This window comes from Podarcis melisellensis (assembly GCF_964234715.1).
Source record: "Podarcis melisellensis genome assembly, chromosome: 1".
In the NCBI taxonomy this organism is placed as follows: Eukaryota; Metazoa; Chordata; class Lepidosauria; order Squamata; family Lacertidae; genus Podarcis; species Podarcis melisellensis.
Window position 1 is genome coordinate 68,958,885 of NC_138528.1, and position 72,089 is coordinate 69,030,973.

Below are 72,089 nucleotides of genomic sequence, written 5' to 3' on the forward strand. Positions count from 1 at the left end.
TTAGGAACCATGTTGGTCTTTTATAATTGCCATGTTGTTGTTTTATCCTACTAGATTTTTTCCCTAATGCACTGCATAATAATGCTGGAATTATGGGATGGAAGGCAAAAAGGAGATGGAGAACTGAACATTATATGAAGCCAAATATATACAAGTTTGTGGTTGTTCTTTAAAAAATCAACAACATTTAAGATACTTATTAGACACTATTAGCCAAAGATGTCAGAACAACCATAAAAAATAAGAAAACCTGCCACACCAATGCAAATTAAATACCAGCACAACTCAGATTTTAGCCCAAAGTTATGCCAGTCTATCTCATTCTTGCTTTTCTTAAAACACTTCCACAGAAGGAAGTCATCAAAACATTCTTTATCCTGATAAAAGCAACACCTTCAAACTATTGACCTAGACAAATGAAACTTTTTTCATCTGGCATCAAGAATAGGTAAAGGTAAAGGTACCCCTGCCCGTTCAGGCCAGTCTTGCCAGACTCTAGGGTTGTGCGCTCATCTCACTCTATAGGCCGGGAGCCAGCGCTGTCCGCAGACACTTCCGGGTCACGTGGGCAGCGTGACAAGCTGCATCTGGTGAGCCAGCGCAGCACACGGAACGCTGTTTACCTTCCCGCTATAAAGCGGTACCTATTTATCTACTTGCACCTGGGGGTGCTTTTGAACTGCTAGGTTGGCAGGCGCTGGGACCGAACGACGGGAGCACACCCCGCTGCAGGGATTCGAACCGCTGACCATATGATCGGCACGTCCTAGGCGCTGAGGCTTTTACCCACAGCGCCACCCGTGTCCGGCATCAAGAATAGTAGCAAGCAAAACACCATTGGGAGGCCACTCTAGAGATAAGGGAATTCCACAAATGTTAAGATCCTGTTCTGTAGAAAACAGTATTGGTGGGGAAGGCAGCAGGCTAGACATCGGGGGGGGGGGGAGATCAACACAATACTTCTCTTATAATTTTGTATGACCAAGGCTCCTCCTCCTATAAATAGGAATAGCGGGAACTGCCTTGTAGTACTAGCTTCAGCACTGTCTAGGCTAGGGGTGAGGAACCTCCAACGCATGGACCAAACATGGTCTCCCAGGCCTCCACAGTTCACCCATGAGGCCCTTTGAGGGAAGCCATACCCACCTGTCCTAAACTTGATGCCATACATGACATAAGGAACAATTCCAAACTTGATGCCATACATGTCCAAAGAAAAAATTGAAAACTTAAAGTAAGTTCCCACTTGCTCCTTGACTGGAACAAAACATGCTCCCAACCCCAAATCAACTGATGGGTGATACGGGCATGGCTTGCTCAACAAGGGGGGAGAAGTTTCTCCTCACAGAATCTGCTTCTCCCTCCCAGCACTGCTGTTTGAAGCCTTCCACCTGGTTCATTTCCTCCTCTGGCACTGGAGGTGGAAAAGAGCAGTGTAGGGGTGGGTGGCAAAATATTGTGCTTGCAACACACATGTCAATCATGGAATGTCATAATAACACCACATGGCAGACAGGTGGCTTACCCCACCCACCTGCCAAAGTTGGCCTGTGGAGTGGGGTCAAATAAACATTGGGTGCATGGAGCCAAAAAGCTTCCCCACCCCTGATTTATGCTGATTAGAAGTGGTGCCCCAGAGTTTCAGCTAGGGGTCTCTCCCACGCCTTCCACTAAGCCCAGGCCCTTCCCCATATTGAGGAAACATTCAACCATGTGACTCCTCACCTGCAATCCAAAGTAGTATAACCCAAGAATCGTTTACTACACCTCTTCTGCTATTTGTGCATTCTGACTTTATTGCAATATGGTGTCAGCTTGTGCTGTTTTAGCTCCTGGAGGAGGAAATGTACAATGGAGTAAAATATGTCCTGCTTCAGGTGGAGTTCGTAGGCAGAGTCAGGTGTTCAGGCAGCACCAGACATTCATGCAAAGCAACAGGACCTTGGACAGCATCCTGCTTCAGAGCAGAGCAGAGATTCAGGCATGTAGCTGGACCTCGGAGAGCTCCAAGTAGAACCAAAGTCTAGGCCTGGAGAGGAGCGTAAAAGCACTAACCATTGGTTGCTAGAGATGTCTTGTAAAGACAGGTCTTTGGCCCAGACTTTCCCTGACTGGACCCTGCTTTATGTGTTTGAATCCCCTGAATTCCTGTTTTATTTGGTTTTATATACTTTTATATGTTTTTATGCTATCATTTCATTGGCTTTATGTCGCAATATTGTTTTAATGACATTGTTTGTTTTGTATTGTATTAGAGATTTTTTTAAAATTCCTCCTCCAAAAACTAGGTGCGTCGAAAAATATGATATTAAGCAGCTTCTAAATGCTTTGAAATAAATTAAACTGGCTACAGCATATCTTCTTCTTTTTTCATTTTCGCTGAAAAGGGTTGAAAAGGCCACAAGCCTGTGATCCCAGCAGAGGACTCAAGAGTGTTTTCAGATCTTTTCCTTTGTGAACTACACATGCAGAATGGCCCCTACTTTGATAGGTAAGAATCATGCACTCTGAAAAAACTAAAATTCTGCAAACTCCCTTTGAGCTGTAGCGGCTGTTGTCCAACTTTGCTTTCGTTTTCCACAGCCATTTGCACTGTAATGAAATACAGCAGGATATAAACTACGGGAAAGCAGACCATATTACCTGCTGTCAATACATTGTGAGCAGGTGGGATTAAACTGTCACGCGAGAAATTGAGGTGGCAGGACAAAATAAACCTGCATCTAGGAAATATGGCTAATCCAGTAACTAGTGTGCAAAGCAGCACTTACTCAAGGAACTTCCTGATTGTCCTTTGTATCACCCCGCTGTAAGAGTGCCCACTGCAGGTAGGAATGTAAAAACAAAAAACAAAAAACGGTTTCCGTTTTCAGATGCTTGTCGCCTTCTGAAAGATTCTTCCCTATTCTGATAAGAACCTCTCTCCTTCCCCCTTGCTGAGCATTGGAGTCTTGTCCAATGCTCTTTGATTTCAAACTATCAGCTAACACTATGGGTTGCAAGTTTTGATGTTAAGTATGAGAGAGCTAGAAAGAAATCGCCCCTTCCACCAACACTGGAATCTGATAGGACTGGGAAGTAAAATGATACTTCTCTTGCCTACCCAACTGGTTGGCCACTGTGTAGTACAGGATGCTAAACTACATAAGTCCTTGGCCTGTTCCAGCAAGGCTTTTCATATGGCTTCACAAGACTATATAGACAAATTGTCACTATATACAATAGGTAGAGCATCTATGCTTGCCTATTATCTTTCCCCAGTAAATCACTCTCCCTGTTTTCTCTTTTGACAATGGCCTGTTACACCTATAAATAAATAAATAAATAAATAAAGGAGGAATATCGGTTCTCGCAGAATATTTTAGCAGTGTGTATACTTCTTTATTCAGAAATATTATAATAATAACATTTTCTTTCCATATGAGGCTTAACCTATGATTCTTCCAGTGCAGACAGGGAAACAAGATTACAAAACCTAATAACTGCTCCCCTTAAATCTTATATTGCATTGTGCTTTTAGTGATGAAGCTTCTTCAAGAGCAGCACATGTGTCAGCCCAGGAGAGGGAGAATGAGGAGGAGGAGAAAGAAAGAAAGAAAAAACCCATTGGTTTCTGCCTGAGCCTCAGAAGTAAGTTCCACTTAGTTCAGTGAGGCTTCTTCCAGGCTTATAGCAAAGGGGTTTGACCTTCTCTGAGAGGGAAAATGGGGAGAAGCTTTGGTTTGGTCATCAAGCCATCTAGCCCCTAGCAGTTGCAGCCATCTCTGCAAGAATGCCAATTGCCATTTCTTTGGGCATCAGTTTCTATTCAAGGTAGCTCCTGACAGAGTGGGTGACAACTTAGGCCCCAATCTTATCACAGCTGAATAGGAAGAAGCCCCACTGAACTCAGAATTGTTTTTCCATCTACAGTGGTACCTTGGGTTACAGACGCTTCAGGTTACAGACTCCGCTAACCCAGAAATAGTACCTCGGGTTAAGAACTTTGCTTCAGGGTGAGAACAGAAATCACACAGCGGTGGGAAGTCCCATTGGCTAAAGTGGTACCTCAGGTTAAGAACAGTTTCAGGTTAAGAATGGACCTCCAGAACGAATTAAGTTCTTAACCCAGGGTGCAACTGTACATATTTTAATCACAGTTACCTGTGTGGAGGAAGGAATTCAGCAGGCAAAAGATTAACTGCAAACCTCTAGTATTTTAAACCACATTAGAAAAACTCCATCTAATTTTTGAAAGACACAAGAACACAGACTTTGGTCAAAGACTTCTCATGTACAACCAGGGGTGCTAACTTGAATAAAATATTGGGGGGGGGAGGTAAGGGCAGCCCCACATAATCAATCACATCACATGGTGCATGCACACCATTTAAATAGCAATGCCAATTAACTTTGGGGGCCCTTACCCCCCTCATATATTTTAGGGGGGGCAAAGATCCCTCAGGCCCTAAGAGTTGACTCCTATGCATGCAACCCTTGAAAAATGGAACATCTGCATATAGCCAGGTTAGTGACTGGAACCTTTGCCTATCAATTCTCCAGAAAACCAGAAATGTCCCTGATTCACCTCCTATTCAGCTCTGTGGCATAATGAAAAAGGGCAGAATGGAGTCAGAAAGTAACGTCGAGGCCCCTGCCCATTTAGTTCAGTGCAAAACTACTCATGGATGATAGTTAATGCACTTGTCAAGTATTATAGAAAAGGTGGTGTGTGTGGACATACTATGGCTGTGGAAAAGCAGTTTGGTATTTTGCTTGTGCCACCAAACTTTTCAAACTTAATGTTCTCAAATGTTTAGACAAAACACATATTGAAATCAAAAACACTTTATAAAAGAGTAGAAGCAGGGAAAGAGGAAAGTGAGGGAATTAGCAACAAAGGATCACTTGAAAGGTTCATTTCTTCTCTTTTTGGCTGATGTGGAATTACTAAGAACAGCTAAAAAAAACCTTACAAATCCTGTGCTCAAAGGATCACAAAGAAGACAATATACACCTGGTTACCAATGTCTTGGGCTATACAGGAACTGAGTAAAATCAGCAAAAGAACAAGATATCCTGACCTTTGATTCTGCCTCTTTTTAGACTGAAACATCCTGCCCAGATAATCAGGCATGGCTTCCGTGCCCCGTTCCCCAGTCCTGGCCATCAGAGCTGTGCAAGTCATAAACAGCATCAAACACTGGAGCACCACCAAATAAGAAAGACCACTGTCATTTTAATTGAGAAAGCAGCAAGAGAGGCAGGTTAGATCACCCAAAGCTCACCATTCTGATCAGTGAAAAAGCACGAGAAGCCACTTGCTACCTGTGAAAGACAGGATGAAACAAATGAAAACTATCATATACACATGGACCAAAAGGAGTTTGGTGTTCTGTTTTGTTAAAAAAAATGGCAGCAAGTCATATCTATCAGGCCAGATATTCATAAGGCCATCATATTCTCAGGCTTGCTAAAGCTTCACTCTGGATTTAGAGACATTACATGAGTTAGATCTTCCACAACCAGCAGCAACATCAATGCATATATGCTTATTTCTAAAACATCAAATGTGAGCAGGCTATGCTGTATTTTATGACCATAAGTCATTCTGTTCAATGACAATCAGTCACCCTGATTTCATTTTCAGTTTATGAATAGCTGGATTCAGCGGTGCCATTCCTGTTCATTTTACGAGGGTCTCCATTGGCTGAGAAAGAGGCTGTAGGTATTAATACGTCCAATTCACTGCTCAGTGCTGCTTAATTTGTGTAGCTCTTCTGAAGAACAATGACCCCTAGAGAAACCAGAAATATCTGGGACACCAAAGGAAGTCTGGATTTAACTCCAAAACTCACCACCTGTGTATAAATCACTGTAACTGCTGAGTTCTTCAATGTGTGGTTTCCATGTGGCTAACTTCAGACTCAAAGAAACAGGCAGCTCTTCTTGTTGACATCAAGTCTTGAAAAGTAAAAGTAAACTAAAATAAAAGCATTATTATTATCCATTCAAAAGAATACTCTCTGAAATAAGTTCTGTGAAATGATACGGTAAATTGCTGGCTACTGGATTACATGGTCACAAACTTAATATAATAAACGCTTTGCCATATTTTGCTTTGTGCTTTGTACTGAGAATGTAACTGTAGAAATTGCCCCCCTGTCATGGTTAAAAATGTAGACAGTAATCTTCCCCCACTTCTGTTAGACAACACCTCAGTGTAGTCAAAATTTGAACAGCAGGTCCATTCAGGTGAGCAGAAAGTGAAGACAAGGCAGGCCTCCTGGCGGAAAGAGAAATACAAACTGCTTCTGACTTTATTGCACACATGCAATTGCTTTCTTTCAATCAACACACACATGACCCTGCTTCCTTCCGTCAGGATGATGGACTGTTGACTAAAGATGTAATTCTATCCCGGATGTACTCTGGCTGAATCTATAGGATTCACTGGGGGAATGCAGATAAACTCCCTCCATGAAAAATACACTGGTGGAAGGCGCCAGACACAACAGTGAAACTCTCCAATGGTGGTGGAACAGCCTAAACCAGGCAGAGTTGTGGATGTGATGGGGGAGAAGTACACTTATGCCACACCCTCAGGAGTGTTCCACCATTGTGTCTGGAAGATGTAAAGGTAAAGCGACCCCTGACCATTAGGTTCAGTCATGGCTGACTCTGGGGTTGCGGCACTCATCTTGCTTTACTGGCCGAGGGAGCTGGCGTACAGGTCATGTGGCCAGCATGACTAAGCCGCTTCTGGCGAACCAGAGCAGCGCACGGAAACACCATTTACCTTCCCACCAGAGTGGTGCCTATTTATCTACTTGCACTTTGACGTGCTTTCGAACTGCTAGGTTGGCAGGAGCTGGGACCAAGCAACGGGAGCTCACCTCATCGTGGGGATTCAAACCGCCAACCTTCTGATCGGCAAGTCCTAGTCTCGTAGCCTGGCACAAATAATTTCCCTCAGGAAATTGAAAAGCTGCCCTCATTTTTATGACTGCCCTGCCCAAGTCAGAGTGTAGGCTAAGGTGTGATTCAGCACCCAATCACAGCACTCCTCTCTTAGTATGTAAACCCCACATAGTAAATGATAGGTTGCACAGCACAGGGCTTTATCTCTCTGGTCCCATGTCATACACATCCTTCTGTCTCCCTGAGCCTTTCATTAGAGAGTATCCTAGCTTTAACAAAGGTTTCATCAGCACCACAAGTTATTTAGCACATTGCAGTGTAGGTAGACCTTTGGTTGTATCTCTTTGATTCAATTCTATTACACTGGTTCTGTGATCTGCACTGGGTGCCAATTAGTTTCTAGGTTCAATACAAGGTGCTGGTGTTAATTTTTAAAGCTTTTAAAGGACTTCAAGGCCCTCATCATCTGAGGCCCAGATTCCCAAGCCTTGGAGAGCAAGTCTGATGTCAACCAGGGGTAAGGCCTTTTCCATTATAGCACCTAACCTACGGAATACCTTGCTGAATGATACCCATCATGACATTGTTTCAGGCAGTTGGTGAAGATGATGCTCTTCAAAAGGCTTTCAGTTAATTTAGTAATATTTTGCTGCCTGATGGAATTCTTAAATCTTTTGGATATTGTTAAGTTGGTTTTGGCGGTGAGTGGGATCGTGACTGGTTTTATTCTGCCTTGAGATTCATTGGGGAATAAGGCAGCATAGAGAATGTTAAAACAAATAGTCATTTTAAAAATAAGTTGCTGTGATTCTTTTACTGTTTTCCACTAGGAAGCTTGTTCCAGTGATCAGAACCAGCAGCAATAGATGTCCTGTCTGCACGTTTTAGTTTTTCTTATTGTGCCAATTTATAATCTGTTCATTTCTCCCTTCCCTTTACAGAAAACACCCATCCTTTTACATGAGGAAAACCTTCTGGAACAACTCTTTGTTTTTATGGCTTTTTCCAATGGCAAAGAGTCTTCCATATTCAGTGCGGATGTGTGTGTGGTCTGAGTTGGATTCCTCTCCTCTTGGCATGGATGGGCCAGAGTGTTCCTTTGCACATCCCATCTCCCAGGAGCGTGCATTGGCAACTGCAGCCTGCTAATGTGGACACGGCTGTGCCAGCTTTTCAGAAGATCAGAAGAGGCAGCCTCAAAAGCACCAGCATGATTGGAGTGGGTTATGTTTGCTCTCAATCTCTTTTTGCCATCAATGCAAACAATGCCTGTGTGCTACCTTTTTGGGTAGCTGGGATCTGGGGGACAGATTGTTAAATGCAGTGTGAAGCTACGCCAGAGGCAAGCATGGAACTGCATATTCCTTGCTCTTTTTAAGATATAATATAGAAGAACATTTGATTCTCTCCTGCCACACTGAGGGATCAGTTAAATTAATACTATTAGATGCTCAAGATCAGGGACCAGCAAACTTTTCCAGCAAACTTTTCTTGGGGGGCAGACTATATTTTTTTGGGGGGGGTGAATGAATTCCTATGCCCCACAAATAATCCAGAGATCCATTTTAAATAAAAAGGACACATTCTACTCATGTAAAAACATGCTGATTCCCGGACCGTCCGCGGGCCGGATTTAGAAGGCGATTGGGCTGGATCCGGCCCTCAGGCCTTAGTTTGCCTACCCATGCTCAAGATGAATGATGAAGACAAAATCATGAGGGAAGTTTCAAATAATTTATCTGTCAAAATATCCACTAGTTTGAAAGACCTACATTGGCTCCTGATATGTTTCCAAGCACAATTCAAAGTGTTGGGTGTTGGTGCTGACCTTTAAAGCCCTAAACGGCCTCGGTCCAGTATACCTGAAGGAGCGTCTCCACCCCCACCGTTCTGCCCGGACACTGAGGTCCACCTCTGAGGGCTTTCTGGTGGTTCCCTCACTGCAAGAAGCCAAGTTACAGGGAACCAGACAGAGGGCCTTCTCAGTAGTAGCACCCACCCTGTGCAATGCCCTCCCACCAGTTGTCAAAGAGAACATCAACTACCAGACTTTTAGAAGACATCTGAAGGCAGCCCTGTTTAGGGAAGCTTTTAATGTTTGATGGACTACTGTATTTTAATATTTTGTTAGAAGCCGTCCAGAGTGGCTGGGGAAACTTAGCCAGATATAAATAATATATCGGGGTATTAATAATAATAATAATAATAATAATAATAATAATAATAATAGTTGAGGAGCTACCCTTCAGCTGTTGCAAAATGCTGTGGCTAGGCTGTTAACAGACTATTTCCAGCACATAACTCTGTTGTTTAAAAGCTTGCACTGGCTGCTCATATGTTACAAGGTCAGGCTCAAGGTTCTTATATTAAGTTGCAAGGTTCTTAAGAACTTAGGTCCAGGAGACCTTAAGGAGTGCCTGGCTGTTATATTCCTACTCTGTCATCGAGGTATTTGTGGGAGCAACTGTTAGTCATCCCCCATGGCTTAGATGTTTGTCTCATATCCACCAGGAGGTGTGTGTTCAGTATTTGGGCCCAATTTTCCCTTCCAGTTAAGGTCAGATAGTTCCCCATTCCTGTTGAATGTCTGATGCCTACTGGACCTTTTTAAAATAAATAAATAAATTGGCAGGCACTTCTAGCCAGGCAAAAACAATCAAGGTGCAAAGCAAGGCCAGAGGGGGCCAGTGAGGACTTGGGAACAGGTAGGACCTAGAGGGCAGCAATCAGACCCCAGGCCTGATGTTTCCCATCTCATAATAATCTAATAAAACATGCATGGTATTGTCAGTACCCCTACCACCTCCATACTCACACCGGTGCCCTCTGTCCTCTTCTCACTACTATCCCTTGTCCCCCAGGAGGCAGTGATGGCCACCAACTTGGATGGCTTTAAAAGAGGATTCCTAGAGAATAAGGCCACCAGTGACTACTAGCCATGATGGCTATGCTCTGCCTCTATGGTCAGTAATGTTTCTGAATACAAGTCGTTGGAAGCCATGGAAGGAGAGGGTGTCCTCATGCTTAGGTCCAGCTTGAGGGTTTCTTGGGCATCTGGTTGGCATCTGGGAGAACAGGATGCTGGACTAGATAGGCCATTGGCTTGATCTAGCAGGCTCATCTTCCTTATATGAATCGGGTGCGTGTGTTCTATATTCAAAAAACATACTGTATTAATCATGCCATTTAATTAGCAAATTTTAATGTTTTGTTTCTTTGCTATAAAGATCTCACTAATAATGTGAGTTGGACATTCATTACTGCAGTCTTTGTTTTTAGTTTTTTAAAGGTACTGAACAACCAAGAGATCGCATCTGTGTCCATTTTAAGTACCCGACTCAAAACACCCCAATGAGTTTTCAGGCTAATATAAAATAATTTGTGTTCCCATCCTTAATTGGTGAATTTAATCACTGTTCATATTTTTTATCACTCTTTTCTTTTGGTACGGATAACTGCTTTCTGTGCAGTTAAGCCACCTCTCCATTCCACGGCAAAACTTGCTTGAGTCAGGTTTTTGCTTGTCTGTGTACAGCAGAGCTCCATACTAAATTATCTTAGCAAGCTTTACAGTAACCAAGAGGATAATTGTGAAAGCAAAGCTTGTTGTAAAACACAGAATTAAGAGTCGGAAACATAGCCCATCAACTTTGACTACAATTCAGCTCACTGCAGCTTCAAAGAACCGCAGGGCAGGTTTGCAAGCCTTTGCATCTGAATCAATGTTGATTCTTCTGCCAAAGTATAAGTGAACGGAAGATTCCAAGTTTTGACTAGTTATATTAGATCTGTATTTTATCTGCAGCCTCTTTCATCCTAGCCCAGGTCCGCACAGCAGGAAATTATAGCTTAGGGGGAGCCAACATGGGGTGTCCTCTAGATTCCCATCAGCCCCACCTGGCATGGCCAGTAGTCAGATATGATGGAAGTTGCAGTCCAAGGATGGTGGGAATTTTAGCCCATCAACATTAGCTATCTTCTGTCTTTAATGAAGGCTTAGCTTCAGTCTTCCTGGATCGGTGTGATGGCCTGGGAATCCGATTCAGAGGCTGAACCGGAGGAATCCCAGCCTGCACAGGAGTCCCCGCCTCCAGGGCCGGCTGAGCTGGGGCAGGGCCTTGCATCTGAAGTGCCTGCACCTGTGCCGGATCCTCAGGAGCAGGCACCAGGTGATTCCACTCTGGCTCCGGAGGTGATTGAGGACACAGTGCCTACAGGTGCGCCTCTCCCAGCCCTGTCAGGGGAAGGTGAGTCGCCCCCTGGGTCCAGTAACTCCCCAGCCTCTCCTGAACTGCAGAGGCTTAGGGCAGAGAGGCGAAGGGAACTGGTTTCTCCCAGGAGGAGTGCTCGCCTTAAGGCCAGGAGAGGCGGGTCTCCTGGGGGCCGGAACCGCCCCTGGCCTCAGAGAAGATAAAGGCCAGTCAGCCCGGTCCCAGGTTGTGGGAGCAACGTCGTTGAGTACCTGCTCCTGCCCGGACCCAGACCTGTCCTTCCAGAGTTCCCATCCCCACACGGCTTCCTGCTTCGGACCCTGCCTCGCTCTTTGTGAACTGTTTCCAGACTCGTGACCCAGGACCAGACTTTGACCACGCCAACGGAACCTTCCCCCCGGGACCAGCACAATCACAGTGATAGAGTGAAAATATATGTTTTATGATACTTTCTATACTTGTTGGCTAGTTTCTTAGCAGTAGAGTCTGGTCCATTGAAGTAAACCTCTGTCTGCCCCCAGATAGCCCCTTCTTACTTACAACCAATCCAGGGAGTAGTATTGACTGTCAGCTTCCTCCTCCTCCTCTATCTCAGTGTTGCCCTTATAGAACTCAGCAGGTAGGGGGTTGCTTTGCCTCCCGCTGGCTGTAGCGCCACCTACTGTTAGCCTCCACCCTACCACTCCCAATGGGCACCAGTCACTACTGTTACTTAGTCTTAGCTCGGAATAGTACATCTTTTCTTCTTGGCAATTCACAGAGAACTGAGGGCTACTAGGCAGAAGTTAATGTGGCTCAAAGTATGGGCTTGTTTAGAAAAGAGGAAAACCATTCCTCAAAATAAAGGTTAAGTGCAGTGAATGCACACATGTCTCCTAGAGGGCTGGCATGCCCAACCAGGCCAGTATTTGCAAGTCTTCGTTCTCCTGGCTGGTCTTCCATCCTGCCATATTTAGTTTTGTCAGAATAAATATATTGAACTCCTCTATCTTTGGCACCCATATTCCTTTCATGTCTCTGGTTTAGTTTGCAGCTGAAGATGCATCACTCTCAGTGCAATCCTATGCTTATTTGCTTGCTCCCAGTTAAGTGTGTGTAGCATTGCAGCATTCATTTCCCATCACTTAATTATTCAACAATTGATGAATTACTGGTGTTAAATGACATTTCAACACTAGAGCTGTTATTAAATGCATATTAAACAGGAGCTGGGATCAACTGAGAATGGATGGCCACTTAGGTTATCGTCATCTATGGCAAATAGCTAACAAGTTTTGTCCTGCCTAACAGCTGTGACGTGGTGGGGCATTGAAACATGCCTTCTAAGGGAGTACAGTCCCAGGAAGTTTGTCCATGTAGCTAGGCCATAAAGAGTACGCCAATAATAAGCAGAGCGTGCTGCCTAATTATTTGTATGAAACAGCACAACCCATGTTGCATTTCAGCTGTGGCTTAGCTTTCAGTTGCACACAATTAGAATACACGTCAACGTTCCATTTTTCATCGCTGACAAAAAACACACATCCTAATTTAGAACCATCTGGTCTCTAGACAACAACAGCCCATATGATCAGAAGGCAGCTTCCATAGATCACTGTGCACCCATCCCCATATAGGGAGCCGGGGGGATAGGGGTGGGCTGGGGAGAATGACACTCCAGAATTCAACCCAAACTCATATGCCTCCAGAAGATGGTTGCAGAAATATTTATGTGCTCATTGAAGCTTAAGTGTAGCACAGCAGCATGTATCACATTGGGCAGGTCTATGTATAGATTTGTCTTTTGGTGCTGTTAATGGTATCTTTCATTTCATTTGGGCTTGATATGTTTACAAACTAATAAATATGATTTATAAAGAGTGCCTGTGGTTCACTAATTACTGCACATATGGTGCTATCGTTTTGTAAAACTGGCATTTGCATTCTATTATGATTATGTCTCTGTTCACCAGCGCTAATTAGTCTGATTAGGCAGATAACTTTAACCATTATTAGAACTTGAATACTGAGAACTTTGAATGCAGAAAAACAAAGTTCATCCTCAGATAAAAGGAGGTCAGCAATAAAATTTTCTGTAGCATGACAGATGATAGATAGATAGAGAAATGATAGATAGATAGATGATAGATATTTAGATAGATACATTTTCACATATAGAGTTGTGCTGGAAGCATTCACGTTTAGCATCTTTGAGAAATCCAATTAAACACAGTTCCTTAGCATGAATTCATTAATCAAAGTTAATCTTTCCAATGAATACATAATTTGGAATCTGTGTCTAAAATGTTCATTAAAGGATAAACATGCCAAACACACAAAAAAAGCTTTTCCTATTTGGAAGTTAGTATACAAAATGCAAAAATTAAGCTCTGGTGACATTTGATCCTGTTTTTGGTGGAAGGGATGGAATATATTAGTCTAAAACGCAAAATGTTCTTTTATTAAATAGCTGGGCTTATTTGCTATCTATCACAATAGCATGAACCTAAGGGCTGATTTGCACATTAAAAGTGGCACTGAGGAAACATGACTCACATATCTGCAATAATAAGGACAGCTCCCAACATTGGCCATTCTGGCAGGGCCTGGTGGAAGTTGGAGTCCTCTGAATGGCACCACACTGGCTATCCCAACAGGTCATGAGGCATCTATTGAGCAGGAAGATCCAGATTTCACCTTCTGTGAATGAATGACAACTGCAGAAAGCTTTTTACATCCAACAGAGAGGAATTCTACTGGTAGAATTGGGAGGAGACAACTTCAGACTCTGCCTGCTCCTGTAACCTATGCCTCCCCCGTCTGCTCCAGAGGGTTGGAATATCCTCCAGAACAGTGGCACCGGAGGCTACTGGAGGAACAGCAAAAACCTCCATCTTTTCACTGGTGAGTGTGTCCTGAGTGGAACGCTTCTTAGGGGATGCTACTACAAATCTGGATCTAAACTCATATTCCTTAGAAGTGTGGATAGTTCACACATTTTCCTCTGGGGAGATCCACAACTTTCTCTTTCTTTTTCTGTTGTTACAGGACATTATTCACTTTGGTTTCCTGTTTTGTTATTCTTGAAATGTCCTAAGTCTCTACACTTCTGCAGTGCAGTGCAGACGGCCACAATGGTTGCTACACAGACCTATGTTACACCACATCCCATTAACCAAGCTTTGGAGTTGGAGCAAGATTTACCTTTTATCTGTACCTGTACATTCCAATCTGTTTCTGGGTTTTTCTGTGCTCTCTTAACATCAGCCTGTGCTCCGGATTTTGAGCTGCTCTGTATAAAATGAAGCTTGGTGTTTCCCAACCGTTGGAGGACCTCTTCAGGAGAAGAAAAGGCTAAGCAGCAAACCCTACACAAATCCGGAGTGAAGTCCCTTAGACAGTTGGATGTACGCCTCCTTCCGGCAATCCCTGCAGCCCAGCTGGTGCCAAATGTATTGCTCTCCTTTCCTTTGGACCACATCAGTGAGGCCAAGAGGAGGGTGTGTCGTCTGGGCAGCCCAGGACCTCCATACACACTGCCAAGGTATGCACCCTGAAGAAGTCACTTTGGTACTGCTAACACAGCAAAAAAAATACAGCTAAAGTAGTACCTCAGGTTAAAACAGTTTCAGGTTAAGAACGGACCTCCAGAACAAATTAAGTTCTTAACCCGAGGTACCACTGTATTTTTGTGGCTATAATAGATCTCTCTCCATTGACCTGCATAGGAGAAGGCATAGAGCCACATGAAAAACCAGCATAGGTTTAATCTCTCCCCCAAATTAATTGTGATTAAAAACTAGACCTGTCCATTCCTGCTCCTCTTGAACTCCAGCTGTTTCTGAAGTCAGCTTGGTTTCTTTTCTCAGGTGAAAACAATTCTGCCTTTTTTGGCCAGTCAGGACCAAAGAGCCTCTAGGAACCTTAGGGAGTCTCTGATCTGCCTCTAGGTGCCTTGTTAATGGTGCAATTCATCATTTATCAGTACTTTCCTCAAATCACCTCAAATTTGCCTAGTAATTCAGGGTGTGCACAGAGCTGGTGTGCTACCCCACCAACTATATCCCACAAGGCAACTGCTCTTCCGTATTATCTTGGAACGCGTTTGTAGAAAACATTTGTGGGTACCATCTTGAGAGCAATCATTATGCAGAGAGGTCCTTCAAAAGATCTGTTGCTGTCTAGATGGCAGAACATTAGCCAGGAGACCAGTTCCTTATGGGCATCAATCAGAGGAACAGCAGGATTGTCCACAGCAGAATAACTTGACTTAAAGCAGCTGAAGATCCAATCCTCTCGAAGGCTGCCGCCAGAGACTCTCGAGTTCCCTTTCCCCCCTTAAAGTGCAGTTGAATAAAGAAGGGGTTGTGATCTGCTTTGCTCTGGTGAACCCAAAGCCAACGGTGACCTCCGCTTGACCTACTATGCATTTTACTCACAAAAAAGGCCATTCAGATACATTCCACTGGAGCTTAAAATGCCTATATTTCAATTCCAAAGGTCAACCCTGAAGCTCTCTGTTCACTCTACTGTATGACCTAGTCTTTGTCTGTTGCCCATTGATGTTGGCTGACTCTGCTTCTCACACCATGTCGACTGTTTACTATTTTTCTAGCTAATGTAAAGGAAAGAGATAATTGAAATGATTTTGAGCTATGTGTCAGTTCTGATGCTGATTATACCTCCAGTGCTCAGTGCAGCTTTAGTGGCTCAAAACTCATTAAGTTTCTAGGAAATTTTAGATTGCTGTGTTAACTATATCTTAATTAGTGTATTTATCTTACATTCCACACAAGCCCTTTTTTGGAAGCCTTTTTTTAATCTATTTGTCTATCTCTAATATCATTAAATTAAATCACATTTCCCTCAACTCTTGCATTTAAGGAATGCCCCTCCCCCTTTTTATTGAAAGCCTAATTTTAACCCTTTGGAAAGGATGGGTAAGTAAACAGGAGATGTTTTCAGGAACATTTCAGCCATGAAGACAAACAAGTGTTTATTAGATCCGCTCCAATGGCACTAGGAAGAAAGGCCTCCCTTTTTAGGCATATCCAACAACTGATGAATATTACTGGGTCTTCTTGTGACTTATGGGACTAGTGAGCAGGAAGATGTTCACACCAGCTTTCCTAATATAGTAGCATCCTGAACTCCATCCTTATCCCTGTTTGTCTCTTTGCTCCATAGATCTTGCTTGTCAGGAATATGCCGCTCTCTTTTTTCCCATCCTGCTCAATTATTGCCAATACTCCCATCAAAGCATCCGTCCTGCGCTCCCATTTCCCCTGCCCAACACATCAATTGCTATGTAGCCAGCTACTTCATGCACAGGAAATTGAGCGGGTCAATGCTGGCATATCTATGCTAATTCAGCTTTTGTCAACCTGGGGCCCTCCAGATGCTTTGGACTCCAACTCTCAACTCATCCACTACAGCTCCCACCAGTCCCTAGCTATGCTGGCTGGGGCTGACAGGACTTGCAACCCAAAACATCTGGAGGGTACCCATTTGCCAAGGGCTTTATCAATTGATTTCGTTGCATGCATATCTTCAAATTATATGTTAGCAAGAAATGGTGGTTGTATTAATAGGAATAGTAGATATAGCTGTAGGCAGCATTTCTAGCAACAAAATAAGCAGTACTGGAAATTGCACCTTAGGCCACACCCACCACTCTGATCCCTACCACACCATACAGTGGCATTGCAGCGAACACCTTCCACACCACCGAACTTATAGTGGATTCATACTTGATCTTTATTCAAATACCATATATTTTGAAGTAGGGGGAGGAAATCAGCCTGGTACCTACGTTACTCTGGAATACCAGAGGAACAACATCATCATATGGAACCATACAAAGAAATCTGGGCAGGTGGAGGGGGAACCAGGCATGATAGTGTTGGAAGGACCATAGGTCTGCCATTTTTGCCTGACTGTAGCAACATTCCATGTGGTTGGTGCATTCAGTATAAGCAAAGCTTGTGCAGCATATTTTAAGTAAATGGAATTATTTATATCTTTGTTATTAATTTATTATCATGCTGACAAATTGTTAATAAAATGTTGGCTAATGCTCTGATTATTTTGCCCCAAATTTGACTTCTTATTATACCTCTGTGCACATCATTTCTTCCAACAACAAAATGCCTGTGATTGTTCTCTTGATAAACTAATAATCTCCAGTTAGCTGAGATGCATGAAAAATCTTAAAATAAGCTATTGCTAAGTACAGCACAGCATGCCTGAGCAATCCTAAAATAACAAAGCTCTGAGTGCAGCCCAGCGTGCCCAAGCAACCCAGCAATAATAAACCACTGTGTGCAGCTCACCATGCAGAAGAAATCCTAGAATTAAACTGTTAAATTAAAACCTGGGATTCACAATATGATGGAAGCAAGAAATAGGAAGACATTTATTTGTTTGGAGAGTTTGCATTGTTTTTGTACTGGATTTTCATTTCTCACAAATGGTGAAAGAAAGAGATCAGGACACTAGTGTGATGTAGTGGTGGCAAAACCCAGAGTTAAATCCCATTCAGCCATGAATCTCAAAGGGTGACCCTGGGCTAGTTGCTATTGCACAGCCTGCCCTAGCTCACAGGGTTGTGAGGATAAAATGTGTGTGTGCGGAAGAACCATGTATGCAATCTTTATTTTGTTAGGATTGAAGACAGGATAGAAATGTTGCCAATAAAGAATATTAGCTTGGTTGGCATCCACCTGTCTCAGAAGACAATGGACAAGGGTGCCTTGAGGGGTGAAGTCAACTGTTGACAAGGCCAAACTTCCTGCAGTCTTGGACAAAACGGTTGATGAGTCTGTAGAGCTGTCAATGCTGGGTCATCAGCAAACAACATCTCTCAGTTAAGGACCCACCACACCTGAAAACTTTATTATGTCCAGTATTGGGGACTGTATGCTGAGTATCGTAAGTGGAAGAGGGAGCTTTGTGCTCTGGTCCTGTTCAAGGTTTCCCATTGGCATCTGACTGGCCACTTTGAGAACAAAATGCTGGACTAGATAGTCCCTTGACCTCATCAACCAGAGCTCTTCTCATGTTGTTATATTGCTATGCTTAATTTACATAGGGACATCCATTTGTCTGTTACTATCCAGAGATCACAACACTTATGTGGAAACACCTTTTTGCACAGAAGAGCCATACTGTGCACTACAGGTTGGAGTGAGAGAAAAGTAAACTTCCAGAATTTGGCAGGTCAGTCCCAACCCCTTATGAAGTTACTTGTCCTATCCTTGGTGTTGTTTGTCACCCAAGGATGTAGAGTGCCCTGAACATGGCCATCTTAGCATTGCTAACTACTGTACCATTGTGCATTTTATATAAAGAGTCATATTCATTCTCACAAGACACTGATCTTCACATTTTGCAGATAAGGAAATGACTTGCCCCAGGTCTCTTAGTAAATACTAATGGATTTGCATGTGGATCTCTCAATAGTGCAACCCTAAGTACTCAGAATTGAGTTCCACTGTATTCAGTGGGACTTACTTCCAGGTAAGTGTGGTTAACATCACTGCCCAGTTTCTCTAGCCATTCAGCTACACTGCCTCTTGCTTTATTTTTCTCCCAAGAACAATCATGATATATTACAACATTGATTCTTGCCTAGGAAGTAAAGGGAAGCTAAAAGCTTGGCAAGACACTAAAAATGATGAAAATGTGATTGTTAATTCAAAATCTTTATTTCCATATGTTCAAGGAATGGCAAATTTATCTGATAGCATAATCAACTTAGCAAAAACACCTGCTCTAGGAGGTAAAATAACTGGAAGAAGGAGGGAGAAAAGTCTTAGCTTTAGAAGATAATGAGATATTAATTTGATGGAAAGTCTGATAAAAAATAAGCTGATAAAGGAAAGGTATGATGATGTTCACAGTAAGGCAGTATATTAAGATTACTGATAGCAGACACCTAGTGGTATTCTGGTGTAACTATCAGTAACTGTGTGCTTTTCTCCAAACAACAACAAAATTGGGTTGATAGCAGCTTCTAACCTTTTGAAATTTAAGGTGCACTAGCATTTTAAAATACCTGTTGTGGTCAATCATGCACACTGTGTGTTTGAGGCATGCAGGAAATCTTGAAAATGCAATATTCACAGAACTTTGATCAGAAATGGCAAAAGTCAACAGGTATTAACCCCCACCCCATGGAGTTGCATCCATTGACTTGATTTCTGGCTGCAGTGCTTGCTACTATTAAAGCTACGAAACATCTATTCATAAGATAGGCGGCAGTCCAATGAATTAATGCATTTGTACCGTTTTCAAAACTGAGTTGAATACTGTGTTTTAGTCACATACAAATGGCATGTGAACATTCTGGCAATCTTTAGCCCCCTTTTTGCTGCAAAGTATCTGTGTTGTCAACCTTCCATTCTCAGGAATGAAACGCACGGGTCTGCTTTTGCCGGCATAATACTGCAAAGCCCTAGATGCAGAACTGAAAGCAGAATTCCACCCTGAGGTTTGCGCATCAAAGTTTTCGGTTTACCAAAAATTAAAGCAGATTGAAACCAATATTTGAAAGAGATGGGAGACTATTCGGTGATTATATTCATGCACACACAAACTTTATTACGTACTCACTTATTGCCTTTCCCAGATCATTTTTCTCGATCATTGTGCCCTGCAGTTCTTGTGTTCCTTAATCAACCTGACACAGAGATATAACTCTGTGACAGTTCACATATTCATTTTGTAACCCGCAAAATGAACATTTGGCTTCAGGGCACCAGTGACAGGGGTTGCATTTTCATTGCTGTCAATGTTCTTGGCCGCATTTCCTGATGGACTTCCTCGTGCCTCTTCAATGACCCCACAGTCTCTGGAGATCACTTCCAGAATGACTTTGCGTAGAATGAATAGCAAATGCTTTTATCTTCTGGAAGGGGCTTGTCTGAATGAGCAGACCCGTGTGCAGATCATAAAGGCATTGCAATATAATTGCACGCGAGGCAGCAATTGTGTTTTGGGCTCTCTTCTGCTTTGAGTCCACCCCACCCCTTCAGAAATGCAGGGGGAAATCACATTATCTATTTGATTTCTTCTGCTTCCATCCCTCGACAAATCTATCTTTTAAAAAGGAGAGAAATGCATACTGGTTGAGTGTGTGTGTGTGTGTGTGTGTGTGTGTGTACACACACAGAGAGAGAAGCAGGACAGTTCTTGACAAATGCAGCGAAACCAGGAACTGCTGGAATATTTTAATAACCCGGAGCTACCTTTGGGCAACGGAACCCACACAAATGAAAGGGGGGGGAGGGGAAGCTTAAAGCACATCTGATTCTTGCCGTTGTTTGTGTGACTCAAATACCTATGTTTAATTTTGTCTATGGATTGGAAAAAGTTAATTTCAAGCCTTGTTTCTCTTGCTAGCAGCAACAACCTTTTAAACTGAGTATTACTGGTGAACCATACCGAGCTGGTTAAAGAAAATGCTTTTCAGTTCCACCATGCAGTTGTTTGGACGACAATTATGGCAGCTGAAGTTTAATCATAGTGTTTGATAGCTCATTTTCTCAATGTCAACATGAGGCACTGTGTGTGTGTGTGCGTGCTTAAATGAATTCTTTCATTTGATAAGCTGGCTCTAGAGCACTGGGCTCATTCAATAGGAAATCTCTCTTTCACAAGGTTGCGGCGTGAATTCCCCCCCCCCCCCCGCTTTTCCCTCTCTCTCCCCCCCTCTCTCTCCCCCCTTCTTCTTCCTCCTTCCCCTCTGAAAGCCACCCAAGAAGAGATTAATCATGAGGGGGAAACTCAGCTTCACCCTCTAGCTGCAGGTCGCAATTTTTATTTGTATGGAATTGGCTTTTGGAAAGCTGAAGGCTGCCTCAGGGCAGGGACCTGATATAAGAAGAACCTGAGACTGAAACAGTAGGGATTGATTAGGCTACTTCATATCCCACACTCCATAAGCACACTCCAACCGCAATCTAACACACCGCTGAGCTGAATAGACAAGAGAAATTGGATTCCTTCCTAATATTTAACCTTCAAGTCAGCTCTAACAGTTGTTGATATGTTGTTCTACTAGTAACAGAGTGGCATTTCTTTCTTTCTTTTTTTCATTCTTCCTCTTCTCCTTTTTGTATTATTATCCCAGCTTCTCAGGCAAACACCCATCCACACTTCTGCGGTTTTAGACGTTTGAAGCGTTTGTGTCTATTTACATGTTTGCTGTCATTTTCCAATTTGGTAGATTTCACTTAAACAGAGTCAAGGTGAATTTTTTGGAGAAATCATAAAACTGCAAGGGGGGGGTTGGGGGTGGAAAAAAGAGATACTCAGTAGATTTCATATTTTTCAAGGTCTTTTTGTCCCACAGAATTTCCCCAGTTCATTACAGTCTGGATTGTTTCCTTTGAATCCAATCACACTGTTGCTAGTGGATGTTTAAAAATCAATATTAGTATTTAGTTGTTTCTTTCACACGGTGTCGTTTTGACACAAATATATAGAAACAAATGGGTTTTGGGGGTTGTTGGGGGGTTTTTTTGTATGCTGGATTTTTTTCCCAAGCAGCCTGAATTACAATATTAATAGTTTGTCTGAAAATGTGATGCAGGCCTAGAGAGGTAATCGGAAATGGACAAATGGTCCCTCTGTGTTGTTTTATTGTTTTTAATCCCCATGCGCCAGCAGGTGAGGTGCTTATAAATATACATAACATTTATTATTTCATTTATTAGTGTTACAGAGCAATCTAAAGGGGGTGGAAAAGAGAGGATTGAATGTGGAGAGCCTGACAAATCCAAAATTGTCCCAGGCTTATGCTGGGAGGGCAGAAGGTTGCAGCTCCTCCTCCTCCTCCTCCTCCTCCTCCTCCTCCTCCTCCTCCTCTTCCTCCTTAAAAAAAAATCCTTTACCATTGGTTTCACTGGAAATAATTTTTTTGTATGTCAACCTCAGGTGTACTTTTCAGGCATGCTGGTAGAGACAGACATAGATCCAAAACTTCCCCCAACATGAGCCCTGGAACCCCTCATTTTTGTCCTCCAAATATCAGATGGGGATGAGGAACAGAGAGAGAATCAGAGAATTGTAGAATTAGAAGGAACTACAAGGGTCATCTAGTCCAACCCCCGGCAGTGCAGGAATCTTTTTGCCCATCATGGGGCTTGAACCCACGACTCTGAGATTAACAGCCTCATGCTTTACCAACTCAGCTATCTTGCAAGGATTTCTGCAGCTGCAATGAGGAGGCCTCCCTGGAATCCTATAGTTCTCAGGGCAGGAGCGGATAGCATGATGAGGTGACGGCACTCACTTGACTTCCCCACGGCTGATTTGCTTCTACTTACTAGGTGGAAGGGGAGGAGAGGCGACAGGGAGGGAGGTGTGGTGCAAGCATACCAGCAGAGCCAATCCTGCACTTCTGCCAGGCCTCCACCCCCTCCCTCCAGCATCTCCTCCTTTCCAGACTATAATAGCAACTCAGCTGTTGGGAAGTCTGGTGAGCACTGCCACCCCACCCTGCCATCCACCACTGCCTTAGGGGTAGACTCGCAGAGTTAAAAACTGGCAGTGATCTACCCCCTTTTGGGGGGTTCAGATCAAAGTTGTTGAGCTTCTTTGGGGGGAGCCAGTGATCTTCCAGTGATCTACCACAGATGTCCAGTGATCTACCAGTAGATCACGATCTACCTGTTGGACATGCCTGGACTATAGGTTTGCATCCTTAGTAATACTGCCAAACTATTGGGTGAATGTCTTCATTTATTCCATCAAAGTATATCAACAATGGGGAAGAAAACTCCCAGACTGACATATTGTACAAAGGTTGGATTGATTTGTTGGTCCACAATCACCTGACCAAGCATCAATCTGTGTGATGGAAGAGTGAGTTTCTACCTTGCTTATAAGGTAGATGCTCCAGGCAGACACCTATATGTGTGTTGACTTGATTGGCACGAGGCAGAAGATTTTCATAGGGCTGCACCAACTGTTTACATGTGCAAACATTCAGTGCAACATTAGCTTGATGCTTCTGTGCAACTGGAGCCATTTAAAAAGCAGCAACACTCTTTTCACTGCTGACACAATTACGGCCAATCATTGATCATGTATTCAGCATGATGTCATGCTGCCACATAGCCAATCAGATGTAGAAAAATATATGTGCAATAATATGAAGCCACTCAGTTGCCCTCACTCACAGCAGTCAAGGGAGGGAAGGGCGTGCATATTTGTTGCCAGTACAAATGGGCAAATTTACTGCATCACTTCCATTGGTGCAGCACAGCATAACAAAATAAGGAATATCAATATTTGGCTTTGACAACATATTCCTCCAGTGAACATTTTTGCTCAATTTCCTATAACCTTCAACGGGAGGTGGGGACTGATGCAAATTCATGCTATGAAATAATGCCACTCCTAATGGAAAATACCACCAACAGCCCGTATGTAGGGAGAGTTTGATTTCGGTGGTGTTTTCAAACAAATCATGCAAGAGGATCATGCTTTTCCGATTGGCTACATAGCGGAATGATGTCATCTTGTTCCCTGTGTGATCCCTGGCTGGCTAGGGTCACACAGCAAGGGGAAAGAGCAAATTACGCTGAAGCAGCAACAAATGGAGGGGGACAGTATAAATGCAAACATTAATTACATGGAAAAAGGAAGAAAAGGCATAGCTTAGGAAATCTAAGCAGTGATGTAGAGGAGATTGTGAAGCTGCAGATCTAATATTTGCCCTGCTGGCTCATGCTGTCCAGAGCAGGAGGTGTGGGTTGGATTTTTGCAAGTCTTTTCTTTTCATTTTCCTCCCGGTTGGCAGGTGAGGTTGGACTGGAATTAGTTACACAGTTCCAAGTTGGTATTGAGGATGGCTCCGATATTGGGGCCTCTTGGATGGATAAAAAAGGCCTTGGATCCCACAAAGCCAAGACTGTCTCCATCCCACCTCTGCCCTTGAGGTACTCCATTTTGGGGTCTAATGCCAGCACATGAACTGTCAGTAGTACTTCTACCACAGAGCAGCTATCCATAGACGTAGGGTTAGCTGTGTTTCAGTTCACATATTGTTTCAGAAAGTGCAGATTACATAAATTCACTTTTAAATTCAAATTGAAACTAATTTCTACCCCATCCCTAGTTAAGACTATACTGTTCCCCCGCCTTCTTTTCTAGGAACTTTCTTAGTCCAGCCTTCCCTATTACATAAAAAAAAGTTTTATGGCTGATTTCAGAGCCAAGTTCTGCTTATAAGAGTTGATCAACACATTTAGAGATACAAGATGGAGTGGAACCCCATAATTTCACCAAAAAGAACTGTTATTATTATTTGACCATGGAACCAAATCATTTTTTAAGTAAGTAAGCATAAAAAGAAGAGGCTTCATGCCCTAGTTGAAAGAGAACAGCTACACTGTTGTTCCCCACCCACTTCTTAAACTTGGCAAAATTCACAGAGTAATTATCATCAGTTTCCTAAGCGGGAACATTGGGGGAGGAATACTGGTAATAATGAAACTATGTTGGTGTTTCAGCACTACTGGTGCTATTCATTATCACCAGTAATGTGTGAGCACCTTGAGGCATGAAAATCATTCTCTATAGACCATAGGAGTCACTACTGCTATTGCACTTGATCTTGTAAGCAGTACTGAAATAAGTTCATAAGATGGAGCATGGAGTAGCCATGGATCCCCTAAACAGGGCCAATTCACTAATGCCTCTGTTGTGGACAGGCTGGATGCATAGGTGGGAGGCACAACTGGGGAGCCCCCCAGAAAATCCCCAGGGGAAGAAGGTGGGATGACGATATGTGGTCAGGGGGAGAAGAAGGAGTAAACTGGGAGGAGGAAGTGTCGGAAGCTAAAGAGGTAACAAGGTTTAGAGAGCTGGAAGAAACTGTGGCAGAGAGTGGCTCAGACTCAGAGGCTGAAGAGGAGGAAGGCCAGAAGACAGAGATCAGGCAGGCTGCTGAAGAATCCAGGGAGTCTCCCTCTCCCCCTGGTCTCCCAGAACATGCAGAGAAATGAAGAGATCAGAGCAATGAGACAAGATGATGGGCCTTAGGCTGCTGGGGGAGGAACCAGGAGAGGAGCCTTAGAAAGTGGTGGGAAGGCGGAGGCCTTCAGTCCTCACAACTACCTTATCAGGGCAAGACCTACCGGAAAGAGTTGCTGTGATCGCTAGGCCTGCACTGTTTTGGTTTCTTTGAATAAAGAGACAGCCTTCTGTGAACCAGACTGCTGTGAGGTGAGCCCTGATGTTGCTTCAACAACCATCAACCTGAGACTGAGCGCTATACAGCAACAGCAATTCCAGCCCTATTGCAATTCCACCCTCTCTGGAAAGTGCCTTCTCAGGTAAAGGGGTAAAGGATCCCAGTCCAGTCCATCAGTCTTTCCTTCTGTGCGAGACTCAGATCTCACTGGGACATCTGCAAGTTAGAGGACAATAATGCTACATCCTCAGACTGGAGGAGCATTGGCACCACAGACACATCTGGTGGAAGTGCACCTGAACTGTCCCTGGTTTCCCTTCCCCTGCTGCTTCCAAGTCCCCACCCTCATCCCCCAAAGAAACAGGAATCTGACTCAGGGTCATGACACCAACAAGCAATTGTCAATGCCAGTTGCAAGCATGAATTGCTCCCTGCCTCCGCTGTCAACCACAAATGTTCCTGGAACTGCAAGCTTGTTTGTCCCTCATCCTGGGGCGAAAAATGCCTGCTATGCATGTGCCCTTGCAAACCAATCTGCCCCTGGAGCCATAGCGCAGCTTTTCATCTTGCGTTCCTATAATGCAGAGCTCAAATGGCATGATGATGTGAGAACCAACAGAGTAAGATGCCACAAATACTTACTCACTGAAGAAAAGAAAAAGTAATTTGCAAGTAAACAAAATAACATTAATTTATAAATTACTTTGAATTTCATAATTAAATATTTCGGTGCACAAGGCTTTTCAGGCAGTTCTGCATGACAATTTTGTAATTAAGCAAAAGAAATGTGGGCTAAAAAGAGCTACCACAAGGTGAATGCACAAGCGGCAGAAAAGCAATGTGAAAACAGTAAATATTTTTGGACTGGCATCAGCCTGGAAGAAGATCCCAAGTGGAATTCTACAAAGGCTAGTTTTGCAGAAAGCCCTTTGCAAACTCTACAGCAGATAGTATCACATCCTGTATTTTGAAATACCACACCTTTCCACTTAATGAGCCCTAATGAACTATAATGAATAACCATCATATCACATTTATGTTACTATTACTCACCAGTCTTAAAACACACACATACCATTCTTCTTTTTGAATGCATGTGACATCCATTCATTTTAATCACTGTCTCTTTTTCTGGTTTAATTGAAAAGCCCGAAGCCTCATGTTAATTCATCTCATCCAAATGTCAGAGTGGTTAGATTTAAAATCAATGTATTGATTTCCAAGTGAATATCTTGATCTTGTAGGCTGCCTTAGTGAGGGATGCCAGTGGAGGAGAAGGCAGTAGGATTCCTGGCCATTGGCAGGAATTGTAGGCCAAAAGAGGAGAAGGAAGCTGCCTTAGACCAGATTGGACCATTGGTCCATCTAGTGCAGTATCTCTGACACTGATTGATAGCAGCTCTCCAGGTTTTTAGGCAGGAACCTCTCCTAGCCCTACCTGAAGAATTCAACCTGATACTGTCTGCATGCAAAATAGATGCTCTACCACTGAACTACGGCCTCTCTGAAATAAGAACGCACAGGATGGAATCAAGAAGATAATGGGTAGTTTTTCTATCCTATTTTAACCACAGTGCAACTAAGTTCTCACCTGTTTTCCTCTGCTGCTGTTAGCTTACCAATTAACCAGTGTTATTGCTTTTTTCCAGCTACCAGCAGAGCTATGCCTGTCATCCCAAAAGACCATACTATGGAGTCACAAAGAGTTGGACACAACTAAATGACTAAACAACAACAACAAATTACCAACCTAGCATATAGGGAGAGCCAGCACTTACGAACACAGGAAGAGACTGCTGGATGGCCCATCTTGTCCAGTATTCTGTTCTCACAGTAGCCAACCAGATGGGTGATTAAGGGCAAAAGCTGGGCTCAGGCTCTTGACCAGACCAGCAGATTCAATGACTATAAACAAATTAGGAGGGAGCAACACACAGGACTATATATGCATGATGAAAATGTGAATTGAAGCAGTCGTGTCATCCTTACCTTGCCCTCCTCAGGCAATAATTGTGTGTATTGTGAGCTAATGACGATCACATAATCATTCAGTCCACAGTAGTCATTGGGAATCTCACTGAAATAACAGGACAAGGATAGGGGACGTCTTTTAGGCAAGTCCCACCATGCACAGGATAAGGATTTCTTCACAAGTTTGGTAGAGTGGTACTGGGCTAACAGAACGGAGCAGTGGTGAGTGGTTGTGGTGCTTGCTTGTGATCAGCTTCGCCAAGGCCAAGAGGTGCATTTTGACGAGCCACCGAGCGTGTGATGTTTGTGTGAATTGGCTCAGTGCTGTGCATTAGGTAGATTGCAAATGCCCGTTCATTACACTGCAGGTTGCTTTTGTGTAATAGCCCTCACTTGCATCTTTCCAGTAAGCTCTCTTACTTCAGAACAGGCCTGGTAGCTGTACAATTTTGGTCAAATGTCACACTTTGAAGCGACGCAAGCTATATGCTTTTTTCATTAGATTGATTCTGGTTTACTTACAATTCTGATCTTTCTGTCCATCACGGCAGAATATGATTAAAGCTCCTGTAAAGTTGGTAATCCCAGTACTTATGCAGTGTTATGCAGTAATACTTCTTGACCAGTGTAAGCAGAGAGATTTGGTTATTATAGAGAGGAGTTATAATAAGAAATATGACTGCAAAAGCAAAGTAGTCAGTTGAAATTGGTCTATAATTAAATGCTTAGAAAATTCTGTGCTTAGCTCATTTTAAAATCAAGTGCTTCTTTGTAGCAATTTCCTTTCTTTAATTACAATTTCCTGTCTACTTTGACATTTACAATGCAATCTTGGGGGACATGTTTGTGATTTATTATTCTTGCTCCTATCGGGATATCACTCTACAGAAATGAGTTTATAAAATAAGAGCTCAAATTATTATGGCCTTTGACCAATAAAGCTGGCTCGTAATTTCAGGCCTGAGAAAAGATTAACATTTTTGACAATCAAATGTGGGAAAACCAGTGGGGGACAATTTTGGATACTATTTCAATTTTCTGAAACACTGTATATTTTAAATAAGAAATCTAGAAATAGTTAGGGAGGAATTAAATTGCAGTCAAAAGAGCTATGACGAATTGCAAACCAGAAAGGAACTTCGAGCGTTGTTTAGCTGTCTTTGAAATGAAAGGGGAATCGCTAAATCAACATTACTAGGAAATTGTCCGAAGGATGAGCTTCAGACCTTTACTCTCAACTTTGCCACATGACTGGCCCCCTGTCAATTAATAAAACAGCCGAAATTGAATCCTGTTGAGTCACAGCCTTTGAATCACTGTCCTCGTGTTCTTTAGGAGGCTAACTAGGAGCAGGAGTAAAGGCCATTAGCAGAGCAGCAGAAGGCCAAAACCTTAAGAGGCACCTGGGCATTGGTGGGCATGCCAAAGAGGTGTGGGGCAGAAAGGTGATAGGTTTCAACCCACATTCAGGAGAACTCCCCCCACCTCCAAACTATAAGCAGTAGAATTTTATGAATGGGATTTTAAGGGCATATCTTGTGGAAAATAAACACACAGCTTGTTTCTGCTGTGTTGTCACTGAGGCTTGGAAGAGGCACTGGCAAATAGCTTTGCTTCTAACTTTGTATTGCATTAGTCCATGGTGGGTGTGGAGGTCAGCCTGTGGAATGTGAGAATTTGTTGAGCTGCTAAATTACAGTATGGCGACACATAGACCTGGCTATGGCACTGGCTCCACTACTCCTTTTCTCCAGATCAATAGGCTAAAGGCAAAACCACCCAAGGCTCCACATGTATGATTAATACACACATTTGACTGGCTGATCAAAGACCTCTGCAGCCTCCACTGAGGCTCTCTACTTCACGGGAATGCCAGGGCTTCTCTGCTCCCTTGTTCAAAGTAGGGAACCATCTCCAACCCAGATTTCACTCCATTTACACACACACACACACACACACACACACACACACACACACACTTTCTTCAACCCTGCAGGGCTCATGACACCATGATTACTGATGGCTGAAGCTCTTGGTTATGGTTTCTATCATTTCTCCACATTTCTGCAGCAAAAATGAATGAAAGTTCACCATCACTTGGGTGCGAATTTCTCCAAATAAACACATTTTTTTTACTGATATACACATTTATGAGTTACGAGTTACCGGTCTCTGCAGCCACTGCAGGTGCTGTGATTCTCCAGCAATTTGACTTCACCCCTGGAGGTGCACCCCATTGTCTTTCAAGGCAGTCAGACACCAACAACTGTTCTTGTTTCTTAAATGACGATCCAAATAATAGCTTTGGATTTTCTGTGTAAAACCTGGCAGTCAAAGCATGTTTGTTCATGTGCATGTACATAGATATACAGATATGGTCAATCCTCAATTATCTACAATTTTTGTTTAACCCGCAAGAAAGAAGGGCTTTTTCACTAGCTAGGTTCAATTCTAACCCTTCTAACCTCCTTTGGGGTATGTTTGCTGGTTTGGCAGAAGGAGATAGGATCTGCCCATGTGATGCCTACCTGGTGGAAACTCTAGCCCACATAGTCCTTAAATGTGAAATGTATGATGATCTCTGCCAACAATTCTTAGACCAACTATGTATCCCAATATGGAAACCAGAGACAGAGGTCATATGCTTCTTATTACAGGGGAGAGACCAGGAGCTCACCAAGAAAGTAGCTAAGTTCCTTTATTTAATTTTTTATCACCAAAGTATGCTACAGGACCCTGCCCTTGCTGGAGACCCAGAGAGGTGAAATAGATTGCCTGCCTCTTCTTCCCTTTGGCAAATGACTGTACTGTTGAAATGGCGATGAGATCGCACTGGCCTATTTATTCTGAATGTTTGTAAGTGATGCCAATAAAGATATGGTTAATGCAGTGGCCCCCATACTTGGGAGTACAAAGTGTGACTGCCATACTTGTAGGCTGTTTGGGATCACATGGAGTCTCCATCTGTATGAATCAGTCTCAAGATGGATAACGGATCCTCAGGCAGCTTGCTTCCATTGATGGCAATTTCAGATTGACACTTGCAGTTTCTCCCACTATTGGAACATACCTGTCATTGCTCTTAAACCCTGCCATCTCATTGAACTTTTTTGACTTCCAGTTCCCCAATTTTCTAAATGACTAAAGGTCGGCCAGCTTCTCTGTTCTATGTAAATACCCTTCTTTGCTAAATTCCAGAGTTCTCACTGAACAGAAAAGAGATGGCACAAATATTTCAGTGTATTGACTCTCTATAGTATATTTCCTTGCCTGTGGCTGAGAAAGGTGAGATTGGTCTTGCAGGGTAACAGCTACACTTCACCCCACCCCGATGGTCTTACATTAAATATACCCAGAGGACTTTGTTAAATGCCTTCCCATTACTGCCATCGCTTCTTTTGGATGTTAAGCATCAGTTAGTGTCAGACATGGGAATCCTGACTAAGCCACAAAGCCTTTCTTATCCACGCCATGCTCAGGATTTTGGAAATGAAATGGTAAGGTGTACCTGTAATTTGCAGAGATTGGGTCTCAGGGATGCAGAAATCTAGGTTTCAGTCATTGGTCCACCCTAGCTCTAGCCTTCCCAGCCCTTTCCCATGTTATTTTGCTCATCATTTCCTTTAATGCTGTACTTTGCTGCTATGTTCAAGCACACACTAAAAAGTTACTTAAGAATTAATGGGGGGAAGTTTCACATCACCTTGGCTTCTCAATCTGATGGCTATGTAGCAATGTCTGGCTTTGAAAGAAATTCATTTCAGCTGAGGTAACATTCTAACGGCACATCCCACTTTTTTAACATTCCAGATTCCAGATAATTGGCCAACCCAGAAACAGATTTAGGGCCATGGCTTGGAGAATCCCAAAAGCTATTGAAGATCTTGACTCTTTATGAAAACATGGCTCATTTCAGGAATGATTCCTGCCACCGTCCCTCTACTGGAATTAATGTCAATTCTGCAGTAACACAAGGATCCTCAGAGAGGAAGGGACATAGCTCAATAGCTCTGACTCACATGTAGAAGGTTCAATCCTTAGCATTTCAAGTTATGCTGGGAGAGATTCCATATCTGAAATCATAGACAGCCACTGGTAGTCAGTGTAGACACTACTGGGCCAGTTAGACCCAAAGATTTAACCCAGTATAAGGCACCTTCCTAGGCTGCTAAAGGGTTTCCTTTACACAGTCACATCACAGTTCTGTTAGAGGCACCAGAAGCAGAAGTGGAAGTCTATTCCTACTATTAGGCAGAGCACAAAGGCTTATATCAAGCCCATTAAAGGGAACAAAATTATCTGTTATTTTGGTTATTAGTATATTTTTGCCAGATTGGTAACAATATTTAGATTTTCTACCTCAAGCACCAGTGTATCTTGGGCTGCTTTTGGAAGCAGGTGTGTGGAGACCCACAAAAACATGGCGGAACTGGGCCTCCCTGGAAAGCTTCTGAGTTCCTGAGGAAAACACTTTCACAGGCCTCAGTGGGAAGCTCTGCCTATGTAAGGTCAGGAAGGCAAGCATATGTGTGTTACAATTCCCATATTGAAGCAAAATCCTTCAAGCCCAAAGACAACATCTCATAAGAAAAAGACAAGTGGAAATGCAGCTCAGACCTCACATGAAGTAAACGATTCTGCCCACGCTGAATTCGGTGGGAGTTTTGTCTTTGACCTGAACAGTACGCTACTCCAAGATTCATTATCATTTATTTTTTTTACTTCATTTATTAAACACACTGTGTGTGGCGTTTTAAAGACAGGGAGCCTGACTCCAAATGGCTTCAAATAATATGTATCAAAGCCTGCAATTTATGTTTTAAACCTAAGCATAATAATGATAATGTGAAAGGGAACTTTATGAAATCTATCATGGTGTGATTATAGAAGTTTAGCACATTTCTCTGTTCTCACAATGTTTGTTTGGCTTTCACATAATATATAGTCCGTGTGTGTGTGTGTGTGTGTGTGTGTGTTTGTGTGTGTGCAATATTTCATGGAAGGGTAGCAAATGCCAGAAATAATCCTTCAACCCTGAGAGAACCCAGTACAGAGCAGAGAATTGCCTGTGTAAAGTTTTGGTGATATTCCCGTGCACAATGAATAAAGAGACTGCCAACTGTAATATATTTAAAGGGTCAAGAGAAATCTATATGTGGTCAAGAAATAAGACAAATATTGGTCACCCATCTGATGGGAACAGCAACATCCATTAAGTCCATTAAATTAACACTGAAATCAATGTTTAAACCACAAGAAGTAATTAGTGTAATTCATATCACAGGACCCTCTTTGGTGGTGGGATTTGGAAAACCAGTTTATTTGCACTTGAAAATGACAGGTTACTTCCCCTCCTCTGGGTAGGGCTTGTATGATACAACCCTACTTGAGAACGTTATTAGAGCTATGTGCCAAATTCAGATTTTTAATGTTGTGAAGCCAAAGAGATTTGCTGAACCAATCAATCCTTTAGGATGGAAACCAGGAAGCACAGGGGAACCTTTACAATAATTTTCTTTCTAATGTTTCATATTGTGAAGTGGAGCTGTTCACTGGAAACAAAATAAAAGTTTGTACAGTGGTATTTGGAGATTTTGGTTCGCTTTCCCTGCATCAGTGGACAATTCATGAGATAGTGCTGCTAAGCTTTGGAAAGGTATCCCTATAATCCTTTGTCAATACAAACTCCACACAACTTTTACAAGGCCTTTCATTAGCAGGCTGAGGCCTGAAAAGAAGATCAAGTGATACTGTCTGCAGCCCATGGACGCAAAACCTTTTGTATTAGGGAAACTGTTGACAAAGACAGCAAATGTGACCATCTGGACATGTGTGTGTGTGTACACACACACACACACACACACACACAGTATTTCATACCTAGGACTGAAGATAAAGGGGATACCATCCCCTAATCTATGCTTCTTGTACATTCTGATACCTTTAAAATTTGGGTGAGTGCGTGCAGCTAGCTTTTAATTAAAGGCATACAGTGATGGTATGGGAATAGGGAAGAAATGTAAACATTTGTGAGCATGGTAAAAGGATAGGCCAGTTCTTTGTCCACAGAGCCTATCAGGTCACCAACAACTCAAAAATAAAACAAATATGACCGTCAAGCAAAGAGAGTAAGCAGGAGGGCATTCCAGAAGGCAGATGAGGAATACAGCAAGTCTCATTGGCAATAGGAATCAGAAAACATACTGGTTGAATCAGATGAATTGTTGGTAGCTGAACGCCAAGAGAGTCAGGAAGATGCATGAAATCCATTGCTGATGAACCAAGGTGTGTGTTTGTTATTGTTTAGTTGTTCGACTCTTTGTGACCCCATGGACCAGAGCACACCAGGCACTCCTGTCTTCCACTGCCTCCCACAGTTTGGTCAAACTCATGCTGGTAGCTTCGAGAACACTATTTAACATCTCGTCCTCTGTCGTCCCCTTCTCCTTGTGCCTTCCATCTTTCCCAACATCAGGGTCTTTTCCAGGGAGTCTTCTCTTCTCATGGCCAAAGTATTGGAGTCTCAGCTTCAGGATCTGTCATTCCAGGCAGCACTCAGGGCTTATTTCCTTAAGAATGAATAAGTTTGATCTTCTTGCAGTCCATGGGAGTCTCAAGAGTCTCCTCCAGCACCATAATTCAAAAGCATCAATTCTTCGGCGATCAGCCTTCTTTATGGTCCAGCTCTCACTTCCATACATCACTACTGGGAAAACCATAGCTTTAACTGTACGGACCTTTGTTGGCAAGGTGATGTCTCTGCTTTTTAAGATGCTGTCTAGGTTTGTCGTTGCTTTTCTCCCAAGAAGCAGGCATCTTTTAATTTCGTGGCTGCTGTCACCATCTGCAGTGATAATGGAGCCCATATTTGTGTATATGTACATTGAAGCCAGATGCCTAATGGAGGATGCAGCTCCTTCCATTGCTCCCATAGGGGAATTTTTAGTGAGAAAAGGGAAAAGAGGTGGTGAAGTGGTGAGGGAGGCTGGTGCTGTCCAGTGCCAAGCCTGAACTGAGAAGTTTGGGCTCAGTTGGTATTTAAACTGGAAGTTCCAAACATTGGAAGATCAAGGACTGAACTCCACAATTCTCCTCCTGACAGCATCACTGATGTTTGTTTTCAATCTCCTTGGCACATTGTACAGGGCAAGGGGCTACTGGGAGAAGAGTGACTAGCAATATGGTGGCTTTTAATATAGGGCACCCTGGTGGCACAATATATTGGAATTCATCCTAAGGTTGAGATCTCAGAGCTACAGAAACACAGCAGACAGTGATGAGACAGGTGTTGTTCCCAAGGAGCCATGAGCTGGTGATTGAAGATGGACAAAGATAGCAGCACAGTCTCACTCATTTCTTCCTTTTTGCCTATTCTCGTGTTGTGCAGCACATGCACACTCCAATCACTTCCCTTATCCCTTGCCCTGTGCATGACATGCTTATCCTCCCCATTTAATCCCATCCCACCACTCGCACCACATTCCTATAGTGAGGACTATAGGCAACAGCAGGTGGGGTTATGTTGCTTCAATGATTTTATGTTTAACTTGTGAGAAGAGAGAGGAATAAGTTGAATATTGCACTGAGTGTGGCTGCACCACTGGAAAATTTGCCATTCTGATTTGCCCATTGGCAGGCGGGGGGGGGGGAGGTTCATTTGGTTAACCCCATTTCTTTCTTCCAATTTTACTGTGATATTTTTCATTGCATCCCATTATTTTGCGTTTGATCCTCAGCCCTAAAAATTCTGAGTGACTAAGCCAAAGAGAGGGAGAGAAAGAGCAGAAATACAATCCAATTTTGCTGGCAGTAGAGTACATTATTCTCTGTTTTCCTCTTCCATTATTTACCACATGCACTTTAAGGTTATTCTGTCTGGACTAGATACTAAGGTGGTGTAAATCACACTAGCACCATTAAAGCCAATAAATATGTGCTGAGGGTCTTCCCCTTCTCCTCCTTCTTCTTCTGCCCATCAGTATAAACACTTAAATAATGCAAGACTAGCCTGTCTTGGGGACTTTGCTCCTCGATGTTTCATCCCAGCAACTGTGATTAGTGAGGCTGGAGTAGCAGGTCCTCCTGACAAGGCAGAAAGGCTTGCACAGCACCAAAATTGGACACTTCTCAGGGAGGCCAAAGCACTGGTGTTCCCTTCCAGTAGAACTGTTATTTCCTAAACACATCTTTGACATTCTTCAAGCTAAAGGCTTGGCTATCATTATTTTCCATTTGTTTTATTTAGTGCTTGCCGGTTTATTTGTTCCCTGGTGGAGGACAGATGCTGCTAGAATGTTTGGAGTTTAGCTTCCTTGCCTGAGTAGAATTTATTTGGCAATAATAACCCATTTCCTGTAGGTCAGAGAGAACTTACCACTTCATCAACTGGGAAAGAATTCCTATTTTCCAGGGCACTGAGTGCTGCTGAACGACTTTCAAAATAGCATTAAATTCTAATTTTCATGGAGATTATTGAAATGAACACAAACACAAGCACACATACATACATGACAACATGGATGGCACATGCAAGGCCAAACAGCCAACTCCAGCATGATGTGCTATCCCTAAAATACGTACCTTCAACATGTCAAGCAAACTGCACAGCTCATCTTTACCCCATCCTTGCTGCAATCCGGGTGATGGGCTAGGGTAGGATGCATGCTGGATGCAGTTTTGTCACTCCATCAAAAGATCTATGTTCCAGCAGCTGCACACCACTTTACCCTTCAGTTACTGCAGAGTATGAACACGCAATAGATAAAACATTGAACAAAGTTTTAGAATTGCTTAAAGAAAATGCTGGTGCATAATATATATATATATATATATGCTTTCGTAGATTTTCACGGGTACAGGAATGCAGGTTTTGGTGTCCTCGGGTGTCTTCCCGTGTAAAAGTTGGGGTGTCTAGGCGACGTTTCGACGAGGTCTCACTCGTCATCTTCAGGCTGGTGCTTTCGGCTTCTTGTTACTGGAACAGAGCAGGATCTCAGTGTTTGAGTTCCTATAAATACTGTTGAGGGGGTGTGGTGTGTAGCCTCCAATGTTCTGGGCAGAGAGGAAGTTCCCAGGCTAGTGTGCCTTTTCTTCTTTTGTTCCTTAATTACTTGAGGGATATCTTGAGTGATTTCTTGAGTGATATCCTGAGTACCACTTAGGTGGGTCATTAGGTGTGGATTAGTTGCTAAAGTCTTTGTGTCTTGACCTCTTGAACTTTGTGAAGAGTTTTTCTGAGAAGATGGCTGTACTGCACTTAGTTGTGCTCTGGCTTGGCTTCGTGTATAGGGGCGAGCTGTGGTTTTGTGGCCTGTGTCAGCCAGATCTGTGTAGGGATTGCAGGGGGGTGCAGCATCCGGAGGTGCCACCATGGTTTGGCTACTGGATGGTGTCTGTAATTTATCTGTGGAGAGGGTCTGGGTTTGGGTCTGGTGTGGTTGATTGGTGATGGCGTTCTGTGTGCCTCTGGATCTGGTGTCAGTTTTTGTGGGGAGGGCTAATTTCCAGATGTCTGGCAAGCGGGATGTGTCGTCACGCTTGTTCATGTTGTGAGGGTGTTTCTCTATCTCGATGGCTTCCATGATTATTCTCTTGTGGTGATGTTCCATGTTAAAGAGCAATTTGGAATCTGCAAAATTAATTTCGTGTCCTGTTTCTTTCATGTGTTGGAAAAGAGAGGAAGTTTTTTCTTCTTTTTTGACGGCATTCTTGTGTTCTGCGATACGTGCATTTATTCGTCTGTTTGTTTGTCCAATGTACGTGGCTGGGCAGACTTTGCAGGGTATTTCATAGACCCCTTGGTTTTCCAACTGGATTTTATCCTTGGGGTTTCTGAGGATATTGGCTATTTTTTGGTTGGTGCAAAAGGTTGTTTTGATATTGTGTTTATGGAGGATTTTGCTAATTTTATCTGTAGTGCCCTTGATATAAGGAAGGAGGGCCATGCCATTGTTTTCTTCTGTGTCTTGGTTTTTGGGGGGTGTTTCTTTTTGGATTAGCTTCGTAACCCTGTTTTGCTGGTATCCATTGGCAATTAACACATTTGAGAGATTCTGTAACTCAGTTGTCAAGTGGTCTTTGTCAGCCAGGCGTTTGGTTCTGGAGATGAGAGTCTTGGCTACGGAGTTTATTTGTGCAGGGTGGTGGTGTGATTGTGCATGTAAGTAGCGGTTGGTGTGTGTTTTTTTCCGGTAGATAGTGTGTCCTAGGGAGCCATCAGGTTTTTTGTAGATTAGGACGTCAAGGAAGGGAAGTTGGTTGTTGGCTTCTATTTCCATAGTGAATTGTATTTTGGGGTGTAGGCTGTTGAGATGTGTGAGGAAGCTATCCAGTTTTTCCTTCCCGTGTGGCCAAATTACAAAGGTGTCGTCAACATATCTGAGCCAAAGTTTGGGTTTGTGTTCTGACTTGTCTAAAGCATTGGTTTCAAAGTGTTCCATGTACAGGTTTGCGATGACCGGTGAGAGGGGTGATCCCATAGGTGCTCCTTCTATCTGTTTGTATCTTTGTCCATTGTGGATGAAGTACGTGTTGGTTAGGCAGTGGTTGGTCAGGTCCAAGATGTATTCGGGGGGATTGTATTTGTTTTGAATGGCTGTCAAGGCCCTCCCCACAAAAACTGACACCAGATCCAGAGGCACACAGAACGCCATCACCAATCAACCACACCAGACCCAAACCCAGACCCTCTCCACAGATAAATTACAGACACCATCCAGTAGCCAAACCATGGTGGCACCTCCGGATGCTGCACCCCCCTGCAATCCCTACACAGATCTGGCTGACACAGGCCACAAAACCACAGCTCGCCCCTATACACGAAGCCAAGCCAGAGCACAACTAAGTGCAGTACAGCCATCTTCTCAGAAAAACTCTTCACAAAGTTCAAGAGGTCAAGACACAAAGACTTTAGCAACTAATCCACACCTAATGACCCACCTAAGTGGTACTCAGGATATCACTCAAGAAATCACTCAAGATATCCCTCAAGTAATTAAGGAACAAAAGAAGAAAAGGCACACTAGCCTGGGAACTTCCTCTCTGCCCAGAACATTGGAGGCTACACACCACACCCCCTCAACAGTATTTATAGGAACTCAAACACTGAGATCCTGCTCTGTTCCAGTAACAAGAAGCCGAAAGCACCAGCCTGAAGATGACGAGTGAGACCTCGTCGAAACGTCGCCTAGACACCCCAACTTTTACACGGGAAGACACCCGAGGACACCAAAACCTGCATTCCTGTACCCGTGAAAATCTACGAAAGCATATATATATATATATATATATATGCTTTCGTAGATTTTCACGGGTACAGGAATGCAGGTTTTGGTGTCCTCGGGTGTCTTCCCGTGTAAAAGTTGGGGTGTCTAGGCGACGTTTCGACGAGGTCTCACTCGTCATCCTCTCTGCCCAGAACATTGGAGGCTATACACCACACCCCCTCAACAGTATTTATAGGAACTCAAACACTGAGATCCTGCTCTGTTCCAGTAACAAGAAGCCGAAAGCACCAGCCTGAAGATGACGAGTGAGACCTCGTCGAAACGTCGCCTAGACACCCCAACTTTTACACGGGAAGACACCCGAGGACACCTATATATATATATATATATATATATATATATATATATATGTTAAAAACTGTCTAGTTTTTAGGTGACTGGTACTTTGTGGTGGACTAATGCTGGTACCCCTATGCTTTGCTCATTCATCCTTCCACAAAGGGTACTCCAGTTCAGTCTAGTTGATATTCATCATTAAACATACCTGACTGATAAGAAATGCCACTCACTTTAGACAGCATATCTAGAATCTACCCCACTAGGGAAGCTACTAAGCAAATTTGCACCCTGATCTGTTACAAGCTGTGTTGAAGGGAACCTTTGAGAAGCAGTAGGATATGGTGAGCCCAAGACCCTGTTCCCCTAAAGCCCTGTAGATAAGTCCTATAGATATGGGTGCTGCCTGCAAACACTTCTCTTTTGCTTTTTGGCTGGCTATTGAGGTATCAGATGGAAACACCTGGAGAAGCAAACACCTGGATGATGATAATAATAAAATAATAATAATAATAATAATAATAATAATAATAATAATAATAATAATAATTTTTTATTTGTATCCCACCTCCCCGGTCAAGGCCAGGCTCAGAGCAGCTAACATCATAAAAACAACATAATAAGCATAAAAACAGACATCAATTAATTAAAATACATCTTAAAATTGATTCAGACAAGTTAAAATCAGGGCAGGTGGCAATTATCAAGGTGGAATTGAGAGTGGTTAATAATTGCCAGGACCAACTGTTTCCACTGATCATACAAGGACCTGTGAGCAGGTTGGGAGCCTCCTTTGGGCTTGTTTTATACAAAGGAAAGTAAGTCAAACTGCAACCTGGCCAAAGGCCTGGCGGAATAGCTCCATCTTGCAGGCCCTGTGAAAGATGTCAAATCCCGCAGGGCCCTGGTCTCTTGTGCAAGGCCTGCTGCTGGTTGCTAAATTCTACAGTACAGTCTTCTACACACACTGTATATATGTTTAGACCAGATCTGTGCTCCATCACTGATACAAATGACATCAGGCCTCCTCAGGGTTTCATTCTTTCCCATCGTAATTAGCAAGCATACCTCACTTTCTGTTCTGTAGACCTTTTGGGGCTCCAGCCTTCTACACCTCTTTCCAAATACTATGCAATCAGCAGTAAAAGTTTCCATTAGAAAAGATAATACTCATAAATCCATCACTTGTGTGAGTTTCCTACCAAAAAGGCCCTCTATGACCTTTTCCACAATTTTGCTCAGCTGTTTTATATATCAAGTTGCAGTTAGTACCTGTAGCCCCTGGACTAGGAGGGGCTATAAAGGACAGCAAATGAATGTAAAATTTCCATCTCTGGAGCAAATTAATAGTGCCAAAGGATTAGCCATCAGAAAGTTCCTTTTCCCTGTTAATTTTTATTCGCAAAACATTTTTAAAAGCTGTTCACAAGGTCTTTAGAAATTCATAGCTCTTTGCCAAACAAGGAGTTGGAGCTGTGACTTTCCAGCTGTTTTATATTCAATGAGGGTTGTCACTGGAACTTGGAAATTCATGAAGAGAAGCAAATTTGCAAAGATCATCACCGTGAGGATGATCATTCTTGCCAGATTTACATCAATCCTATAGTTTTTTCTCTGTTCTTGAAAATTGAGATGCCACTTAGATGATTCATGCAGAAAATAATAATAATAATAAAAGCCCACAGGAATTTCTCTTGCTTGTTTTGGTAGGTGGCCTAGCAAGTTTCAGCCATTACCTGGAATGTAACACCAGGCTACTGCAAAAAGTGATTCTTCTTCAAAAGAGAAAGGATGTGTCAATGCTTCCTAAAACCAAAAGGTTGTTTGGGACAGCAATAAGCATGGTTGCACAGAAACCATAAGAAGTGGCATGTAGGGGTTATTCAAAGGTGACAAGGCAGTTTTATGCTGAGGCTTCAATTTGATGTGTTTAGCAGGCATGGGAAACCTCCAGCCCACAGGCCTAATCTGACAAACTCGGCCTCTTAACCCAGCCTCTGACACACACTATCGGCCACACACCCCTCTCCCTGCTGCACAGCAAGCTACCCATACAGGAAGAGATCTGTTCCTGCATGGCCAATTTGCCACATTCCCCTGCAAGGGGATCCCTCCTGCCATACTTCCTCTCAGTAAATATGGCATTTTAACATATGCTATACATGTGCTCTGCTCAACCTTCATTAGGCACCAGGCAAAAACGTTCCTTTTTAACCAGGCCTTTGGTTGATTTGATTGACATCCTATGCCCTTTTAAAATGTGATTTTTCTGGGGGAAGCTTATTGGGTTGATGTTTTTATTTTGATTGTGTATTTTGTGGTTTTATATTTTGATTTTATTCTGTGAAATGCCCTGAGACCTCCGGGTATAGGGCGGTATATAAATTCAACAACAACAACTGACATAGCTCCATTGGTTGGAGCATAGTGCTGTTTGATCCCCATAAGGGACAACTGCATATTCCAGCATTGCAGGTGATTGGACTAGATTGTCCTCATAGTTGTTGTTGTTGTTTAGTTGTTTAGTCGTGTCCGACTCTTTGTGACCCCATGGACCAGAGCACGCCAGGCACTCCTGTCTTCCACTGCCTCCTGCAGTTTGGTCAAACTCATGCTGGTAGCTTCGAGAACACTGTCCAACCATCTCGTCTTCTGTCGTCCCCTTCTCCTTGTGCCTTCCATCTTTCCCAGCATCAGGGTCTTTTCCAGGGAGTCTTCTCTTCTCATGAGGTGGCCAAAGTATTGGAGCCTCAGCTTCGCGATCTGTCCTTCCAGTGAATACTCAGGGCTGATTTCCTTAAGAATGGAGAGGTTTGATCTTCTTGCAGTCCATGGGACTCTCAAGAGTCTCCTCCAGCACCATAACTCAAAAGCATCAATTCTTCGGCGATCAGCCATCTTTATGGTCCAGCTCTTATAGAGGCCCTTCCAATTCTATGATTCCAGTTCAAAAGAAGGAAGCATTGGGAAAGGTAAAGGGTGGCCTAGAACACAACGGAGCATGGTTCCCACAGGAGACACTTATGGCCGCCAACTGAGATGGCTTTTAAAGAAGACCAGACATGTTCATGAAGGATAAGGCTATCAACAGCTACTAGTCATGACAGCTGTCAGAGGCAGTAGGCCTCTGAATACCACTTGCTGGGAATCACAGGTGAGCAAAGTGCTGTTGCATGCGTGCCCTGCTTTGCAGGCTTCCCATGGGCATCTGGCTGGGCAGTGTGAGTTCAGGATGCTCAACTAGGTGAGCCATTGGCTTGATCTGGCAGGTAGATCTGGTAGTTTGTTCTGTTTGAAGGTACCAAGTAGAGGTTCTGAGGTCAGCACTTCCTTAGCTGATTCATAGTTATAAGCAGTAACAATGGAGCTCCTTCTCTGTGATACAATCCTATGGTAACCCAGGAATATGTTTATGAAGGTCAGTAGCATGCTTCCTTTCCATGCAAACATTGCCTAGCTTGTTTTGTGGTCAAAGATGAGATAATGGCGTTTTACTGTCTTAATGTTGAAAATAAAGTTTACCAATGACTTATGCTTTAAAAGAGCATTAAAACCTATTTCAGTTCAGGTTGGCACTTAGGGCCAGTTCTCATGTTAGGATTTGTGGTTGGGATGACCATCACCATTTGACTTGGATGCAACATCAAGATGTGGTGCCTATTTCTTCTGACTATGGGTTGCATCCAATGGTAGCTTTGCCTTAGCAGAGTGTGTTTTCACGTTGGATTACAATACTGCATTTTGGCCAAATGATGGGAATTGTAGTCCAAAACATCTGGAGGGCTGAAGGTTGGGGTTGCCTGCTCTAGGGATCACCACAGGGGGATCTCCTTACAAGCCAGAATGAACACAAAATTGGAAATGGAAACGAGAGAATGTAAATTTTGCGGATAAGTAAACTGGCAGAGTCCAAACTTATTCTAACAACTATTTCATTTCTGTGCTCCAGACTTCTGATCCTCTATCACTTGCCTTTCCTCGTTTGTCTGCAGGTATTACATCAGATCCTCAGCTTAAGTAATGTGCATATACGGTCTGCTAAATGAATATTTTATTTATTTATTTTTCATTTGTTTACTCCGCTTTTCAGATTAGAAAAAAGCCTCTTGAGGTGGTATACCACAGAAAAAGAATAAAATCAACACTTAGAAGCCCGTGCTGCAAAACACAAAAAAAAACAACATTAAAATTTACCAAATCCTGTCTAAAACCAATCACTATTGATGTACTTAAACCAAGGAGGTAATTAATGTTGGGTTGAATTAACCACTAAAGATAGGCCCCTTTATACTATCATATTACATGCTGAGGTGCTTGCAGCTGACCAGCCCTGAACAAGATTGTGAGGGAATGTTCTTTAATTGATTTGATGAGGGAATGAACAGGTAGAAAGTTGTGAGATCCGGTTGTTCAGAAAAGGCTGGAAGTGTGCATAAGTCATGAAGTGGCAGTGTTAGGAACTGGTGCCATAGGTGTGACTAGAACAAATGTCAAAGATGCATTAAACTTTCAAGCCCGTTACTTACCATTTTGGAGCAACACGCAAGCTACCATTCCCAAAATGGAGATAGTTGTGAGATTCCACTAGAAAGCCAAGATGGTTAGCAAATGGATAGGGCGTCATTTTCTCAGGGCAATCAGGTTAATTTGGATCACTTGAGTGCTCTTGGTTTTATGACCTCCAAGGTGCATATCACAGCTTGCATAGCACATGAGAGTACTTATGTCAATAACAATCTGAACAACACATCATTTTGGTGCAGTCACCTCTTATGATCACACAGCTCTTTCCCCTCTTTCTTCCACTTCTGTCTCTTTGTGGATTGTAGTCTTCATTATCAAAATAGCATGTAGAGACTCATGACTGCATATTTCAAATAATACTTCTCCATGATTTTTTAAAAAAACAAAAAGATCAGAATAAAGCTTCTAAAATTTGTTATTTTGAATCCAAATGATATAGCTCCAGAGGTTTTTACTGGTAAAGTCTGCGACTTGAATTATATAAATAGCATTTTTGATGCATTGTAACTCTGGGACTGGACATAATTGTTTTCTAACAGTAAGAAGATCTTTTTCTTTTTTGCCATGGTTTTGGCTTTATCTGGATGGGCAGGAATCTATTTTCAATGCAGCATTCAACCTGGTGGGGGGATTGTTGTAAAGGGGTTTTTTTGAATTTTGAAATGATAATATATATGTAGTATCATCTCCTATATTTAAAATACCATCTAATCCATCATTTTTGTGATTGCTACACATTGATATTGTCATGCAGTGAGATTCTGATCTGTGACTGCAATCTGGAAAACCACCAGAATAGCAGAAACAAAGCATTTGTGCTTCTGTCAGGGTGTTTGGTTTGCAGACCAGAATCCTCTCCAAGCCAATGACAGAGTAGAAGGAACTTGGACTTAGTCTCACCACTACTCAAACCTCTCCTTCTCAGGAGGACATCCAAACTGCGAAAGGATTCACTCAAAAGTTCTATATAGATAGCAGAAGATTCAGATTAGATTTGCACATGGAGACCATTTGGTGTACAGATCATTGTCACAGAATCAGATCAACTGGTTGTAATCCAAAGATACATGGAGCTCTTTCAAGAATGGATAGTTTGAAATAATAATAATAATAATAAAACTTGATGTATTTCACTTTATTCATGTATTTAGCTAGATGACCCGGAAGCTGTACGCCGGCTCCCTCGCCTAGTAAAGCGAGATGAGCGCCGCAACCCCAGAGTCGTGTGTGACTGGACCTAACGGTCAGGGGTCCCTTACCTTTACAAAACTAGAAGTCAATACAAACATACATCTACCCTAAAAGTAGAAGCCTGCCACTCCATGGTAGAATTGGAAGCTCTTGCTTCAGAGCAGAAGAATGTGGAACATTTTACTATTGCCTCACTGAATTCTTGTTTTAAAATCAAGCTTATGTGGAATCTAAAGCAACATGACAGCAATGTGCTGATGTCAAGGTCTTCTTCTGTTAAGATCTTTGCATAAGCTAATTGTTTCTGCCTACAGATGAATAAATGAGAAGGGCTGGCAATAGTTTTGAAATAATATGACCCAGAAACAGACAATGGAAATAATGGGCATATAGATAAAATGGGCCTGAAGAAAAGGCAAGTGTTATACTTTTGCTTTAACATCTAAACCCCCAGGAATGGGCATCTTCATTATAACATGGCAAGTGCATGCATTTCTAAATGCAGGTAGGATCAACTGGAAGGAAAAGGGATTTCCCCACAGATCTGGTAGATCTTTGAATCCAGGCTTTAGATATTCTTTGTGAGGAATGTGACTCTATGGTGTTATACAATGTACCTTTTTTTGCCTTTTGCAATGTACATGCCTAAATACCTCAGTAACACAAGACAAATTGATGAGCTAAGTGTAATCAGTACGTACAAGAAAATTTAAAAGGGTTTGATGGCCCACCAAGCCAAGCATAGACTACAGGCCATCTTGGATGGCCTACCAGAGTTGGTTAGACCTCTATTTTTTTGCTGGCTTCCTGGATTATTCATGCACCACTATGCACAATGGTAGGTTCATAGATTCATAAAGTGTAGAAATGGAAGGGACCATGCATGTCATCTAGTCCAACCCCCTGAAATGCAGGGAATCTTTTTGCATTTAGCTTGGTAAATCACAAGCTCTAGAGGACTACTTGAAATCAATGACAGTGGTAGACAGAGTAGTATGAAATAATTGTTTTAAACTTAGATTTTGGTGCAGAGATGGGAACTATTTTTAGCACACCGTCTTTAAAATGTACAACACAGACAAAATAAAGTGTGTCATGTCATCAGCACATTAAAAAACATTTCGCCCCATGTGCATTTTTTATCAGATCCCTTTGGCAGGTAGCCAATTGGTGTTCACAATACGCATGACAGAATCACATGCTCCCTTGCAATGGCTCTGTATTTATATCTGCCTCATTGTATAAAGGCAGCTGTGAAACCCACACTGTCAGGTTGAATGCTGCAAAGATTTAGTTCCTTTGGGTTGTACTCACACCAAGCTACTTGCACTTAATACCATAGATTTAAATAGTGTCTTACAGTAGCCATTCCTAACTTTTCACATTGGTTTCAGTGGGACAGTACAATTAACTTAGTCTGCATCCAGCCCTTCATGTTTTACTTAAATTTATTAGGGAAAAGGTGGGGTTGCATTACCTAGGAATGGGACATTAATGGGCAGAATAGTCATTAGAGATAAAGATTCCTTTTAGACAAGACAATGCCAACTTAGGACTTCCTTTTTTTTATTCCAAAAAGAAGTATAGAAGAAGTAACTCAAGAAAACATATATTCATTAAAGCAACTAGCCTCAGAACAGTTCTTTTGTTGCCGAAGGAAGAAAATTACCCATCTGCTAACTTTTAAGAAAATGTATTAAGACAACCTTCTTTTATTCCGTCTATTTTAACTCCATACGCTTGAAGAAAAGACTCCTTTTAAATAGAGTTATTCTTTTTCAGCAGTACTAGACATCCTTTTGTCTGGCAAAGCACCTTCCTTTTTCACCGTTTATTTCTTTAACATGTATTTGTTTAAGTGGCTTCCATTCTATTAATTGATGTTTTGTGTCTGCAAATGCATTTCCTCTTCTCCACCCCGCAGCCAGATTAAAAAGGAAATAAAAAAATAAAAATAAAAACAAGCATTTGTTTAAATGGGATTTGCTTTTCTGCGTCTTTTCCCTACTTCCCACCCACCCCCTCCCTTTGCCAGGGAAGGAGACTCTTGCTAACGTGTGGTTGACATAATGAGTCCCATTAGCTCTCAATTCAGCATGCTTTTTGACCAGCTCCCTTTTAATGACTATGCTTTCCTCAACTGCTCAAGTTTTGGGAATAAGGGGGAGGGGGCACTGTTCACACTCCTGGATTTTAATACATGTTTACATCCCACTAACTCATTTTATCCTTCGCAGGACAGCAACATCTTTCAATTAATGTTACTGTTGAGCTCCGAAAGAACAAGGGACGAGCGCATGTGCGCAGGGAGACAAAAGGTGTTCTGGGGTTTTTAATTTATATATTAGGAAATAGAGACTAAACCCTTTATTAGTGCAAAACCGTAGTTTGTATTCAAATATTTCTGAAGATTCCTCCTCCCGCACTACCACTGCTACCGCCATTGATCTCCCAGTTAACTGAAAAGCAAGAATTAACCTCAATGACAGTGCTACTAGCTTTGAGTCTATTTTGGCCTGTTCTTTAAGTAAAAAGAGCAACCTAGATGAGAATTTTGTGCTTCACTGGATATTGAAAGATGAGGCAATAAACTGCTAAACTTGAGTAATCACACGCTCCCAGAGGAATACCTCAAATGGGGTTGGTCAAAAACCTTGAAATTCTAGCCTTCTGCACACTGCCTGGGCTTTAACATTTGATGAGATTCATTATAGTGGGGGACTGAATACAAGTGTCTTCTGATTACAGACCTTCCATTAAAAGTTCCCACCAGTGTGCCTTTCCATAGAAGAGCATCAATGGGATTAAAATCTCAATTCACCCCAGTCAATTCTCCAGTAACACGATTTCATTAGAGGCAGGCAGGGAGGAAAATGGACTCGAAAGCGCTGAAACAGCTGGTGTATAAATTATAAAGTGTACTTTCGACTAAGTGAACACACCTTCCGCTCAGCCACATTACTAATTAATGTGTAGGGTAGCCGATTTTATGTAAATTGTATTCTTCCTCTCTCCTGTGCTTTGGTTAACAACAGGTTTTTTTGGAAATATTGGAAAAAAGAAAGATTATGCAAAGCTATCATCATATGAAAATAACGTATTAACATACTGCCTGTGAACTGTATCCAATCAGTTCCTTTTCACTGGTGTGTGTACAAAACAATTAAAATCAAATTTATATTGCACTTCTTTAATATATTCCGGTATTAATATAATCAACGAACAAGTGTTAAAGAGTCTTACAGGCCTATTCTGCTTTAAGATGATACGGTTACTCTTGGGGGGTAGTGAATATTTTCATTTTAAGGGACAATTTTTCGAAACAAGGTTTTTTTGTTTTTTGTTTAACGAAACATCAGCTATCCATTTGTGTGGTTGCTGTCTTATTTTTACAGGGCCAAATTATGATATCTTTTAAACACGCACATGCATGCATTGTCCTAAGGTCCAGTTTCAATCATCTTCCATCCATGTTACCTGAAGCACATTGGGTTTTAATTATGGAATATTGCTGAGTATCTGCTAAATGATACCACCAAATTATCCAGATAAACCCTCAGGCTGGTTGTAATAACAGCTGTTATAATGTCAACCAGACCTATGCAAGCACAACAAGGACCTCTGTTTTGAAATCAAGCCAACTCTCAAGGTTTCACTAAGTGACCCGGGGATTTTACCACTGACAACACGTTCTCTGCGACATCTGCATTTTTTAGAATTAGATTCTATGTCTTACCAGCCCATTCTGAAAACGTCGGCTCAGTCAGTGGTGCTGTTGTTGCTCTCAGAGGATTCAAACTTGTTATTTGGCGGTAACTTTCTATGGACAGCAATGAAATTATTGTAAACTAGCTCTAATGCTGCTTTAACATGCACCCTTTCTGGTATGGGGGGGCCACTGTCTTCACAGTTGTTTCTAACCTGATACAGACAAATGCTAAGAGTTTCCAGTAATGTAGCTTTGCTCTTTGATGGGGATGAGCAAATCTGTATATTTCTCATTCACTTCATTTCCACATGTTCACTTTCCAAAATAATCTGCAGATTCCACACACAAACACACACCCGGAAGTGCCCTCAAAATATTTACTTGTATGTTTAATTTAATATGGATTTAAATGTGTGGATTCTTTTTGTACATATATAAATCTCTGTATGCTCTCAAAGCATGTACTGAAAAGCATATTTTGATAAGTTTAAGTTATGGGAAGCTGAATCGCAATGTTCAGAGAATCAGAAGACTGGAGGATCGGTAGATTCCAATTAGTCCAAGAGGTACGGATGAGTTCATTTCCTATGGGGGTTTTCAAAAATTAAATGTCTCTAGCATCCTTTCTTGCTGGCATGTTCACAAACCATGCAAGTGACCTCCCGTCCCCTCAGGGTCTGGGTGTTGCTTTTGTGTTTTGTACTCATGCCAGGCAACCATCTAGGAATCACAATAGGGATGGGCAAATCTGTCAATTTTGGTTTTCTAAGTTGCTCGTTTTTCAAATCATAAATTCAGTTCTTTAGTTTTTTAAAGGAAGTTACTTATAAAAAAATATAAAAAACCCTCCTAATACTGTATTGACCCAAATATAAGCCATACCTGAATATAAGCCACACCTTTAAAACTGGAGGAGGGAAAAGAAAGAAAAAATACCCGAATATAAGCTGCTCCATTCTTCGCTGCTCCTGGCTGCATGGGGGGGGGGGAGCCTGCGATGCGTTGCCGACAGTCTTTCCCCTTCCTCACTCTCTCCCTTCCGGGCCTTGGTGGAGAGGATGGGGGACTATGGCAGGACGGGCACCACTTTGCCACACTGTTTACTCCACGCTCCTGGCTGCATACCGTAAGGTCATGAATATAAGCCGCTATTTAACTTTTCACGGCCGGAATTTGGGGGAAATGTGAGGCTTATATTCAGGCCAATATGGTATGTTTTATGTGCTTTTGACTAATATACTCAATTTTCCAAACACATTCCCTAGATATAACACTTCTTCCCACTAATATATGCATTTAAATACACATTTTATCCTCATATACACATTTCTGTACATGGTGTTGGTCAGGAGAACTGCGTCACAAATTTTAGAAACGTGATGATTTTGAAGGATACTCATGTTTTGGTTTGCGTATTGGTTCGAAAAGTGCAAATTAGGTAGCATCTTGTTATAATGCAAACGAAGTCAAATTTGTCCTTAAACCTTAAATTGCATGTATGCCGTGACAGAAGAAAGGTGGAATGTAAAAGTAAGAAAATAAGTAAAATAAATGAATCAAGAGAACCAGGAAGTCTTTATGCATACACAGATGAAAGCAAGAACAACTCTAGAAGCAGAAGCAGCAACCTAAATGCTAAAGATTTCTGTAAAAACTTAATAGTTACTATGTCCATAGCAAAACAGAACAAAAATAGTTTTTCTCCCGTCTGTAGGGATGCTTCCAAAATTTCACTTATCCAGATCTCAATCTGGTATTGATGTATCAGAATACTGAGTCCTCATTCCAAAGTGGACCCAGCATGTTATAAATTTGCTATTTGTCACAAGCTTTCATTTTATTTTATTTATTTATTTAATTTCAGGATTTATAAGCTGCTCTACATTCAAAGGACACCCAGGTACTGCAGAGAAACGTAACGTTTATCCTGAAACGTCATTAAAACATTTTATTAATAAATAAATAAATAATATTAATAAATAAATAAATAATAAAATAAATAAAATAAAATAAAATAAAATAAATAATTTCTACCCCGCCCATCTGGCTGGGCTTCCCCAGTCACTCTGGGCAACTTCCAACAAAAGGTTAAAAATACATTAAAACATCGGTCATTAAAAACTTCACTAAACAGGATACCTTCAGATGTCTTCTCAATGGCAGATAGTTGTTTATCTCTTTGACATCTGATGAGAGGGCGTTCTACAGGGCGGCCGTCACTACCGAGAAGGCCCTCTGCCTGCTTCCCTGTAACTTTGCTTCTTGCAGTGAGGGAAGTGCCAGAAGGCCCTCGGTGCTGGACCTCAGTGTCTGGTCGGAATGATGTGGGTGGAGACGCTCCTTCAGGTATACTGGGCCGAGGCTATTTAGGGCTTTAAAGGGCAGCACCAACACTTTGAATTGTGCTTGGAAACATACTGGGAGCCAATGCAGGTCTTTCAAGACCGGTGTTATGTGGTCTCAGCAGCCGCTTCCAGTCACCACTCTAGCTGCCACATTCTGGATTAGTTGTAGTTTCCAGGTCACCTTTAAAGGTAGCCCCACGTAGAGCAGATTGCAGTCATTACAGTCCGCAGGCAGGTAGGGTCTCAGCCTGCGTACCGGATGGAGCTGGTAGACAGCTGCCCTGGACACAGAATTAACCTGTGCTTCCATGGACAGCTGTGAGTCCAATTGACTCCCAGGCTGCACACCTGGTCCTTCAGGGGCACAGTTGCCCCAGTCAGGATCAGGAAGTCCCCCACACCCGCCTGCCTCCTGTCCCCCCAAAACAGTACTTCTGTCTTGTCGGGATTCAACCTCAATCCATTAGCCGCCATTCATCCATAAATACTTGTCAAGAATTTCACACTGTAGAAATAAAACGGACTAATTTGGGAAGGCTTAGGAGAAAAACTAATTTTCAACCACTGACAAAAAACATAACTATATTTGCTTTGCATCTAAGTCAGAGGAAATAATTGCAGTTGATGGTGCTGTTGCAACACTGAAAGCGGAGGCTCAAGTCCCAGCATGCTTTACTGCAGGGGCATTGGGGACTATCAACAGATCTTCATGGCTGTGGTAGAATGTAAGGGGAGATGTCGCTTCTCAGATACCCCAGTCCAGAACTGTATGGGGTTTATTTTCTGGTAGTGAAACCTCTTGTGCCCATGAGGAATTCCTATTCTTTTCAATGGGGCTTGTGCAGGGGAATCTCCTGGTGGATTGCATCCTTAGTAGTGGTTTTTTGTAACCCAAAGACTCCAGTCAAGAAGATTAGGTGTCTGCGTACTCTTTTCCTGAAATGATGGGAAATGCTAATCGTGTTATGAAAAGAGCCATTTTGTGAAATGAATAAGGGGAGAACTGCTGAAGCAGCTCTGAATCTCATTCTGAATAAAACCTATGTTTCTGTGCCAGGTGGTGGTGGTGGTTTGGTGCGGAGTCTTCACTTCTATGAATGACTCGACTGTTGAAGTCATCAAAGAAAACAAGTCACTGGAAAGATTGTAGAATCACAGTGTTAGAAGATCACCTAGTCCAACTGCTGCTGGGTGCAGGATCTGCAGTGCAGAAGGCCACAACAGCATCCCCCAACTCTGCTGTAACACCAAAGGACAGCCCAGCCCTTCCTGAGGCAGGCTGTTCCACTGCTGAACAGATTCTCCTAGCTCTGAGCCAGAATCTGCTTCTCTGCAAGTTCCTCTCATTGGTTCTATTCTATCTTCTGTGTGACAGCCCTTCAGATATTTGAAGACTATTTTCGTGTCTTCCCTCTACCTTTTTCTTCCCTAGGCTAAACAAGTCCAACTTTTGTAACTGTTCTCCACAGGACTAGTTTTCCAAACCCCTGGCCATTCTGGTTGCCCTCCAATACAGAAGCCACTTCTGTTTATTGCTATGTGAGGTACTTTAGCTGATGTGGCAGTTAATCGTAACATGTAACCAAACCAGAAAAAAAATCAAGTGAGCTGGTATTTTCACTTTAAAACAGACTTCTAATAATTAAAAGGAGGACTGTGCAAAGCCCGCTGGCCCACCTTGCGGCCCCAATCTGTGCCCCCCGGATCAGGCCAATCATGTGATGCCCCATGGACCACTCATATTGGAGCCTTTCCCCTCCTGCAAAATTGGAGAGTGATGGGTTCAAGGTTTTTTTTTAAAAAAAACAATTTTAACATTAGGTTAAAAGAGAGTATCAAAATACAATCTGAAAGCCCCCCCCCAAAAAAAGTATTGGTTACTGCACGGTCCCCTCTCACTCCAATCCTGTTTTAACCCCAGTTTCATAACCCAAATAGATTAAAATATTTCAAGGGATGGGAGGAAAGGGCCCTGTACAGGCTATGAGATTTTTAGGTAAATGGAGAGGCAAAGGGGGGAATGACCGGGCAGGCCTTGTGGAATATAAACTGGGTTTACTTAAAGCAAACAACTTCGTTTACTAGTAGGCAAATCGAGACGCCAGCAGAAATTTGACTGAATTGGAAAATATGGTACTATCCAAAAGAAGCAGGATCAAAGACTTAATTGCCCTGATCCATCTTTAACTCAATGGGAATGAAATGGGCTCCCTTCAGGGATTAAAAGAATGCTGGAAGCCAGATTTTAATTACCAAGTCAAGGAAGACACATAGTAAAAATTAAATATAAAAATGGGAGAATAAATTTATGTGCTTAATCTTGACATGAGCAGAGAAAACAAGCATTAAAATCAGTTTTAGATGGCTCCCGATACCTATTAGATTGTTGCATATCACACATCCATCTTCCAAAGGTGTTGGAGATGCAGGACCTCAAAATCTACTTACTTCCATATGTGGTGGACTTGTCCTCCTGTGGAAGGATCATGGGGACAGGTTCTTGAGGAAATACAAAAAAATTACTCATCAATTCCATCCTTCCAAATGCATCCAGTTTGGCTCAAGGCCCTTCCAAATCTGGTGCACAACCCTACTAAAACCTGCATTTTCTCATTAGTATTTGTACATAAATTAAGTATATTGCAAAGCAAAAGCGTTTGCTGGAATGGCAATGTGGACATTCTCTCCTTTAAATTTCTTCTTCTTACACTCTTGCCAAGTTGGAAATCGTCTATGTAATGTGTTTCTTGGTGATCCTTTTTCGAGAATGAGCTAAATTCATCTGGCTTTGCCAGGATAGTTCCAGTGCTCTTCTGCTGGGAAGTTTTCATTTCATGATCTGCACATCACAAGACATAAAGGCAAGAAAAATGAGGGGATGCCTGGGCTTCCCATGTGATGGATGACTTCAACACTAAATTTTCTTTCTTTTTTCTTTCCTGCTTTTTTAAAAGCAACATAAAGAAAGGTTCTAGATACAGGTAGGTAGCCATGTTGGTCTGCCCTAGTCGAAACAAAATAAAAAAGATTCATTCCACTAGCACCTTAGAGACCAACTAAGTTTATTATTGGTATGAGCTTTTGTGTGCATGCACACTTCTTACAGAAAGGTGTGCAGGAGAAATTCATTCCGTTCACATTTTAATGCAAACTTATAAAATTTACAGTTCCCAAAGCAACATGTGGACCAAATCATAGTTTTCTTTCAAAATGTGCACTTCTCTGAATTTCAACCACAGAATGTAAACAAAATTCTATGCATTGTGAAAAATAGGTGAGGGTAGCCGATGGGACTCAAACCGTCGGTACGTTAGTGACTTGCTCTGCATGTCATGACAGGCTCCAGCAGATTGAGCAGATGTGGCCAATAGTGCAGTTTCTGCACGTGCGATGGAGGGAAGTGAGGGGCAGATGGGGATAATCAACCTGGGAAGGGAGCCCATCTAGGAGAAGGAAAACTCTGATCCTAAACTTCTGCTGACATGAGAAAGGCTTTGGGAGTAAACCCTGAGGGGGGGGGGGACACTATACTTGCTACATTCCAGGACATACAGTATTTGGATGGTGTCTTGTATGCCTCCTTCCAGCAACTTCTGCAGACAAACTGGAGCCAAACCTATTGCTGAGTTTTACTTTGGACCATATCAGTGAGGCCAAGGGACAGCTCAGGTCCTCCATAGACACACTGCCCAGGTGTGAGCCTCAGACAGGTCACTTTGGCTGCAAAAATAAGAAACTGTGGGGTGGGGAGGATTAAATTGACAGATTCCTCCATCCCTATGTACAGACCTCAGTATGATCAAGATCTTGAGCTTTGTTTGATTTCTGGAGACAATTCTAAAACTGGGAAGTAGAGTTCCTGAATCAGGCCAGCAACTGAACCAACCTCCCACCCATCCGTCCTTTTTGGCAAATGAAAAAAAGTCAGTATTATGTAATTGTAATTAAACCAGCAGACAGCTGAACATGCAGCTGGTAGTTGGTACATTGTTCCAACAGCATTGCAGAAAATAGACAAGGGCTAAGGTGAAAAGCCAAGTCTTAAAAATGTACAGTACATTCAAGAAGGACTACTCGGTTCTCTTGCATAAGGCTATGTGTTAGTTTGCTAACCCAATTGCCCATAATAGATTTTAATTTCTGCGTGCATTCTATAATTATTTTCATCTCAATGTAGCTGTGAAATTGAGTGTTTTGCTTCTGCTAGTAGTTATCAGGTCATTTCTGAAAATAAATAGTGTATCTCAGAGAATAACAACGTTATTATTATTCAAAGGCTACATGTTTGGGCAATTATGCAAACATTGTTTTACTGTCAGTCAGTCAAACCTTTTGCAGAATACCTGGAACACTTGAATTAATGAGACTTTGAAAACGTCAGCGAGCGTAGCACTGAGCAGAGGTGGTGACCCTCTTATCCTCATGCCCCCAACCCAAAGGAGAAGTGTGCCATGGCAACATTCCTCTCTGAACTGCTCTCTCTCATGCTGATGAAGCGCTACCTGCCGTAATCCTTCCTCCTGGAGTGAACAATCGCCGAGAATTAAGGTTACGAAAGCTGTCCCAAAGCATTACAACAAACACAGGCCACTTGATCTGTGCCTGCACCTGAGAATTAAAAATAGATAAACCCTAATACAAAGAGAAAAAATCCATAAGAAAACTAAAAGCTTCCTGAAATTTAAGACTTTCAAGCATATTTTTTTAAAAAAAGAAAGCGAAGCTAAAGATCATTCTGTGAGCATCCTGCTTTTCTTGTCTTGTCTTTTCCCTTCCAGAACTAGGAGCGATAATTTTTACAAGACTTTAAATGCAGGAATCTAAGAAGAGCCCTGATGGATCAGACCAAGTATCCAGGCAGTCCTCTGTCCTACACTGGCCAACGGGAAACACACGGAAAACTCACCAGGAGGGCATGAAGGTAGGGTTGCCATATGTCTGGATTTCCCCAGACATATTCAGAACACTTCAATCAGCAGCAGTGTTCAGGGGAAAATCAGCCAGCTGTCTGAGAAAATCCGGATGCATGGCAGCCCATGTAGCTCCATAAAATTAGCTCCAAAACGGCGTTTTTGCCAGCTCAGCAACTTTTGGCCTTTGCTGCAACTGGTAATCCAAAAGCCAAATGAGATAAATTAGAGAAGATCTGGTGTCAGGGTTTTTCATTTTTTAAAAAATGAAACCAAGAGTAGTCATGAGATGGTGAAACTGATTGAGCCTGTCATGCTGAAGCAACTTCCAGAAGCTGTTGCCAAGAGTCAGCATCACTGGGTAGCTGCTGAGGTCCACACTCCAGCATGGGTTCCAATGCTACTCATTCTGTGATAACATGTCCATGTTGCATGTTACTGAATTAAAGTTAGGGCTGTGCATGGACATCCCCTGCACCTGATACACCCCAGAAACCCAACCCATGGTCCCCAGATTGGGCTGAGTTGCTCTGTGCTCACCACCCTGATCTACCCCCAAATAAATTTGAGAGACAGGGCCAAGGTTTTCAAAGTTTTTTAAAAGCCATATGAAGGTCAGGAGGGGTGTCCTGCAGGAATGGATACTCCCACTTAACAGTTGTGAAGGAGGTGGATATGATCCTGTGTGGTTCTGCTTCAGGGGGCAGGAGCAGGAGGGAGGAGAGGCCTGGCAGGAAGGCAAAACCTGATGGGAAAGACATCTCCCCACTTCTCCTGAGAAGATGCAGCCACCTGATGAGCCTCGCCTTTTTGTGGTTCTTGCTTATGCCTATCTCTCATTTCTGCCTGGTGCCTTGATGGCTCTGGACTGCTCAACCTGAATCTGATGACCCAACCTGACTCATATGAGGCCTGGATCCCTCAGACTATGCATGATTTGGCTCAGAATTTGCGTCTTTGCCAAATCCAATGTGCACAGTCCAAATTATGATACTGGCAGCCTATTTTCTATCCTTTTCCTCTGTTCTTATTCATCTCCTCCTTACACAGAGTTGATGTTTTCAACAAAGATCTCAAGAAATATCTCCTTCCTGAATACTCACAGGCACTTCAGTTCCCATCAATAGATATGTGAAGTTGAGATTTATTTATTGTTCCAATGTGCATGAATTTATGGTTACCATAAGGATGCAATCCTATACAGTGGTACCTCGGGTTACAGACGCTTCAGGTTACAGACTCCGCTAACCCAGAAATAGTACCTCGGGTTAAGAACTTTGCTTCAGGATGAGAACAGAAATTGTGTGGTGGTGGCACAGTGGCAGCAGGAGACCCCATTAGCTAAAGTGGAACCCCAGGTTAAGAACAGTTTCATATTAAGAACGGACCTCCAGAACGAATTAAGTTCTTAACCCGAGGTACCACTGTACACAACTAGCACAGGTGTAAGTCTAGCTCAACTCAACAGGATTACTTCTCCATAGACATGTATAGATTTACACTGTGAATTTCTTTTGCCATTCAACTGCCCATTCACTTAGTGCGGATAATTGATTCTATATTTCTTCCTTCCTGCTAAATGCTTTGTGCTCCCATGTTTTCAGACTGAAGTCCTGTTTAGGACTTTTGTTGAAAGCTTTTGAGAAGTTCATGAAAATAATGTATTTTGGATTGCACCTATCTGATTGTTTGTTGGCTACTATGGCAACAACAAAGATTAATGGTTAAGTACTACTGTGCCATCTTTGTAACAATCTGTTGAGGCAGACCAGTGATATCTACTTGGGATTTGAGTGCTTGTCTAAATTCACCCAGACAATTCCAGGCTATGTAGGGACATTAAGCCAAGCTTATTCATATGCCAACATGCTGGCTCTTAGTATTGACTCATCTGTGGGTGCTAATCAACCAGTGCCTTGGCACTAATCAGCAAATAGGAAAGGTTAACATTTGAGAAATTTACATAAAAATCTGCAAAACTACACTCCTAAGCAGCAAACATTCATTTGCTTGACAGCTTATTGATTTCTTGCTCACTCAAAAGAACTTAGATTTCTGTCTTCATGTGAATGGATCCTGAGTCTTTCTAGACTCTGAAGCATCTGTAAAAAGACAAAAATTAGAACAAGTTGTTATATTATTATTACTACTACCATAATTCTTACTTATTTATCATCATTTATTTCATTTACAATTCACTTCCCACAATAAATCCCAAAGCAGTTTACAATAAAAAGCACACAGAGAACAATTGCATGTATAACAGATGAAACATTTGTACATATAAGAACAATGAAAGACAAATATATCTAACATCAACATCAATTAAACTGAGCTCAATTTATTTCAATATTTATCACTATTTGACAAATAGTGAATAAAATACAGTCAGTTCAGTGTACTTTTAGATATACGTAGCTTTCTTGAATCTGCTGCAGTGTCGCTCATGATGCCGTTTTCAGCCCAGCCAGATGGGTGGGATATAAATAATAAGTTGTTGTTGTTGTTGTTGTTGTTATAAAAAGGACACTTTCTCATGCTCCCTTCTCACATCATTGGGCTGTGGCCAAGGCAGAGGCTACCCTGGTTCCATTCTGGGTCACCCAGAAGTTCAGAGCTATACTAACTACACTGTCTTATTTTAGAGAATCTATTTTCCCCATCAAAAAAGTTTGTCCTCTGCAAATTTCGACATTGAATATTTAAATATTTCCTGAGCATTTGAGTCAAATGTATTTACTTTCCTGAATTTGGTATTTAATAGCATTTGATAGTTATTATGTAACCATATTCAAGGTCTGTCATTCTTTGGCTGCTGACAAGTTATAAGAGTTCATTTTTGACAATCTGCTAAAATCCACACCGTGAAGAGTTGCCAACATGTTTAAAGTGCATGCATCTTAATTTTTGATGGAATGTCACATTCAAAATTTGAATCATGAAATTGGCAGTTCTAAAATTTGTATATTTTATGAATATTCATATCAGTTCTAACTCTGGATCAGATGACCTGGAATAGACAACAACTGGTTTGCGATAATTTCTCCTCTCCATTCATTCTGTCAGCTTCAGCACATGCCTCTTGTATGAAGTTCCACTCTTGTTCTTAGTGATCAGACCATGTGATGAAATTTACTGGTTTTGCCCATCTGCTAACAAGCTGAAGTGCTAAAACAACTACAGCATTGCACCTTCCTGGCTAGGATGCAGTTTGTCTCCTCTGAATACAAAAGGGTCCTTTAGAAAATGGCCTACCGTTTATTGAGCCAGGGATACACATGTAAAAGGTGTTCTATGGAACCTATAATTCAAGTCAGATAATTGAAGCTATTCTAAGATGAAGAGAGAATTTGGGGGCTCTCAGTAGCCGTAAGTTTTAGAGTTCTTCTGCATAGTCTAGAATTCAGTGTTTTCTGAACTTGGGTCTTCAGCTGTTTTTGGACTACAGTTGCCATCATCCCTGACCACAGGTCCTGTTAGCTAGGGAAGATGGGTTTCTAGCTGTGTTTGGACTACAACTCCCAACTTTGGAAAACACTGGTCTAGATTATTGGTCTTCAACTGGTGGGTCAGATCAGCTTGTGGCCTGATCACAAGTGCAGAACTATCATCATGCAAAGATATGGTAAAAACAGAAAAAGGAAATAAATTCATGTTTGGGTGGGCCACAAGCTGGGAAAGGTTGACAACTATTGTTCTAAATCCTACATATGTATCACATTTAGAATTATTTTTCTTCAGTAATCTAATTATTACAGTTGACTTTGAACACCTCTTTTAGAACTTACCATGTTTTAATTTATTGACAGAGGCGGGGAGTGGAGAGAGAAGCCAAACAACACCTCTCTAACCCTCCCAACAATATGCTGGAACAATGTTATTCTTAATTCTTTGTCTATAATGTTAGAAACTGGCAGTTGCGTTACGTGCTAGTTCAGGAGGATATGGAGCCTCTCTCTGGGTAGCTGTGGAACAAACTGAATAATAACTGGACCCTTGGAATCCATTTGACTCCAGGAGCAGCTGCAGAAACAAACTTAAATCTGATACCACACCACTGTATGAGCCAACAGTCATTTCCTCTGATAAACTCCACCAGATAGGAGGTGTCATCCCTTAGGCCAAGAGAGCACATCATGTGCCACCCATAAACTAAGGTGCAGAATGGCAATAGATGCCACAGGGAACTTAGCTTTGTAGATGTGCAGCCAAACTGGTCCAGGTTTGTCAGTCTTGACCTGTCTCTTCGGTGTGTCATGTGAATGTGAAAAGCACCCAGGTGGTTTCCATGGTGAAGGCATGGCAGAGATGCAGTCGCTAAACACTTTGCCAACTGAGACTTGGAAACCATCGTAGGCTATCCCCAGGAAAATCAACTCATCTACTTTGACAGGTGAAGCCTAAATAGAGTGACAGAGTGAAATATATTGACATAAAGTAAAGCCGACAAGCGAGGGTGTGTGGGTTTTTTTTTTTTAAAAAAACCAAAACGCAGAAATATCAGAACAGAGAAGGGGAAGAGTCATTTGAATTAGCATACCAAAAAGAAGAGAAGGCTATTGACCCCATTTTTCAGCCTCAGGAAAGCTGGTTTAGCTGGAAACTCGCGGGAACATCCATATATCCTTTTCCTCTTGCCACTGAGGAGGCAAGATGGGCACCACAGTATTCCTGTATCTGAATGTAATGTTGAGAAGGGAGCAATTTTGACTTCTGTTCCCTAAGGGGAGAATGAAAAAGCTGTGTGGGGCACCAAATCTACAGTGGATTTCTCAGCATATGGTCTTTCCAGTGGTGTGTTCTGACAGCTCCTTGTTAGGGGGACGCAATGGAGAGCACTAGAGAGACTCCAGACTGAGGTAACTGCAAGGTATGAATGTCACTACTGTGCTGTGGAAGAGCACTCTGTTTAAGGAAAGGGAGGCAATGCTCCCACGTCTTCATTTAAAATATATAGACATAAATGTATGCAGGATGACAACATTTCTTTCCTCCTCTATACTAAAAGCACAGAGGAAACTACAAAACATCCCATTTTTCCCCTTCCCTGTACAATATTTGAAGCAAGCTAAGGCCACAATTTGCTTCAGGCTACGTACAGCCCAGCCCTATGGAATCAATGGACTCCAAATTGCTTAACTCTACAGAGGACTAGGATGTAAGTGAGAGTGAGTCTATTGGTTCGTCTAGCTCAGTGAGTGTTTCAGGCAGGAATCTCTCCCATCCCTATCTAGAAAGGCCGGGGACTGAACCTGGGACCTTATACCTGCCAAACACTACCACTGAGAATAGTCCTGTAGCACTTTAAGACTGAATAAACTGGTTTTAGCCTACGTTAGCAGATGAAAATCAAAAGGGGGTCATATCAGATCAAGCTTTACCTATTGAAGACAAAATCTGCACTCCAGATGTAGATTGGTTTCATAAGTCATCCCTTCTCCCCAAAGGACCTTGGGAACTCTAGCTCTGTGAGGAAGCTTAGAGATCTCAGATTGTGACTTCTCATTACCTCCCAAATGACAAAGCCAACGTTAAAGTGTTATGAAGCCCAATGTCGACATAGACACCACGTTTCCCTACTAAAGGTACCAAGTTCTTTACCAAAATGCGACTCTGCACTGCAGCATGTTCTATGAGTCAAAGGGAAATGCATACTTTTAGGCACCCTTCTGATATTCATGCTGTTACGAGCATGTTTATGACTGAAATCCAACCAGGGTATTGGACATGGTCCCTGAAATCTCCATCTTTAGCAAGAGAATCTGCCTCATTCCACTCATTCACTCCCTGTTTGTCATATTCCTCTGCTTTTGTTTGTTTCATGGCACACCTGGACTCCTGCTCACTCGGATCACCCCAGCAGGAGAGGGAAGGCAGCAGATGAAAGGTCCAAGGAAGGAACTGGCAGGAGAAGCAACATCTGCCTTGTCTCCTGCTGCATTGGACAATATAAATGTCTGTGTCTAAGTTGCAACCTTAACTATGTTCGCTTCCATTGGAGAGACAATCAGTATTACTGTGGACTTTCCGGGAAATCTCTTAATTCCTTATCTGCCGTCAAAATACAGAAAATTCACAAATCTCATTTTGGAATGAAATAAATGACTAGAGAACAAGAGAGACACATTGGACCTGTATTCCCAGATACTCAGTGAGCGCCTGCTGAGTGGGAGCCATAGAAACACACAGACTTTGCCTCCTCACCAGCCAAGCTATTCAGCCAGAAGCTAGGCTGATTACAAACCAGGTTTTGCCAAATACTGCTGGTACCTCCAGCAGAGACCTGCTGGAGGGTGCAGACTTAATTATAATGCATCTTCCCCACTGTTGCAGAATGCTAATCCTGACTCACTAGAGTCCAAAAAAACATATCTTTGGTTGTGGAAATAATTTCTGGATGTTATTAATAAGAAGAAGAACACAGAAAGAAAGATAGCTCCAGTTTGTAATTTGAGAAAATTTAACATGGATGTTCTCTGTAGACAACCATTTCAACAAAGTGGAAAGACTTGGTCTGACAGCACAATCTGCCACACACACACAGTTATTCCAGACTATTGTTGGCTTCATTTTTAAGCTATATACTTGAAGCAATTGCTAGAACTCTTTTGCATCGCAACACAAGGTCATTTGTTAAGACTGCACTGTATTCACATATAGGAGGTTGAGATGCACCAGGTTCTTCAGTGATTTAAATCCACCTGATCCAGACAGTGCTTCCCCAACTTCCTCTTAAGGCTCTCTACTTATGGAACACTCTTCAGCATATTTATGCAACCTAGTACATCACTGTCCTTACAATCTGAAAGTCCTTTCCAATGTTTACCACAAAACTGGTGGACTGCAATATGTATAATATGAGTGGACAAGATAAATCCGTAGATCCCAACCCTCATAGCTTATCTTTTCAGATGTTTGAAGACATTTGTCATTAACAAAGCAAATATTCTCATACTGAGCCTGCTCACACCAAAAAACAAAACTCTATCAGATCCTATGAGGGGAAAGGAACTCACTTGCTTTGAAAGCATGCTTCAGCATTCGCCTGATGCATCTGTTACTAGAAGAAAAGAAGATAGATTTATTTCTATTTAATAGCCTTTCAAGAGGCTTTCTGACTTACTAGGGTATCCTTGCTGTTATTGGTTAGGTAAAAATTGACATTAATTAATTTAGCAACTTCCTTATGTCCTGGTTAAGCTTCGAAATAAAATCTCCCTCAGAAATCTTTCTATCCTTTGATTACTTGCATCTGGTGCAGGATCGATAGTAAATGACACATGACCTTTCTTTTCAGTTAGGGTTAACCAGAGGAAGATATCAGCTATCCACCACAGATCTCCTTAGCTACCTTTTGTCCATCATCCCTGCTATTATGGCAATGGATCATTAAAGACAAAAGTGGGGAAATGGAAATACTTTGATATGCCTGGCTTTTTCAAAATTATAAGCGATTAAAAGTATACATTAAGTCATTGGTTAGGAGTTTTTGCAAGGAAACGTCCATTATTATAGCCATTTTTGATAGCTAAACTATCAAATTTAGAAGCATTTTGATTATACACCTCTGAAGAATAAAGCTATGCCCTTTTCTTCAAAATGCAGTGTGTTATGCCTTTGTAGGATGGTAGTGCCAACCAATAGGACTGAACTGGGTGTGGCTGCAGTTTCAGGAATCTATCCCAAACCATCCTGCTTATGTGCATAATGCTAGTTTTTGCAGCATAAGGAAGGCACAAAAAAGGATGTAGTGTGGCCAAAATTATAAACTGAGTACTTTGAGACTGTAGGTATGTGTTTATTACGGGTGTGCATGGTCCCCAACCTTCTCCATGCATTCTCTTTTTTAAAAATGGCAAGTGTATTTTATTTTTTTTAAGTTGGTTGGATATATTAAAAGTAGTGCTGTGCCAAAATCCAATTTCTGTGACTTAGGCTTCCATTTTTCTGCCTTATTTAAAATTCTGGTGGCTGTGGGACAAGGGTGCCAACTGGGATAAAATATTGGGAGGGGCAGGTAAACCCCGCCCTGCATAATCAACCACAAGACTTGGTGTTCACATACCATTTGAATGGCAATGCCCACCAACCTGGGGGCACTGCCCCTCAACTATTTTATTGGGGGGAGGCTGAAGGGACCTCAGCCCCTAGGAAAAGGCTCCTACGCTGTGGGATTTTGAACTTACCTTATTGTTGCTTGGTAGCCAAGGGTGGTGTTTGCATTTTACCTTTTAGCAAACATTTCTCTGGCACTCTGCAGCCTTCACAGGTGCCCACTCTTCCTGATTTGAATAGGCCCCACAGAGGCCATTACTTGAAAATATCTTTTCCCTGGGCTTTAATTAAAACACAGGCACCCAGGAAAACTGCATGGTGCAGGCCACTGTTGAGTTGATTTTTAAACTGAAAGAATGGACCCTCACAAATGCTTCTTAGTGGTATGAAAAGTAAGGTAAGCACAACAAAAGCCCTACACATCACCCATTAGAATCTCACTGAAGTTTTGTCTCCCTTTTTAATAATATTTGCATGCAATTCTTTTCTCACTAATTGATGGGGAATGGTTTGGGGGAATGATGTGGGAGAAATTTGCAGCATAGCACTAATTAAAATACTCACAGTGCAATCCTATGCATATTTCCTTGGAAGCAGGCCTACTCTTTTCAATGAGGCTTATTGCCAAGTAAGGATGTATAAGATTGCAGCCTCAGACTTACCTGGGAGTTAAGTCCCACTTGGACTTAATAAGGATCATGTACAGATTCTAATTTTTCTCCGTGTGTGTGTTTGTTTTTCTTTACTTTGTTTCCTTTCCCCTCAGGGATTTAGGAAAGATGGAGAGGGGGGATATGTTTATACCTATGAAATATCTGGTTCCTTTTTACAGACTTCCGTTTGGACAAACAACAGTGTAAAGTAGACTGAGCAGAACTGAGTAAAGATTAATACAATAAATTGAATTAAGGTTTCTAGATATCAGGCATCAGATCTGGTTGTAGCATGTCAAAGGACAAAACAACCCAATGATATTCCTAAGATTCATTTACTAATCTGGGAGGTTGGCAAAGCAAGAGTGGTATGCTGGAAAAATCATCCTCTCACACCATTTATCTAACTCTTACTCTCTTTCACAACACAAGTGGAAAACTCAGAACAACTGGCTATAAGGTTGCAATGAAGGAAGAATGGATAAGGATTGGGAAAAACAAGAATGGCTAGGTGGAGGCATATTAAAACTAAAGGAACCTGTGAAAGTATCGCATTCAGTTTTTTAGATTGTGGTGACTGAAACATTATTTTCCCCACATCGCTGTAATAAAACTTCCCTTTTGAAATTGTCTTCCAATTGTGGAAATGAATTTCTGGGTTTAAAACTGCTTAGGCACATTTTCAAAGCAGTGCACTCTTTGACTCATGGAAAAAGATCCACTTCTTGCATGTGCATGTGTGTGTTTTTTCATGGGTAAATCGTGTATACACCTGTGTTCCTAGAGAAACGTGCAGCAGCATTTTCCCACATGTGGTACGTGAGAAATTCCTTCCATATAAGTCAAACCACAAGCTGGAGAAATAAATGCAAAGGAGCTAGACTTCTGGTTTTTTGTTTTGTTTTTGCTATTGTGAATGTTCATCCAAAGGTTGAATAAGGATGAAAGGACACCATTGATGTCTTCCCAAACAGGCACCAAAGTTTATTTTGTCTGAGCAGCCTGCTCTTGCAACACAATGCCAACATGACTGGGGGAAAGAATAATAATAATCATTTGAATTGACTTGGGTTTGAAAAGAAAGAGCTGCTCCATGTGGGATCAAAGTTTGCCTATTGTTAAGTGGCATAGACCCCTAGCTGGAAACTGAGCATCCTAGGATGCGTTTTCCAAGTCCTGAAAGCTGATATCATCTGACTTGCATTTCTGAGAGACCTAAGTGTCTCATTGTCTGAGGAAAAAGCATGGAAGCGTACGTAAGCTCCCTCGTCAGTGTCTGTCCCTATAACTGGGCAGTGTATGGAAGTGTCTCAGTTCAGCTTGCGATGGCTATCATGATGCAGAGCCTTAAAATGTCTCTTCTCTCAGAGACCAGGCAAACGCGAACTGACAAGCACTGTGTTTTGCCCTTAAGGCTCCTGTCCAGAGTGGTGTATAGTTAGCAACTCCCTGCTAAGCTGTCTGTTCCACCACACCACCCCCTTCTGCGTAGACTCTCCTGCTTCTTCAGCGTTTGTGCAACACAACGTATCGTTCACATGAGACACTATTCAATATACACACAGCTATCATAAGGGAGCTCTGCCTGCCTTCATTAAAATTCAGAAAATTATTATGCAGCAATATGTGGGGATTTTCCTCAATTAAGCCACAGGGTGAGAAATCCATCACCAAAGGAAGAGAAAGAACACAATGGCATCCAATATGGTCTGAATAAGGATTAGGGGTGATTTTCCCAACTACAAAAGTAAACTGCCTTCTCTTTAGCTATGTATTGTACACCTTCATTATATAATTAGTCTTCAGTTTAATCATGGTGCATTCTTTCCTATTTTTCCAGTCATCTTTGGTTTCCATTTTGGAAACTTTTTGTCTCTATAACGTAGGTTTGCTTTTTCACTCCTCTTACAATTCCAGTGACAAAGCTGCTGCTCACAAGAGCTAATACCACATTAAACTAGGCCTAGCCTCCTGTTACTTGTCAGTGTGACAGGAAAGTAAGTTTTCCCCCATCTATTAAATATAGACAGTATTTAAATTGATTTATCCCTGCCCCTTATTTTACTTGAATGTGTTCTAGTCTTCATTGAGTTCCCCTCATGTGGTAAATAAGACCAATCACATTAAGCATTTGCCAGACAAAATTATTATGGTAATATCACCTCACAGTGACTTTATATAACAAAAAATAAAATGAGAATTGGGTCTCAGATTCTAGAACTGTATTTTTTTTATTTCTGATGCATAGTGATTCAAAACTTTGTATCTGAGGTGCTGCAGTCCTTGTGTACAAGCTGTCCACTTAATTTTTCTCATGAGTAATTTGAGAAAAATAAGACTTTGTATGTAAAAAAAGGTATCAGTTCTAGCCTTCATTTCCTGCTGATAGGAGGAAAAACTTACCCTATTTATTTCAAAACATTTGTAAGCCACTTAAAAAAAAATCTAAGTGATGCATAGCTCTCGTGTGTGTGTGTGTGTGTGTGTGTGTGTGTGTGTGTACCAGGCATAGGCAACATGGGCTCTCCAGATGTTTTGGGACTACAACTCCCATCATCCCTAGCTAACAGGACCAGTGGTCAGGGATGATGGGAGTTGTAGTCCCCAAAAACATCTGGAAGGCCCAGTTTGCCTATGCCATATATATATATATATATATATATATATATATATATATATATATATATATAACAAACAAAAACACAACCTAAAACCTATAAAACAGAAGGATAAAAACACAAAGATAAAAAAGAAAAAGAAATTCAGAGGACTTGAACACTAAAAGCAGGGCCAAATCTTATAGGTCAGGAAAAGAATTTTCAGTGGTTTCAAACAAACAAACAAACTTGAAGTGATTTTTGAAGTAATTTTTGAGTAATTGGAAAAGACTGTTAGCCATCCTGGAGAGGTATCTTTAAGCTTGATAAAATTCTCTTCTACCCCACCCCCGCCCCCAAGGCACTTAGCTTTCGGAAGGTTATCCTCCAACCACTAGGTAATGCTTCCCAATTTGGCCTCTATTAATTCTGTACCTCTATTAATTCTCTACGCAAAAGCCTTTGACTGTGTTGACCACAGCAAACTATGGCAAGTTTTTAAAGAAATGTGAGTGCCTGATCACCTCATCCGTCTCCTGAGAAATCTCTATGTGGGACAAGAAGCTACAGTTAGAACTGGATATGGAACAACTGATTGGTTCAAAATTGGGAAAGGAGTACAACAAGGCTGAATATTGTCTCCCTGCTTATTAAACTTATGTGCAGAATTCATCATGCAAAAGGCTGGACTGGATGAATCCCAAGCTGGAATTAAGATTGCCGGAAGAAATATCAACAAACTCAGATATGCAGATGACACAACCTTGATGGCAGAAAGTGAGGAGGAATTAAAGAACCTCTTAATGAGGATGAAAGAAGAGAGCACAAAATATGGTCTGAAGCTAAACATTAAAAAATACTAAGGTCATGGCCACTGGTCCCATCACCTCCTGGCAAATAGAAGGGGAAGAAATGGAGGAAGTGAGTGATTTTACTTTCTTGGGCTCCATGATCACTGCAGATGGTGACAGCAGTCACGAAATTAAAAGACGCCTGCTTCTTGGGAGGAAAGTGATGAGAAATCCAGACAGCATCTTAAAAAGCAGAGACATCACATTGCCAACAAAGGTCTGTATAATTAAAGCTATGATTTTCCCAGTAGTGATGTATGGAAGTGAGAGCTGGACCATAAAGAAGGCTGATCGCCGAAGAATTGATGCTTTTGAATTATGTTGCTGGAGGAGACTCTTGAGAGTCCCATGGACTGCAAGAAGATCAGACCTATCTATTCTGAAGGAAATCAGTCCTGAGTGCTCACTGGAAGGACAGATTATGAAGCTAAGGCTCCAATACTTAGGCCACCTCATGAGAAGAGAAGACTCCATGGAAAAGACCCTGATGTTGGGAAAGATGTTGGGCATAAGGAGAAGGGGGACGACAGAGGACGAGATGGTTGGACAGTTCTTGAAGCTACCAACATGAGTTTGACCAAACTGCGGGAGGCAGTGGAAGACAGGAGTGCCTGGCGTGCTCTGGTCCATGGGGTCACGAAGAGTCGGACACGACTAAACGACTAAACAATTCTGTACCTAGTGTGCCACCAAAATTTAATCACATGATTTGTTTTGGTAGCGTTCTCTTCTCTCTTCCTTACAATGATACCTGTTTCAGGTAGAGCTGAAGTAACTAGTAACTTTTATATTCTCCGAAATAGCAACAGCCCATGGTTTTATCACATTGGTCCAAATGCAGCTGTTCTCATCCTGAGGCTTTTGGATTTTGTTTTTCTAATGACCCGACACTGCTACTACCATTTACTGAAGTGATGCAGCCCCTTGTGCAAGCTGGTTCCTTCTAAGGAAATGATTCACCACAAAGGATACCAATTCTACAGTATGAGGGTTGCAGTAGCTAAAATAATCTACAGATCCACTCACAAACAAGCACCAGTGAGTTCAGTGGGCCTTACTCCCAGTTAAGTAGGTAGATAATTGCAGCTGAAATCACCACTCACATAGCTACTCTCCTGTAGTGATGGTACCCCCCCTACATTTTATTCCAGAAGTGCTCATCCAACCAAGTCTGTGAGGTTTCAATGCTTGCCAAATATGACATGAAAGTCTTTTTTTTAAAAAAATAACAAAAACAAAATGTCCTTAGACAAGGACTGGATGTGAAGAGTCTCATTGTCTCCTGACATGAGGAAAATAAAACCCAGTGACAGGACAGATTCTAACGTCTTTACTTGCTTTGATAACAATGACAGCGGTAAACAATGGCCGCCATGGTGTATGGGCCTGCTTCTTAAATTAAACACAAGATAGCCAAGGGCAGTGAGAAGTCACTCGCACTCCTGAGACTGGCACACAGAATGGCCTTGTATTTGCTTAAAGATGGAAACAAACACCATTGGCATAATGATGACCAGGCTATCTGATTTGTGGTGAGAAGGCTTGGTGTCAGCTCCCTCGCTACGAATCCTGTTATGATTCCCTCTTGCGGAGAAATGACATTGACATAAGAGAATGGTGTGGATTACATCCAAAGCCTTAATTTGGGCCAGAAGGACATTATTGGACGGGGCACAAAGCTTTCTATTCTTTTGAAGCAAAGCATCGTCAGAAAAAACCGCTTTCACTATATAAACCCTCCATAGAATTCTTGGGGGTGGAAGAAAAGCGGGTGGCAATGAAATGAAGGACTAAATTATCTACACATTCCTCTTCCTGGCCTGCAGAGGCATATAAGAAAAACACACACACACACATACACACACAAAAAAAGAAACATCCCTCCAACCCAAACTCCCTTGAAATTTCTGAATGTGACATCTGCACAATGCTAGGGGAAATATTATGCTTTTTAGCCTTATCATATCCATCCTGACATTTCCAATTTATTCATGGCCACTACTATGATACTCATTTTGCAGCAATGAGGAGCAAAGAGGGCTCCCTCTGGGCCAATACAGTTCTTCTTATGTACACGGAGGAGTGGTTCGGGCAGGATGAACAGGAGCAAGGGGGAAAGCAGACTGATGCAGCTCTGTGACCCAACAATATGTCTTTCCCAACAACAATGCAGCCATTAGGCACCTGCCGTCCCTATCATAACTGGAGGTATGCTACCTATTTGAAGTGTGACCCTGCCATTCTGGAATCCTAATTTACTGCTTTGAAACCATGTTCTCTTCTTATCAGTTTCATTCCATTTCTTTAGTTCTTCACTGGGGTTTCTGATCAAGCTTATGGGCAAAAAATAGGAGCACCCATAAAATGTTGGAGAGGGCAGAGAATAAAGAAGAACTTCCTACTATCTCCAGCCCCCACCTCCACCCATGGGTTCCAACTAAGGAGATTTATGCTTTGACATAGCCTCTTTTCCATGGACATATCAGGAACCACAGGCTGAAATTAAACACCCATTGGAATATGCTTGTGAATGCTCAAGTTGTCTATTAACCCTGTATTGCTTTAAAGTTTACTCAGATGTGTGCCCATTTGTGGATGGGTCAGTGCACATAATGCACATCAAAGTGCAATGACACAGTGCTGTGAGATCACATCTTCAAATGGAAACACAGACACTTCATTGCATGGTTCTTTAAATGACATCTATCTCACAGTTTGAAAGATTAGTTAGTAGGGAAGAGTTGAACGTGGTGAACACACACCCGAGGGTGCACATTCTCTAGGGTCAGTCAACTTTTGAGGGAGAAGTTTAAATGATTTTGGGGGGTGGGAATTGGTCTTAAATTAAGGTACCACTCCTTCTCCTAGGCTATTGACCTTTCTTTCTTTCTTTCCTTGTTTTTATCTTTCTTTTCTATACCGCCCTATACCCGAAGGTCTCAGGGCGGTTCACATAAAATATCAAATACAGAAAATCAAAACAAAAACAGCAACCACCAAAGAGCCAGCATTTTAAAAGGAGTATAGGATTTAGATCAAGTCAGGCAAAAGCCTGATTAAAAAGGAATGTTTTTGGCAGACGCCTAAAACTGTATAGTAAAGGCGCCAGGCGAACTTCCCTGGGGAGAGCATTCCACAGACGGGGAGCCTCTGCAGAGAAGGCCCGTTCTCGTGTTGCTACCTTCCGGACCTCTCGAGGAGGAGGCACATGAAGAAGGGCCTCAGAAGATGATCTCAGGGTCCGGGTAGGTTCATATGGGAAGAGGTAGTCCTTGTGGTATTGTGGTCCTGAGCCGTTTAAGGCTTTATAGGTCAAAGCCAGCGCTTTGAATTGGGCCCAGAAACTAGTCGGTAGCCAGTGCAGTTGGGCCAGGATTGGTGTAATATCTTCAAACTGTCTTGCTCTAGTGAGCAACCTGGCTGCTGAATTCTGCACCAGCTGAAGTTTCCGAACCGTCTTCAGAGCCAGCCCTACATATAACACATTGCAGTAATCTAACCTTGAGGTTACCAGAGCATAAACAACAGTAGTTAGGCTATCCCTGTCCAGATAGGGACATAGCTGGGTGACCAGCCGAAGCTGATGGAAGGCACTCTGGGCCACTGAGGCAACCTGAGCCTCAAGTGGCAGCAAAGGATCCAGGAGTATCCCCAAGCTATGAACCTGCTCCTACAGGGGAAGCGTAACCCCATCCAGAGCAGGCGACCTCCCAGCCACCTTCCTTGACAATTCTTTAAGCTGCAATGGAAGGGATTCTTCAGGGGTACAACTGGTCTTGGAGAAGAATTGCACCTGTGAGGTTATGTTCTCTGAGCACAATCCTCCCACCACATTTTGACCCAGACGGAAGGGAAGGAGCCCAAGCCAACATCCAATTCCAGCAGGTGAGGGCTCACTCCTCTTTGCTCCCAAAATTTGCTGGCAGCCTGTAAGCAATGCATATGCCCACCTCTTGATCTTTGCTATATTTGAAAGGGCAAGATTTTTTTTTTAAGAAAAAACAGCAACAAAGAAACATGTTTTCCATGCATACTCTGGGGGTTCCACCATTGGCATAGCCAGGATTTTTGTTGGGGGGGGGACGGGTCTTTTGTTAGGAAAGGGAGGCCTTTTGTTAGAGGGGGCAGAACCTCAGTTAGCCATGTATTTTTACATAGGGGGGCAGCTGCCCCTTCCTGCCCTGCCCTTGGCTATGCCATGGGTTCTACCCCTCTGTAGGGACCTCCTCCTAAGGCATGGATAGAGAACAGAGTCAGACAAGTTTGCCAATGCAGTAGCATCCCAACACATTTCATTTATATGCCACCTTTTCCCCAAAGAGGTTCAAGGTAGAGTGTGTACATGGTTCTTCCCCTCCCTATTTTATCTTCACAAAAGCACTGTGATGTAGGTTAGACTAAGAGAGAGTGATTGGCCCAAAGCCACCCA

The 72,089-nt window shown here is 42.2% G+C and overlaps 1 protein-coding gene across 1 annotated transcript; it reads right to left on the bottom strand.

The window, feature by feature from the left end:
• Positions 1-36,112: 36,112 nt before the first annotated feature.
• Positions 36,113-38,502, bottom strand: LOC309365367 (uncharacterized protein). The gene is made up of 2 exons (XM_081903503.1): positions 38,050-38,502; positions 36,113-37,750 (listed from the first exon to the last, which is right to left on the bottom strand). Exon 2 carries the CDS (start codon positions 37,740-37,742, stop codon positions 36,198-36,200), a length of 1,545 nt encoding a protein of 514 aa, XP_081759629.1. The 5' UTR covers positions 37,743-37,750; positions 38,050-38,502; the 3' UTR covers positions 36,113-36,197.
• Between the last annotated feature and the right edge of the window lie 33,587 nt (positions 38,503-72,089).

Excerpts from the sequence above, each read along its gene's own strand:
- LOC309365367 (XM_081903503.1), bottom strand. The coding sequence starts at position 37,742 with ATGGGATCACCCCTCTCACCGGTCATCGCAAACCTGTACATGGAACAC.